The sequence below is a fragment of the Lactuca virosa genome, chromosome 4 (assembly GCF_052849685.1).
Source record: "Lactuca virosa cultivar CGN04683 chromosome 4, Lactuca_virosa_CGN04683_v6, whole genome shotgun sequence".
In the NCBI taxonomy this organism is placed as follows: domain Eukaryota; kingdom Viridiplantae; phylum Streptophyta; class Magnoliopsida; order Asterales; family Asteraceae; genus Lactuca; species Lactuca virosa.
In genome coordinates, this window is record NC_136429.1 from 46993180 (window position 1) to 47065268 (window position 72089).

The 72089-nt window shown below is 32.5% G+C and overlaps 3 protein-coding genes, 1 long non-coding RNA gene and 1 pseudogene across 4 annotated transcripts; 4 read left to right on the forward strand and 1 right to left on the reverse strand.

The window, feature by feature from the left end:
- The first annotated feature begins 12657 nt into the window (after nt 1–12657).
- LOC145104392 (uncharacterized) lies at nt 12658–26637 on the forward strand. The gene is made up of 10 exons (XM_079041650.1): nt 12658–12821; nt 12922–13033; nt 13102–13683; nt 13738–13803; nt 13870–14212; nt 24817–25140; nt 25232–25307; nt 25770–25828; nt 25940–26265; nt 26317–26637. The coding sequence occupies exons 1-10, from the start codon at nt 12658–12660 to the stop codon at nt 26635–26637; spliced, it is 2373 nt and encodes a 790-aa protein (XP_078897776.1).
- Nucleotides 26638–31333: 4696 nt separating this feature from the next.
- Nucleotides 31334–31645, reverse strand: LOC145168806 (large ribosomal subunit protein uL6m pseudogene; annotated as a pseudogene).
- Nucleotides 31646–33485: 1840 nt separating this feature from the next.
- LOC145109728 (uncharacterized) lies at nt 33486–35284 on the forward strand. The gene is made up of 3 exons (XR_013709176.1): nt 33486–33996; nt 34106–34926; nt 35022–35284. It is a non-coding gene; the product is annotated as an uncharacterized LOC145109728 (long non-coding RNA).
- Nucleotides 35285–39360: 4076 nt separating this feature from the next.
- Nucleotides 39361–41307, forward strand: LOC145104394 (uncharacterized). The gene is made up of 3 exons (XM_079041651.1): nt 39361–39855; nt 39937–40576; nt 40661–41307. Exons 1-3 carry the CDS (start codon nt 39361–39363, stop codon nt 41305–41307), a joined length of 1782 nt encoding a protein of 593 aa, XP_078897777.1.
- Nucleotides 41308–56440: 15133 nt separating this feature from the next.
- On the forward strand, nt 56441–65830 carry LOC145103979 (coniferyl alcohol acyltransferase-like). Its single transcript, XM_079041261.1, has 3 exons — nt 56441–56927; nt 64489–65046; nt 65253–65830. The coding sequence occupies exons 1-3, from the start codon at nt 56508–56510 to the stop codon at nt 65658–65660; spliced, it is 1386 nt and encodes a 461-aa protein (XP_078897387.1). The 5' UTR covers nt 56441–56507; the 3' UTR covers nt 65661–65830.
- Nucleotides 65831–72089: the final 6259 nt, after the last annotated feature.

Sequence of the window (72089 nt, forward strand, 5' to 3'; positions counted from 1 at the left end):
TATGACCCGCGTTAAACGCGGGAACATAAATTAAATACATATTACATTAATAGATGGCATTGTTTTAGATGAATTTTTAATAAAAAAATGTTAGTTAGATTCATTTTTAGACTTTTTGAACCAAACTTATTAAATAAAAATATTTAATATTTATATTAGAGCAATTTGGTTTTTTAATATAATAATTTTTAACATAAATGATCCATGTGATCTTTGTTTTATCACAACATGATGCGACTTCTTGATTAAAACATGTTGTGTAGTAGCTTTATGAATTGATTTTGTCCGGTGTACCAACCTCCATGGAGGCTCACATGACTATTTTCATATTGGCCCTGTAAAACCAAAAGCAACAATAAGTTGTTATATGTACCAGCAACATTAAATTCTGCAAAGAAATTCGATAAACATTATAGTTAAAGTGCATTGTCATAACCATAAACATCAAATTCAGATATTTTAATTTGGTAAATTTATAAAATATTTTTTCCTTATAAGAATTAAAATATGATTTTTCAGGCTACACCCAATCACATATACATATCTTCTGATCAAAGAAATTATTACAAGAAAAAAAAAACATGTTATGAACAAAAATATAATATTGGTTTCATAATTTGCCAAAGGTTAACATTAATAAATATTGTGAAATTGCTTATAATTTGCATGTTTGCTTATTGTCCTGGAGATACCCAACCACTTGGACATGTATTATTATTTGATTAATTAGTGCATTAATTACATTATAGAATATGAAATTTAACAATTGTTCAAATTCATTTACACTTGATTTATTAATAGAAAATTGACAAATTTATAGTCATAAAAGTATGCTTAATTCAAATTTTTTTTATCAAAATTAGTAGAAAACCGAGTTTCTTGAAGAAACAAATCAGATACACAAAAACGATATAAATAAAAAACAAAGAATTGAGCAAAGAACATTTGAAGATCATGTCAGAAAGGTATGACCAATATGATCTTTTTGACACTTTTCAATATAGTCATGGTTAATGTTTTCTCATCTTCAAGATGATAAGTACAAGTGAGGAGAGAAAACAAATACAGTAATATAAAATTAGAAAATTTAATTAAAGAGTATAATAAAATGTATAAAAGAATTATTGAAAAACTTAGAACAAGATTTATGTATTTGTTCATGCAAGTTGAAGTGTAACAATAAAAACTTCTTCATCTTGCTTTTGGTCTGTTCCACGAGTTTTGCCATCATATGTTAAAACGACTTTATGGCTTTCTCTTGACAAACATAGGTCAGCATATTAAAAAAAATTAATATAAAGGATATAATTTTGTTTCTATAACTAAATGAATGAAACTAATATACTTAAAGTAGATTGATTAATTTTTTTCATGACCTCTCAACAGGAATAGAGTAATAACAAGTAATAAGAACAAAGTAAATACAAGAAATTATAGAAGAAGAAGGAGAACAGGGTAAAGAAAGAACCTAGAAAAAAGAATTATAGAATAAGATCGTTGAAGAAGAACAAATCATAGGACTCAATCCAAAATCGTAAGAAGAACAACTTCAATGTAATCGTATATATAGGTTGTTTTTCAATAAGGAAATCATTATCTTCCAAAAAAATGGGATCCAAAAATATTATCTTGGAGATTTTCGGTTATTCATCTGGAAAAAAATGATATCATTTATATTGAATCAATATTTCAAATTAATTGACTTGCTTAATTAATGAGTTTTAAATTCAAAACCATTATCTCAAATTGATTTATTTTACGCGGGATATACCCGGAGATAAATTATAAATAATATTGACTTTATTTTTTACTCTTAAATATTTTGCTAATTTAATAGGATTAGATTAGATTTTATAGGTTAATGACCAAATTATTGATATGCTTATTTAATGAGTTTTTTCAAAAAAAAAATTAAATAAAAACTAAACGGGTTTGAATTTTGAAGCCAGAAGCTATAAATAAGAGAGTTAAATTAGGAACAATATCAATTAGAGAAACTGATATCTCGTATATAAATAGAATGATATGCTGTAATTGATAATGTAATTATTGAATTTAAAGATTCTATAATTATTAAAGATTATATAATTAAAGATAATTGTTTTTGAATTTTATTTGAAGAAGATGATGTCAACAATCTAATCTAATTGTGGAAAACATAGGATTGAAATGTAATAAATGATCCTGATTGTTTCATTAGTGAATTAAAGGTTCTCTTTTAATAAATTTAGAGATATGTGGTTTTTGGGAGAACCCTTTCCATTTTAAATTTATAAAGTTTTTACAAAACAAACTATCTTATTTAAAAACTTAGTTGTATTATTTTATTTCATTTCATAAACAATATTATAAATCACATACACCACCAACACACGCAATTTATTTATATAATAATAAATAAAACAATATACATTGCCTAGCCAAAACATAAATATCAATTTTGAACAATAAAAAATTGATTTGGTCAAATTTTAGGGAGGTGCCTTAAACGTAAATATACATAGCCTGCCAGGCTGCCAATGCTGGGCTGGTGTATGGTTTGTACTTTGTAGGACTGGGCAAATGATGTATCGATACCACTGGACCGGCCAGACCGAGTCTGCTAATGGGAGTAGGACGAAAGTTCCCAGCTTGGGCCTTTTAATGTTATAGTGTCATTCAGTCCACTAGTGTTTGTAGTTTGGTGTCTCATTTTTTTCTGTTGTGTTTCACAATTACAAAAAATACACACAACAAGAAATATAATTTTCTATTATTATTCTCTAAACGACCAATAAGCAGATACCATTTAATTAAAAATAAAGCAGATAAATTTAATTAAAAATAAACAACCATCACAACAATCAAACAAGCCAAGCCAAAACATGGTTTGGCAATGCATATACAATTCATACAATAAGAAAACATTTTTATTGTTGTTTCAAGGACAAAGTTAGGATTTTAGAATAATCTCATCGATATAAATTGTATTATTTAATAAGATTGTCCTTAATTTTTAACTATTTCTTTAATATGCCAGTGAAATATAAAATGTTTCAAATGTCTAACAACAATTTCCATTACAAGTCCCAAAGCAATAGGTAATAACAATTTGTGATTCTCTAGTTTGTTAGCCGCTAAAACAATAGTTAATAGTAAATTATAAAATTTCTTCAAAGGGATTTTCTAATATGTGTCCTAATGGCACATATAAGAAAAATTAATTGAAGTATTAATTATAGGAAATATTGCTATAATTAAATGTAATAAATATTAACTATGTTTAATATTAGTTATAATTAATATTTATCAAATTTAATTATGATAATATTTCTTATAACTAATACTTCTATTAATGTTTCTTATATGTGCCCTTAGGACACATATTAGAAATCCATTCTTCAAAACCTTTTAATATACTAATACAAAAACATAAAACTAATAAATTATATAATATGTTTACAATTATAATTACTTATATTAAAAAAAATAACCATATAATAAATATCCTGACTCACCTAATAAGGTGCAGCGACATGAATTTAACTTTGGAAACAATGAAATACATAACAAGAATTAAAAACTCAACAAATACACAAAAACAATCAAACAACTGATTTGAAGACCATAACAATTATCCAAATTAAAAACCTTTAACAATAAGAAACATAATTAAGATATCAAATTCTGAAACACTCAAACAGTAAGCAGATTCGAGATACTTACTTTCGGGTGCAATTGCCACCGACAATTCAACTGAGGTTGTGAGAGTGTGAAACAAAAAATCAGAGATTGTGAGGCTGATAAGTGATAAGAAAACCATATAGCTTGCGAGAGTGTGAACATAGATGAAAACAATAAATACTAGAGAGAAATAAATTTACTACGATATCAAAATCAACTACACCCTTAGTTTTGGTTCCAATTATTGCTCTTCTTTTTCCCTTTTTTTCAAGTTTGGCATCTTGAATTTTTAATACCTTATGATTATACCTAAAACAATAACTACAAAGCCCTAAATAATTACAACATAAGGTTACATGGTACGTAGCTGGAAAGACGAGCGGGAAGCATTCCCGCACCTCAGAACACAATACCGAGGGTGCAGGATAGACGGAGCGGGAATCGAGTGAGGGAAATTCTCCCCGCCTTCTCTCTCCTTCTTTCATTCGTCCATTTTTTTTCTACTAGCCGTTCCAACGGTTGTTTTTTTTAAAGAATTTACTTATTTTTTTCTTTAATAACGGTTACAATTCGAATATATATATATATATATATATATATATATATATATATATATATATATATATATATATATATATATATATATATCTGTGTGTGTGTGTGTGTGTTTTAATCGTTTTACACATCTATAAATATCTCACTATTTTCATCTTCAAATTCATACCTTCTTCTATCAATTTCTCTTTATTTTCTTAAAAAATGAATCTCAACAATCTAACCCCAAACTCCGATAGTAGAAAAAAACCAATGTTTCGAGTTTAAGCACCCAAACTCGAAGCATTTCACCATCAATCCATCTCAATGGGTTTATCGTTCCGAACTTGATGCCCCCACTCAATATCCTCCACAATTCCAATACCAAAATGTTAGACAATTCTACCCCATGCAAATGCCAAATGTTACTCCAAATATGTTCACAAACTTTGTCGTTTTTTCCCGATCAACTTTCACCAAATCAACCCCAAAGCCAAACCCCATTCCATCAATTTCAAATCCAAAGCGAAACACAACCCTTTTACTCTCAATCACAATACCAAAGCCTCGATGAGTAGGAGGAAGAAATTGTATGGGAAACTCAACCCACACCACCCCCACCACGCTGTAAAGTAAAACAACCGGTGCAAGAGACTACAAGGTAGAAGCCGACATCATGGACTCCTCAAAAAGAGCTGGTGTTGACAAAATCTCAGGTTGACATTTCAGAGGATTCAGTGAATGGAAATGCACAACCGACAGAACATTTTTCGATTCGCATTCTTGAGAGATTTCGCAAGGAGTCGGGTAAAGAATATGAAGAGTACTGTACCAAACAGCGAAATCCATCTAAAAATGAACGGGTTGTACAACAACCTAAAAACTCAAAGGAAGAACGGTCAAGGAGATGAAGAAATTTTTCAAGAGGCTTTGCATTTTTTTCACGAGGAAACGGGGAAGGCATTCAAGTCGCACGAGTGTTGGAAATTGTTAGTTCTTAGCCCAAGGTGGAAAAAATACGAACAAGATTTTATACTACGAGAAGAAGGCCAATCAAAAAGAGCAAAAACGGGCTTCAGTGGATACATAAATTCTTCTGATGCTCGTGTCGGGCTAGCTTTAAATGACGAGGAAGGACTCAAGCTAGAAGAAATTGTCTGACCGATGTGTTAGGACAAAGCAAAACCATATTGGCAAGGGGACTTCTTACGGTGCATCAGATTTCAGCATGGACGTAGACGAAATGTGAAAAATGACGGCGATATTTGATCAATACAATCTGAACTTCACTGAACGTTTGGCATCCGACAAAGAAAAAGAAGTCGAAAAAATAAAAGGAACGAGCGGAAAGGCAAGAAATGGAGGATATGAAGTTCTTGACGGAAAACACCGATCATCTTTCGGGACCGGCCATCGAGCTAGTTTTAAAGAAGAAAGAGAAGATCATGAAAAAATATTTCCCGTAGATTGTTTCGTTATTTTCAAATCTAGGTTATGTTTTCTTAAATCTTGGTTGTTTTCTAGGTTTTTTTATTCTTAGTTTGTTTTTATGTAATTCTTATTTTAAGTAATGAATTATTTTTATTTTAATTAATTTTTGTGTTTTTTAATCATTTTTAAAAAATTATATTTATTTTTTGAATTATAAATCTTAAGAATCAATTATTTTTATTTAAAAATAAAATAAATCTGAAAGGTAGTGAAATGTGACAATTTCCTGTCTTTTTGGTAAAAGGAAAACTTACATGACATTCAAGAAATGAAATATGCTTCCCATACATATCATGTAGTCTAAGAAAGCCCAAAGATTAATTAGTGCAAGACGTAATCTTTGACTTTATTTTTAATGTCATTAATCTTTTACCCTATCAGACCTTGGTTTTGATCCCTTGTTAGACTAGACAAAGCATCGACACCCCTTACTCTCTCTGCCACCGATTTATAAAGCATCGGCAAAAGCACCCCCCCCCCCATTTTAAAGACATGACGAAATTAATAAAAAGATTAGGATATGATTATACCTGAATGATGCGTCGGGATGGATTGATGATGGATTGTATGAATGATTATATGAATATGTTTGTATAGGGCTTTGCTATTCAGAAATAGAACAACTATTTCAACAGAGGAAGAACTTTGAGATCTACTCAAGTCTTAAACACTCAAACTTAACTTGTTTATTTCATATGGGCAAAGGCCCTATTTATAGGCTCAAGAGAGCCGGTTACATAATTGAGTTGCAATCGTTTGATTGCAATACGACATACATATTTACAATATAGCCCCCTAGACTATTGAGGGTTATACACTTTATGTTACATCACAAATAATACAACCGACACTTAATAATTATCCTACCGACACTTTTAAACAATTACATTAATATTAATATAATTCCTTCCACATTGAAAGGATGCGTGTCTTCAATAATAATGACTTTTTACGTCATTGCTTTCGTCATTCCTCCCGCCACCGAAAGGACAGATATTTCTGAATGATGTGTGCTTTGGTCATTGCTAACGTTATTTTTCATGAACGGTGTTTCTTCCATATTCGAGTAGGAATGTTTTTAGTTTTTTCTCTATGATGGCTTCCATTCTCTTGTCAATGTGTCTGCTATATGATTGTTGGCGCTTTTTCGATTACTATATCTATGTCTCTTCCTACGAACCAAATTTTGTGAATTGATTTATCAACAATTGTAATTTTTAATGGTTTTTCTAATTTTTCCCAATTTTTTAATATCTTTCTTCTTCCGAAACATAAAGTAGCTTTTGTATCTATATACGAAACTAGTTCTTTATCTTATATTTTAGTTGTAATAAATGTACTGTTTGGGTTAATATTTGTTTTTCTTTTACTCATTAGAGTTAGTTTATAAATTTCTATATCTGTGTTTTTATTTTTTCTTGCAAAGTTTTTATATTAACAAGTTGTGTTTGTTAGAGTGGTTGAAACATTGCGTATTGTTTTTAGATTACGATTTTGTATTTTTTGTATTTCTTAATTCCTTCTTCTAATCTAAATATCTTTTTTAATTGATTATTATATTCTTCGTTTACTGATTGTAATTTTAATAGATAGTTTTCTTCATATGATAAAACATTTTCTAAATGTTGAATGGTATTAGAGATATTATAATTTATTTTCCAATGGTTTTTTAATATATTAGTTCAAAGCATGTTATCTTTTGAAGAATTAATTTGTACTTTTGAATTCAGTTTAACAAATTATTAAAGCGTCTGAAAGAAAATTAATTGAATTGTTAATATTTTTTATTACTATTTTAAAATAATTAATTTCAATTTTTAATCTTCCAATTTTAACTAATTGATATGCAGTATAATTCTTGTTTTTAGAGATTAATTTATGTATTTCAAATTCTTTTTCTTTTAAATGTTTTGTAGAGTTTTCTAAATCTTTCCATAATTTTTTAAGTAGATTAACTTTATATTTATTATCGTAAATACAATATACTTGAGTTTTATTACTCATAATTTTTATTTTACCATGTGAAGGGTCGTTTAATAGTAAGTGGTTTTTCTTTAAGTAGTGGTTTTTCATTAAGTGGTTCTTCTTTAATAGTTTTTATTTTTAAATATTTTTCAAGTAGTATTTTCTGTTGAGTTAAATTTTGTAATAATTCAGGAATTTGTTTTAATACAAGTAAACTTTCTACTTCTATAATATTATTTAATTTTTGACTAATTATATTTAATTTATCTCCTATTGATTTATCTTCTTCAGAATTAAGACCAATATTATATATTGTTCCTTGTGGTAAATTTTGCGGTATTTCTATAATCATTTCTTTATCTGGTATGCATGGTTTTGTATTTTGATATGAACCTTCAAGTGTTTTAAAATATTTTAAAGAATTACTAGATGATTCTGTCATATTCTTAAACTTAATGATCTAATCATTTCTTTAATATCTTCTAATTTTTCATTTTGATTTTCAGTGGATGTTGTAGGTTGACATTCCGAGATGGAGGATCTACCTGTTATAGTTGAAATTGGAGGTTTTATAATTGGACTTCTTTTTATTAATGGAGTAGTTATTATTGGTTGAAAATTAGTTTCATTAAATATTCTGTTATTAGTTATATTTGGTGATTCAAGCGATAATAAAGGGGTGAATAATTTATCTATATAAATTCTAACTTCTGTTTTAAATGTAATACTATGATGAGAATTTGTTAATGCATAATTTATTTGATATGTAATAGTAAACGGATGATTACCTTTCAACATAAAATTTTGTCTTAATAATTTATATCGTACAGTAATACTATTACTTAGATTTTTATCTTTAAGACTTAATCCTAGTTGAATATTAATATCAAATTTTATTTTTCCTTCAATTAAATTACCTTTTCCTTTTGCAATAATACTTTCTTGATTATTAATTATACGATCATCTCTGATTTCTAATTCTATTGGTGTATCTAAATCGCTAAAAGTACTTTTTAAAATTACTTGAATAGTTGATATACGAATATAAGCAATTTTTATTCTATCTACTTCTTTAATATTAGATAATCTATTTCTAATTTGTTGTTTATTTATTATGGGTATAATAATATTTCCTTGAGTTGATTCTATAGGTATTGCTTCTTTTCCTATAATTTTTCCATAATATATAATATTTTTTCTAGAAAAGAAATTTTTTAATGAGTTATTTTTAAAATTATGTTTTTCTGATAGTGTAAAATTTGATTTTTTATAGCATCTTTATTAATGTTATTTTTGTTAATTAAAGCATCAAAAATGTATCCAGATTCATTTTCTTCGTTATTAATAATGATTGGTGAATTTTCTATTTTTGAGACATATTTATAATGATATTAAAACCTTCTTACGACAATTGTTTCAATTGTTGGTGAATTGATTTTTAATGCCGATGACTTTTAATATGAGTATTTATGAACAGATATGTAAAACGATTAATATTCATTATCATGTTTATGATGCTGCATATGCATATATTCTTATGAACGAAAGATTGAATATTCAAAATAATAATAAGAACGTTACTTAGCTCTGATACCAATTTTAAAGACATGACGGAATTAATAAAAAGATTAGGATAGGATTATACCTGAATGATGCGTCGGGATGGATTGATGATGGATTGTATGAATGATTATATGAATATGTTTGGATAGGGCTCTACTATTCAGAAATAGAATAACTATTTCAACAGAGGAAGAACTTTGAGATCTACTCAAGTCTTAAACACTCAAACTTTATTTGTTTATTTCATATGGGCAAAGACCCTATTTATAGGCTCAAGAGAGCCGGTTACATAATTGAGTTGCAATCGTTTGATTGCTATACGACATACATATTTACAATATAGCCCCCTAGACTATTGAGGGTTATACACTTTATGTTACATCACAAATAATACAACCGACACTTAATAATTATTTTATGCTTTTGGTGCATGTGAGAAACATAGACATTATTACAATAAGAAAACATTTTTCTGGTATGTTTTATATTTTAAAAGTTGATTTATTTATTTATTATTATTACTACTCCATCGGTCCCAAAATTATTGTCCACAGACAAAAAAAACATACATATTAAGGAAAGATTAATTACTTTTAACTTTATTAAATGAAATGACAATAGTATCCTTTTGTTGAATTTAATTCCATCATTTTGTTGCATTTAATTCCATTGTAGGTTAACAAATAATGAGGGTAATTTGGTAAAAAAAAGATATTTATTTTTAGAAATAAGCTATTATTTTAAGACAAACAAAAAAGGAAACATAAACTATTAATATGAGAGAGATGGAGTATTATTTTGTATCCAATGACCCTATTCTATCGATGACCACTAAAAAAAGAAAGATCATGTGTAATCAAAGATCCAAAATATGCTCTAATACCGGTGTTTGGAATTTTAGGTTCTTTAGAAAAAAAAAATCAGTTTTAAGTAAACCAATCAATAACATAACAAAAATTACAATTTTAATACAACGATAGCCACCTTTCTTTTTATTTTTGACTTTCAAATTCCAATATTTTCGACTTTCAAATTCCAATATTGTCGACTTCCAAGTTCCAATGCAACGATTTCACATATCGACATTCCAATCTTGATTTAGGCCAATGTAAGTCTTCCAAGAAGTCGTATCTGTTTATTTTAGGCCAGTGAAGTTCTTTTATTTTATCTACATAGAATAATTTTTTTTGGCCCCTTGGAATAGTTGGAATGATTGCTGACCGCGTATAACTTTTAGATACATTAAATTGATTGGTTGAAATCATCAACACGATTTGAGATAGCATGCATGAGACAACAATGAATGCAATGTGGTCCTTGAGTGTGCTTGAAGAAGAGTAGAGGCTAAGAAAAAGGGAAGAAGGTGATAATTAACCATCGATGGCGATTGTGGATTTATAAGGGGCTCGATTAAAACAAGTTAGTTATGAAAAAAAAAAAGACAATGCGTTTAAAAATTCATGGTTCAACCGGGGTTTAGTCGAGTTGTGCCGTTTTCGAGATAAAAAATTTAATAAGATAATAAATGAATCATTGTCTTGTTTCATGTCCAATAAGATTTAGAAAAACTGAGAAAAAATAAAAATTTAGAATTACACCTGTTTATATAACACGTTATCATATTTTGAATTTTTGTTTTTACATAAAAGGTCAAAATTATACTTCGTTAAAAAACTTTACTTTATATTACTATCATTACAATATTAACATAAAAGATATAAAATATACACATAGATACTTATTATAGAGATACGAACCTTATTAACCCTATAATTAAAACTCCTCTCACATAATAACAATCATCTAAAAAAAAACTCCTCTCACATAATAACAATCATTTTAGTTTATAAATTATCATAAATAATGTTTTTGTATGTTTAAGAACACTAAAAAAACTAAAAAACACGAGAGCATATTGTTAAAAAATATGTTTTAGTATACAAACTTAACATTCTTTGTTCTTGCAGGGTTGAAAATGTAAGTTTATTTATTGTTGGTTTTGTTATTTATTGTGATGTGGGTAGTTTGGGTATTGTGGTTGATTCTTGTGGGTTGCGATGTACTTTCTTCTTATTTGTGTTCGGGTTGACATGCGGGTAGATGAGATCCATTTATCTGGGTACTTAAAGGTGTGGCTGGTTTGTTGCAGCTTGAATCGATTCATTTTTCCTCTCTACACTCTATCAGACAACTATTCTTTCATTCTCTCTTCCTGTATAGAATTAGGGTTTCGTGTTTCATTGTTGTTCTTGATTCTTCTTGTGGATTAGGTTGAGTGATAAACATAGAGTATATTAGGTTTAATGTAGTGAGGTTTTATATGTAAGTACGTTGAAAACCATCTGTCTGTTTGTCTTCAAATGATATAATGGATGATGATATTGTAAAAGTCTGTTTGTGTGTTTTTTAAGATGGTATCAGAGCAGTGAGGCTCCAATCTTGCTTTCCGACGATCATCGACGTTTTCGTTCGAGGTACTTTCTTCTATGTTCGTATTCCTGATTCAGATCATTTGTTGATCTTTTTTGTTCTTTTTTTTGTGATTTGTTTCCTTTAGATCTTCACAATAGGTTATCCTAGAGATCTCTGTTGGATTCTCTAGTTGGTTAAACCTACCTGTGAACGTCTAGGGTTTGGTTGTTTTTTTGATCTAGGTTTTCCTCTAGGTTATCATCTAGATCGTGAAAAAAACTCTATTGTTTTTTATCCTTTAAGATCTTGGTACTGCGAGTTCCTATGTATTTTTGCAGATCTGTCATCAAGTGGAGATCCTTGTTTGACTGGTTGTCTACGAGTGGAGATCCTTGATTAAATAACTTCGTCTTCTAAGTTCGACCAATCTTGTTCTCTGAAATAACTTTCTTGAGAACGGATTTCATCACCGTTAACTCTTGTAGGGAACAGAGTAATAAGAGTCGATATGTTTTCTTCTATACTCGATTGCTTTGTGAGCTCTTTCTTGTTCCCCTTTACCTCTGTTTTAGTTGTAGATTATGGGAGATCCTGGTTGTCTTGCGTACACTAGTTACTTTATTGTTGATTGTTTTTTTGTGACTCTGTGATTCTTGTCTTGGGCCCCAACATACCGTGGTGACCATCTGGACATATAGGAGTCACAATTGTATGTGTTTTATGTTGATTTTCTTACTTGTTGTTAGTTTCTTTGTTTGTGCATCATGATTGGACCTACACCTCGTTCTGAATCTAGTAGTGGTTCTAAGACTGAGTCTGTGAACTACGATGATCCTTTGTTCATACATCCTTCAGATAATATTGTTACTACGATAGTGAACTTTAAACTAACTGGGACCAAAAATTTCTGTGTTTGGCGTAGTTCTATGACTAGAAGTCTTAAGGCTAGGAACAAATTAGGGTTTGTTGAAGGTAAAGTTACTAAGGATTCCAATGATGAACTTCAATCTTTGAAGTGGGAGCGTGCCAATGCAGTTGTTTGCTCCTGGATTCTTGGTTCTTTGTTTGAGTCTATCTACTTTGGTCATGCATATTCTTACAATAAAGCATATGGGTCTGTTATTTTTAATGTTCACCAAATCTGCTAAAGAAATTTGGGATGAATATTTTGAAACTTACAATAAAGCAGATGGGTCTGTTATTTTTAATGTTCATCAAAGTATTAATTCTCTTAGTTAAAATGTATCTTGAATATTTTAATAAACTTGATACTCTCTGAAAGAAATTTGACAGTCTTACCAATCTTGTTGAGTGCACTTGTGAGGCTCCTGCTAAATATAACGATCACTCTAAACTAATGAAGTTAATGCAGTTTCTAAGTGGTGTTGATCACTCTTTTAATCAAGTGAAGAGTCACATAATTTTGATGGATCCTTTTCCTAATGTTAAATCTACTTTTTCTATTGTTTCTAGAGAGGAATCTCATCAAAAGAATGGGGCTCTCTCCTTTCTTCTAATGTCACCAAAACTCAATCATCTTCATTTAATAGCAGAGTTAGTGATAAAAGGAGTCAAAATACTAACTCAAATAAGGGAAGAAATAAGAATTTACAGTGTAGAAACTGTAGTCTTAAGGGACACCTTATTGAAAGGTGTTATAAACTAATTGGTTATCCAAAAGATTTTAAGTTCAGGAATGAGACTAATAATGATAACATGAGGAGTCAAAATAAGTCCTTTTCTAGTAACTCCTCATCTATTCCTTCCAGTAGTTCTTTTTCTTCTAGTGTTACTTCAGATGTCACTAGGAGTGGTAATGCTCACTATCTTATAAGTGAACAATACAACAAGTTGTTGAGTCTCATTAATGAAAAGTCTTCTGTCTCTAAGGATACTTCTGTGAATGCGAATATGATAGGTATCCTTCTTTTTAGGTCTTATAATTCTACCATTAGCCACCAAAAATGGGTTGTCGACTCAGGTGCAAATCAACATATGACATCAGCTGAGTCACTTCTTCATGATACTGTTGATGTTTCCAAATTAAATCTTTTTGTAAATCATCCTAATGGATCTTTTGCTAAAACTAACAAAATTGAAAATTTATAGTTTTCTAAAAACTTAACACTATTTGATGTCTTTGTTGATCCTGATTTTAATGTGAACTTGCTTTTTGTACATAAATTGTGTAAATACACAAATTGTGAAGTTATTTTTAATGAACATGAATGTAAAATTCAGGATTTACAATCAATGAAGGTGGTGGAGAATGGTAGAGAAACTGGGGGATTATATTATCTTAATTCTTTTCCCTCAAGTATTAGTTCTTATAAAGCTAATTTTGTTAAGTGTTTTGTGTCTAAACTAACATGGAATAGTAGATTGGGTCATCCAGCTGAACAAGCTTTGAATTGTTTAAAAGATAAGCTTAAGTTTGTTAATACTAATCTTCCTCCTTGTGATGTCTGTCACAAGCCTAAGCAAACTCGTGAACCCTTTCCTCTTAGTGTTCATAGTTCTTCCAAACTTGGAGAGTTAGTTCATCTGCGTGTATGGGGTCCCTATAGAGTGACTATTAGGGAAGGTTATAGGTTCTTTTTGACTGTTGTGGATGATTTCACAAGGGCTACTTAGGCCTATCTTTTAAAAAGTAAAGATGAAGTTTATAACTGTTTTACTTCTTTCTTTATTATTTTATTTAATCAGTTTGATTCAAAAATTAAAATTGTTCGCTCAAATAATGGAATTGAGTTTTCAAATTTTAAGATGAAGTCTTTTTTTTTTAACTTAATGGAATTTTGTATCAAACCTCTTGTGTCTACACACCACAACAAAATGGAGTTGTTGAAAGGAAACATAGACATATCTGAATGTTGCTAGGTCTTTGTTTGTGACATCCCCATTTTCACGGCCAGAAAAGACCGATTTTGTTTATGCTTGTTTGAAAATCAGAGTAACATTTTAAATAAAAGTGTTGCGGAATTTGTCCCAAAACAAAATATGATAAAGATTTATCAAAAGCATTTCCAAGGAAATGTATTTCATTAAAAGACTCGGGATGTCATGTTCGATACAGATCAAAAGCATAAACAGTACAATATAAGCCTTACTACATTATTTCATATCTACAGGCCTATATCTGTAATCCCTCATCCAAAACATCACATCTATGCTCGAGCGCCACTGCCTGTAATACATGAAACTGAGTGGGTCAGGCTTAGGAGCCTGGTGAGCACATAGGGTTTTCAACCCACAATAAATAAGTTTATTAATTTCATCAACCAACAATAACCCGATTACTTGTTCCCGTTATCCTTACTTTACGTCCCTAAACACCTATCATAAGGGACCTAGCCTAAGGATCATCATCGGGATGGACACTACTGCTAAGGGGGTTCCTCAACAATAAATGTCCTAAAGGCAACCATGAGGGGGATGGAGTACACCGGTGAACACATCGTTCACAAACACCTACAGGTTGCGAGCCTACTAGCGTTCCACTGGACTGTCTAGAAGAGTCTGTGGTCGTCATCTATACTCCGTTAGATGACTGGATCACCAACAACATCGAGGCCTCTCATCATTTTATCACACATCGTCTTATTACATCTACCCATGTTTTACCCCAACAGTTTTGTAGACATAAAATACATATACAGTTTAAATAACGAAAAACGTGTATAAAATCATTCATCCAACATAGACAGCAAGTATTCAGATAATATGCACACATAGCATGTAATTTATATAAAATACTTCATATCTATGTGTAAGATGAAAGTAACTATGCACTCACCTGATTAGGTGGTGACTCGGTACTTGAACAGCACTTCGTTATCTCAAAACAATTTTTCCTTGACCAAAACCTAGTATCAATACCACTAGAGTTTAGTTTTAACGTTAACCGCGACTAACTAATAGTCTAGCTATTATTATTATTATATAAGCGTTAAATAACACCAAATATAACTCATAATAATAGCCCAAATAATTATTTTAAGGACCTAATAACATTACTATAATTATTTAAAAGTTATATTAAAAATTGCGTAGGCGTAGCTCACTTACAGCGGATTTTAAAGAAAACCGGGCTTTGCTCGGAGCAGCGTTTCCGAACCGAAAGACCCTTTTTCTCGGGTCTCCGAGAGCCTCGGGGATTCCTTTGGGTGCTAGGGATTTTTCCTAGGGTTTAGGGGTGGTTTGGGGAGCTAGAGAGAGAAAGAGAATTGGTGTGAAAAATCCGGAACCCTCGCCCCCCTTTTATAGCCTGCGAGGCCTCGGACTACGCTGGGCGTAGATCGGATAAGGGCTCCAGCTCGCGTACATCTGGCTCGCACTCGGACTCGGAAGGGATAAGGCCAAGTACGCCGGGCGTACCCAGCTTCAGACGCGGGGTGTAATGCGAGGCGACGGGTCATCCATCCGAAGCGAAGCCTTGGGCAACAAGCAACGGCTCAGATGCGGCCACGTCACCACCTTTCTCGCAGATTCGCAATTTTGCTTCCCGACTTCTAAAAATCATAACTTTCGCATACGAGCTTCGTTTTCGACGTTCTTTATATCCACGCGTAGGCAGGAACGTACTCTACAACTTTTGTTTAGACTCCGTCGGCTAATTTTGACTTTGTTTTAAATCTATATTTTTAACAGGTCGGGACAGAATTGGTCCGTTAAAAATTCATAACTTCTTCATCCGACGTCCGTTTTCGTCTGTCTTTTTATCGTTATGCTACTATTAACGAGATATTCGATTCTCGTTTAGGTTGTGTCGGCTAAAAATCACTCGATCTAATATTCGAACTTCGGGTTGTACACTACTAAGCCGAAACTTCGAAAAATCATAACTTCCTCATACGAAGTCAGATTTGGGCGTTCTTTTTATGGACGCTCTCGGTTTAACGTTTTCTACGACTTTCGTTTAGATCGCTAAGGCTAAAACTCGCTCTATCGTAAATTCACTATTTACGCTTCCCGGTATCGTGCCGGTTTCATCACGAAACTTCGACGGGTCATAACTTCTTTGTTATAACTCGGATTTCGGCGTTCTTTATATCTCTGGAATCCTTGTTTCGACTCCTACAACTTTATGTAAAGATATCGGGCTTATCTCACACTTTAATTTTGACGCTTATTTTTATTCTTTATTTATTATACATTTATAAATAAATAATAAGCATATAAATTCACATAATTCACATAATACTCAAATATTTCATCTTTATTACATCAAAAGAGTTACAATAGTTGACCTAGACTATTACATCGTCTAAAATGCTTAGCCCCGAAACCCGGGCGTTACAATTCTCTCCCCCTTAGGATGATTCCGTCCCGGAATCATGCGTCAGCAAACAGATGCGGATAGCGACTCATCATGTCACTCTCTGTTTCCCAAGTGAGGTTCGGCCCATTCGAATGTTTCCACTGGACTAGCACTAAGTCGACCATCTTGCATCGTAACTTCTTAGTCTTACGGTCAACAATTGCCTCGGGCTCTTCGATCAGCCTCTTATTCTCATCCATCCTTAACTCTGAGATTGGAATTATGTCGGGAACTTCTCCCGTGAATTTCCTCATATAACACACATGGAAGGTGTTATGAATACCATCGAATTCTTCGGGCAATTCCAGCTTGTAAGCTTGGTTCCCAATCTTCTGAAGAACTTTGAACGGTCCAATAAACATTGGACTTAGCTTTCCTCGTTTTCCGAATCTTATAAGTCCCTTCCACGGTGAGACTTTAAGCAAAACCGAATCCCCAACTTCGAAGGTCATCGGTCGTCTTTTCTTGTCAGCATAGATCTTCTGACGAACCTGAGCTGCTAACATTCTTTCCCTAATCACCTTCAGTTTCTCAGCAGTCTCATGGATTATCTCGGGGCCCATAAACTGCTTTTCTCCAGCCTCAAGCCAACAAGACGGCGTACGACACTTTTGTCCGTACAAGGCTTGATAAGGTGCCATCTTGATGCTCGAGTGGAAACTGTTGTTGTAGGAAAATTCTACCAAAGGTAAGTGCTCATCCCAGTTACCTTGGAACTCGAGGGTACATGCTCTCAACATATCTTCAAGCGTTTGAATCGTTCTTTCGCTCTGACCATCAGTCTGCGGATGGTAAGCCGTACTCAAACACAACTTTGTACCCAATTCCTCTTGTAGACTTCTCCAAAACCTTGACGTGAAACGACTATCACGATCCGATATAATTGTTAGAGGAACACCGTGAAGTCTCACAATTTCCTTCACGTAAGCATTTGCAAGCTTATCCATAGACCACCTTTCGTTGGCAGCTATGAAGTGTGCACTCTTTGTGAAACGATCCTCGACCACCCAAATCATGTCGTGAGCGTTCTTCGTCCTGGGTAGTTTAGTCACAAAATCCATGGTGATGTCTTCCCATTTACCCATGGGTACAGGTAAAGGTTCTAAACTCCCATACGGTTTCTGATGTTGTTCCTTAACTCTCGCACATGTTACACACTCTGCCACATACTTCGCAACATCGAGCTTCATTGTCGGCCACCAGTAGTAGGGTTTTAGGTCCCTATACATTTTTGTGCTACCGGGATGAATCGAGTACATGGTCTTGTGAGCTTCTTCCATCAGAAGATCTCTTATTCCTCCCGTCTTAGGTACCCAAATCCGATCTTGGAATACCTTCAGTCCTTGACGGTTTGCACCGAATACCAACGTTCTTCCTTTCGGTCATTCTTTTCTGAAGCTTCTTCTTGAGCTTTCTTGATACTTTCCACAATCGTCGAGACAACTTCTATTCTCAACGCTCTTGGCCTTTTCCTTTCAAGATTGACTTTCCGACTGAGGGCATCAACAACAACATTTGCCTTACCGGGGTGGTAAAGTATCTCACAGTCATAGTCCTTGAGTAATTCTAGCCAGCGTCGTTGTCTCATGTTTAATTCCTTCTGATTAAAGAGATACTGGAGACTCTTATGATCAGCGAAAAGTTTGCACTTCGTTCCATAGAGGTAATGCCTCCATATCTTTAGAGCAAAAACTACCGCTGCCAACTCCAAATCGTGAGTGGGGTAGTTCTTTCCGTGCTCCTTCAATTGTCGAGATGCGTATGCTATCACCTTTTCTCTTTGGGTCAGAACACAACCCAACCCGATTCCAGATGCGTCACTATAGACCGCAAAGTCTTCAACTCCATCGGGTAGAGAAAGAATCGGTGCTTCGCATAACTTCTTCTTTAGCTTCTCGAATGCCTCTTTGTGCTTCTCGCTCCATGTATAAGTAGCTCCTTTATGGATCAAAGCTGTCAATGGAGCAGCTATCAAAGAAAAGCCTTGGATAAATCGTCGATAATATCCAGCTAATCCAAGAAAGCTTCGAATCTCTGTGGGACTCTTTGGACGTTCCCACTTCATCACAACTTCGATTTTTGCTGGGTCAACCATTATTCCCTCCTGGTTAACCACATGACCCAAGAATTGGACTTCTCGGATCCAAAAATCACACTTGGAGAACTTTGCATACAGTTTCTCCTTCTTCAAGACTTCCAACACTTCTCGTAGATGCTGGCCATGCTCCTCCTGGCTTTTCGAGTAGATGAGAACGTCATCCATAAACACTATCACGGACTTATCGAGGAATGGTTTACAAACCCTGTTCATAAAATCCATGAATGCTGCTGGAGCATTGGTTAGTCCAAATGACATAACCAAGAACTCGTAGTGCAGTCTTCTCAACATCCTGCTCTCTTACCTTTAGCTGATGATATCCTGACCTGAGATCGATCTTTGAGAAATAGCTCGAACCTTGCAGCTGATCGAATAGGTCATCAATCCTTGGCAATTGATACTTGTTCTTCACCGTTGCCTTGTTCAGCTCTCGGTAGTCTATACACATTCTCATGCTTCCGTCTTTCTTCTTCACGAATAGCACCGGAGCTCCCTAGGGTGATGAACTAGGTCTGATAAAACTGTTGTGCAACAACTCCTGAAGTTGCGTCATGAGCTCCTTCATCTCCGTCGGTGCTAATCGGTATGGTGCTTTCGCTATCGGTGTTGTACCTGGTAACAAGTCTATCCGAAATTCCACTTGTCTATCAGGTGGTAATCCGGGAAGATCTTCGGGAAAGACTTCCGGATAATCACACACAACCGGTATATTCTGCACCTCTTTCTTTTCCTTCTTAGCATCGATTACGAATGCCAAGTATGATGCACATCCCTTGGACAAACATTTTCTGGCTTTCATCAGGGAGATGATTCCAGAATTTATTCGGCGTTTGTCCCCGTACACCATAAATGACTCTTTTCCGGGTGGGTTTACCCTTACTATCTTCTTTCAGCATTGAATCTCAGCATCGTTGGCGCTAAGCCAATCCATTCCCAGAACGATGTCGAAACCGTTCAATTCTATGGGTAACAGCTCCTCGTGGAATTCATTTCCGTTTATGTCGATGACTATGTTCTTAATACGATCACTAACAGGTACGAACCTGCCACTGGCAACTTCCACAATTAGGGCATTATCAAGTTTTTCTACCGGCAATGCTAATTTTCCTCCAAATCTATGCGATACAAAGGAATAGTTTGCTCCCGAATCAAATAGTATATTGGCAGGCAATCCATTTACAAGAAAGGTACCTGAAGCGACGTCTGCTGCCTCCTTTGCAGCCTCGAGCGTCATCTGGAAGGCTCTTGCCTTTGGCTTCGGTGGAATGTTGGGTCTTCCTGCCTCCTTCTTCTTCGGACAGTCCTTTGAAATGTTCCCTTCCTCGTTGCACTCATAACAGACCTTCTTAGTGAACGTGCACTCGTTGGCATAGTGCCCAGGTTTTCCACATTTGAAACAAGTGACTCCTCCGTCACATTTCCCCTGTGCTTCTTCTTGCACTTGTCGCACCATTTGGCTTCACCTCCTCCAGACTTCTGCGTACCAGACCTTGAGAACTTGCTTTTCTTGCTGAATTTCGACGACCCATCAAATTTCCTTTTCTCTCCCACATACGCTCTCTCTAGACCCTTCTCTCGTATCTGGGTCTCCACATTCTTAGCAGCCCAGATGACGGCTTTCAGAGTGGTTGTTTGCTTGACCATTGGACCGAAGTCCGCTGGTAATCCGAGGGCAAACTTGTTAACCTTGGAGAGTTCAGTTGGGATGAGGTGAGGAACAAGCTTCATTTTCTCTGTAAAGCTTGCAGCATATTCAGCAACGCTCATTCTTCCCTTCTTCAGATTCTGGAATTCGTTGTTGATCTCCAGAAGATCCTGCTCAGAGCAGTATTGCATCTTTAACTGCACCAGAAAATCCTCCCACGACATCTTGCTCGCTTCTCCTTTGGGCATTGAATCAGCTAGTAGCTTCCACCAGCTTAGTACTCCAGATTTCAACAGGGGAACCGCGAGAGCGGTCTTCTGCCTGTTGCTACACTCGCAACTCTCAAACATCGTTTCCATCTCGGAGATCCAGTTCATGACTTCCACCGGCGTCGGGCTTCCAGATAGACACAGTGGTTTGGATGCCATGAAATCCTTGTATTTGCATCCACGTCCGTCATTTCCTCTATCCTGGTGGTTTTGCCTAACTATCGGTGGCTTGGCTTGACCAACAGTCCCACTGTAGTTTCCTCCTTCTGACTGCCCATCATTCAGCTCGGGCTCTACGATTGGTATGGTAGCTTCCTCGCGATTTTGTTGGAGCAAACGCCTGGTTTCCTCCATTTGATGATCCAACATCATCTGGATCATCGCTTGCACTCCGGCCATCGTGATTGGCTCAGGAACATCTGCTACATCAGGTATTTGCTGAATCACTGGGGTTGATTCCTATTCCCATTTGCATTCCCAGCTCCACTGCGGGTTCTTGCCATTTTGATCTATACACCGAATAAGGTGAATTTAGATCTTTATTCAGGATAGACGTTTAAATCATCCTTATCTCTCCGAAACGTTTACATGCTAGTTCTAATATTGTAGTCGTACGTTTAGAATCCTAAACACATAAGGTTTCCAGATCCGGTCGGCAACAGACCATAGATCCGAATAAATATCATCATGTCAGGCACAAAGCATTTAGCACATAAAAGCATTTTAGGCACAATTCCTAAAATAAGCTAGTGCTCAAACCTCACAATCATCGCTCAGCATTCTAAGTTTAAGTCTAGAAATCCTACAAATTCATAGTTCGCTTAAACTAATGCTTTGATACCAACTGTGACATTACTATAATTATTTAAAAGTTATATTAAAAATTGCGTAGGCGTAGCTCACTTACAGCGGATTTTAAAGAAAACCGGGCTTTGCTCGGAGCAGCGTTTCCGAACCGAAAGACCATTTTTCTCGGGTGTCCGGGAGCCTCGGGGCTTCTTTTGGGTGCTAGGGATTTTTCCTAAGGTTTAGGGGTGGTTTGGGGAGCTAGAGAGAGAAAGAAAATTGGTGTGAAAAATCTGGAACCCTCGCCCCCCTTTTATAGCTTGCGAGGCCTCGGACTACGCTGGGCGTAATCCTTGGCTACGTTGGGCGTAGATCGGATAAGGGCTCCAGCTCGCGTACAGCTGGCTCGCACTCGGACTCGGAAGGGATAAGGCCAAGTACGCCGGGCGTACCCAGCTTCGGACGTGGGGCGTAATGCGAGGCGACGTGTCATCCACCCGAAGCGAAGCCTTGGGCAACAAGCAATGGCTCAGATGCGGCCACGTCACCACCTTTCTCGCAGATTCGCAATTTTGCTTCCCAACTTCTAAAAATCATAACTTTCGCATACGAGCTCCGTTTTCGACGTTCTTTATATCCACGTGTAGGCGGGAACATACTCTACAACTTTCGTTTAGACTCCGTCGGCTAATTTTGACTTTATTTTAAATCTATATTTTTAACAGGCCGGGACAGCATTGGTCCGTTAAAAATTCATAACTTCTTCATCTGACGTCCGTTTTCGTCTGTCTTTTTATCGTTATGCTACTATTAACAAGATATTCGATTCTCGTTTAGGTTGTGTCGGCTAAAAACCGATCGATCTAATATTCGAACTTCGGGCTGTACACTGCTAAGCCGAAACTTCGAAAAATCATAACTTCCTCATACGAAGTCAGATTTGGGCGTTCTTTTTATGGACGCTTTCGGTTTAATGTTTTCTACGAGTTTTGTTTAGATCGCTAAGGCTAAAACTCGCTCTTTCGTAAATTCACTATTTACGCGTCCCGGTATCGTGCCGGTTTCATCACGAAACTTCGACGGGTCATAACTTCTTTGTTATAACTCGGATTTCGGCGTTCTTTATATCTCCGGAATCCTTGTTTCTACTACTACAGCTTTATGTAAAGATATCAGGCTTATCTCACACTTTAATTTTGACGCTTATTTTTATTCTTTATTTATTATACATTTATAAATAAATAATAAGCATATAAATTCACATAATTCACATAATACTCAAATATTTCATCTTTATTACATCAAAAGAGTTACAATAGTTGACCTAGACTATTACATCGTCTAAAATGCTTAGCCCCGAAACCCGGACGTTACATTGTTATTTCAATCTTCTCTTCCTGTTAAGTACCGGGGAAAAGCTGTTCTTACTTCTATTTTTTAATAAATAGAATGCCTACTTCTATTTTGAAAGGCTTGTCTCCATATGAATTTGTTTTTAAAAACCCACCTGGTTTTGAACATTTAAGAGTATTTGGTAGCCTGTGCTTTGCTACCAAACTTAATAATCAAAATAAATTTTCTGAAAGAGCTGAAAAGTGTGTTTTATTGGGTTATTCTTTTGAGAAAAAGGTTACAAGTTGCTGAGTCTTGATAAAAGTTCTGTTTTTGTTTACAGAGATGTGAAGTTTTACAAATTTGTATTTCCTTTTAGACTAAACTGCACAAATGGTCCCTGTGGTTTGCTCAAAATTGTCACTTTGGTCCATAAAGGTTTGGACTAGCACCACAGGTCCAAAGTTTTCATTTTGTTGCAAGTTTGGCCCGATTTGTTTTGAATTTTTTTAAATGACGAGTTTGCCCTTCATTTTTTCATTTTTTATTTTTTTAAATTACTTTAATGTTTTTCTGATTAAAAGAAAAATAAAAAATAAAATTAAACCCTTAAACCCTCCCCCCTTCTATTCTGTTCCCTGCTTCTAGACCCCTTCTTCCCCATTCTTCGTCGTCCTCCGGTAAAACCACCACCACCGGTCAGTAATGTCGCCTCTGGTCAACCCATGGAAGCACCACCAGTTATGACCGTCGATTTTCCGGTCAACAACACCACTCTCTTCTCCAGATGAATACACAGACAAAATTCTGAAATTTAGCATATAACAACACATACAAAACCTAAATATTTTCTAATGCCAAAAACATACATCTTTTGAAGATTTTATACACAAAATAAGAAATCTGATATATACAAGAACACACACGAACCGACTAGGGTTTCGAAAAACTTAAAGGGTGGTGCCATCGCCGGTACCTCAACCCCTTCTGAAGCTCCAGATCTGCAACATCTTTACAGCGCCGCCAGCGATTCTGTAGATGACGATGCCAGCGCCACCATCGTCTGGTGTCACCTTCTTGTCGTATTTGGAAAGACGATGGAGATTTGTTCAAAATCGTCGCTCTAATCGGTCATTTAGGGCCTCCCTACCTCGCCATATCGTTCGTCATGGTTTAGATTTAGCGGCGGCTAGGGTTAGGGTTCCCAATTGGTGGTGGAAACTTGGGGTTTTCTGAGGAAGATGGAGTCGGACCTTCGTTCTTCGAGTTGCATATCAGAGTGGCGGTGGTTTTGAGTTGTTAGGCGGTGGCTAAATGGATGACACCGATGGTGGTGCTCCGGCTAAATGGGTTGCTCCGGCGAAATGGGTGGCACCGACAGTGGTGCTCCGGTAGCAAATGAAAAGAGAGGGAGAGTGTTAGTAAGTTAAAAGTGAGAGGGTGGGTTGAGGGTTTAATTTTATTTTTATTTTCCTTTTAGGCAGAAAACATTAAAGTAATTAAAAAAATAAAGAAAAGGAAAAATGAAGGGCAAACTCGTCATTTAAAAAAATTCATATCAAATCGGACCAAAATCGCAACAAAATAAAAACTTTGGAGTTGTGGTGCTAGTCCAAACCTTTTTGGACCAAAGTGGCAATTTTGAGCAAACCACGGGGACCATTTGTGCAGTTTAGTCTTCCTTTTACGCTGAAGTCAATAACTGTTGATAAACAATCTGTTTTTGATAATTTTGTAGACCTATTTTCCTATGATGATTTAAACATTTCTGAATATGTGAATGATGTTATTAATTTGGATGAATTGAGTGTTAACCACCAGATGGATGGTTCTAGTGTAGCCGAGACTCTGAGTGAAACCTTTTCTGATACTACACCTGGTGATAATCAGACTAGCGAGGCATCTGTACCTCCATCTGGTGAGACTATGCTAGGACCTTCAAATTTGTCTGAGGAAAGTAGTCATTTAGATTCCTTGCCTTCCTTGGGACAATCTGTAGGGGCTTCTAGGTCTAGAAGAGAATCTCTCATGCCTATCAAATTTAATGATTATATAGTTGAGGGTAGGCATAGATATGGTATAGAACGTACTCTTAACTATATTGTTCTTAGTAATGAAAATAAATGTTTTCTTTTCTAATCTTAACAAAACAGTTGAACCAAAGGATTTTAATGAAGCCTCTTCCGATCCTAATTGGATAGAGGTAATGAATAAAGAAATCGAAGCTTTGTATTGAAATCACACTTGGGACATTGTTGATTTACCTAAAAACAACAGAAAGCCAATTGGCTGTAAGTGGGTATATAGAATTAAATACAAACCTGATGGTGTGATTGACAGATATAAGGCTCGTCTTGTAGCCAAGGTCTATAATCAGAGAGAAAGTATAGACTTTAAAGAATGCTTTCCTTTAATGTTCATGTTGTTATATCTTTGTATGTAAATAGATCTTGGCCTTTATATCAACTTGACATAAATAATGCTTTCCTTTATGGAGATTTGTCTGAGGAAGTTTTTATGAGTCTTCCTTAAGGCTATCATTCCAAAGGAGATACAAGAGTTTGCAAGTTAGTTAATTCTTTGTATGTATGGACTAAAACAGGCCCCTAGAAAGTGCAATGAAAAACATTGCACTTAATTGTTTAGTTAAGGTTTTTTACAAAGTGTAAATGACTATTCCTTATTTATTAGGAATAGAAACAACTTTATTGTTGTTCTATTGGTTTATGTTGATGGTATAATCTTGACAGGTAATAATGAAGATGAACTCTAAAGTGTAAAATCTTTTTTAAACTCAAAGTTTTTTATAAAAGATTTAGGAAAGTTGAGTTATTTTCTTGGTATTGAAGTTTTAAGTGTAGATAAAGGAACTTGTTTAAATCAAAGGAAATACTGTCTTGAACTTTTGCATGAGTTTGGTATGTTAAGTTGCAAACCTGTTTCAACTCCTTTAGAAGCAAAGTTTATTCTTAAAAGGAGTTCTGGTTCAGGTGATCCCTTGTTAAAAAATATCACTGAGTTTCAAAAATTAGTTGGAAAGTTTATATACCTTACTATTACCAGACCTGACATATCATATTGTGTGCAAATTCTTAGTCAATTCATGCGTAAACCTCATAAATCTCATCTGGATATAGCATTCAGGCTACTTAGATATTTGAAGGGTAGTCTTGGAAAAGGTGTTTCAGTAGTTAAGTCATATAAATTTGACTTAATGGGTTTTGTAGATGCTGACTAGGCAAAATGTATTTCTTCTAGAAATTCAGTTACGGGTTATTTTGTTTATGTTGGTAACACTTTATTGTCTTGGAAAAGTAAGAAACAGGCAACTGTTTCAAGATCATCTACTGAGTCTGAGTACAGAGCCTTAGGTTCTGTAACTTGTGAAATAATATGGATTTTGAAACTTTTATTTGATTTGGGTATTAAAGATTTAACTCCTGTTAAAGTTTTCTGTGATAATGAGTCAGCTATAAAGCTTGCTTTGAATCCAGTTTTCTATGAGAAAACAAAGCACATTGAGGTTGACCTGCATTTTGTTAGAGAAAAAAATTGCTAATGGAGTTTTGAAAGTTGAGAAAATAAATTCTTCAAAAGAAAGAGCTGATATTTTAACTAAGTTTTTAAATTCTGTGCAACATAATTTTTGAGTAAATGAAATTGGTGTGGTTACTCCTTTTAGTAGTGGTTAACATTTTGTTTTTGAATGTTAAGTTTCAGGAGGGGTGTTAAAAATATGTTTTAGTATATAAGGTTAACATTCTTTGTTCTTGCAGGGTTGAAAATGTAAGTTTATTTATTGTTGGTTTTGTTATTTATTGTGATGTGGGTAGTTTGTGTATTGTGGTTGATTCTTGTGGGTTGCGATGTACTTTCTTCTTATTTGTGTTCGGGTTGACATGCAGGTTGAGGAGATCTGTTTACTCGGGTACTTAAAGGTGTAGTTGGTTCGTTGCAGCTTGAATCGATTCATTTTTCCTCTCTACACTCTATCAGACGACTATTCTCTCATTCTCTCTTCCTGTATAGAATTAGGGTTTCGTGTTTCATTGTTGTTCTTGATTATTCTTGTAGATTAGGTTGAGTGATAAACAGAGAGTAGATTAGGTTTATTGTAGTGAGGTTATATATGTAAGTACGTTGAAAACCATATGTCTATTTGTCTTCAAATGATATAATGGATGATAATGTTCTGAACGTCTGTTTCTGTGTTTTTTAAGACATATCGTAATCATCGGACCAAATCAATCAACGATCATGATTAAAAAGACGACACGCGATTACCTTGGACAAATTTTATCCAAGGTTGTTAATATTTTTTTTCCATTCCCAACATTTTCTTTATTTGCATATATATATATATATATATATATATATATATATATATATATATATATATATATATTAATTTTGGTCTCTATAGTTTACTCATATTTACTTATTGTTTAAGTTTTGAATTTTCTACAGAACTCATCCCGATTGTTTTCAAAAGTTGCAACCAAGGTTCCTTAGGCTATTATCGTTAATACTCCAACGTTAATTGCTTGTAAATCGAAAAAAAATGTCATTGTTTTTTCTTTAACGAAATCTGACATTTATTTTATTTTCAGGGACTGTAAATTTTAAAAATAAACCTATAATTCTTGGCCGACCTTGTGGCTCAAAGCGGTTTTGGTATATTCCTCTTTTGTTTCACGCCGTCTCCAACCATGGTCGCCTTCTTTTGATCTCATCTTGTCATACATTCGAAGAAACAATTAGGTGGTGATAGCGAGAATATTATGCAACTCGTTATACCCGCATCCAAATCAACGCACCTAACTGAAGCAGCATAAGTAGTATTCTCGAGTCTTTTAGTGGACCTAGATTATATTTGGATTTACCCTAGAGATGCCACCCTCGCTCTCCTTTACAAATGATTGTTGCATCGATTGTGATTCCTCATCATATGTCGTTATTTATGGAATCGGGGAAGGATGCATTTTTGGGGAAATTGCTTCTCTTTCACTTAAAAAATCCTTTTTCGTTCAATTTAAATAGATGGCCGCCATTCGACAAATTTGATATGGCCTTTACAACCGATAATAATCTTCAATACACTACACTTCGAATTTGACGTTAAAAATGATTTGGTAAGGTGGTGGTTGGTGGTGATTGGTCATGGTGGTGGTGCTGATGATTGTGATTGGTTATTTGTATTGATGATGGTGGTAGGTTTGATGTAGTGGTGTTGATTTTCTAGTGACATGGTACTTGTGGTTAGTGGTTGGTCGATGGTTTTTCGAAAGGAGGTGGGTAATTGCCGTAGTGTGTATGGTTGGTTTTTTGGAGGCATATAGATGATGGTTGTGATGTGGGGGTTGGTTTTTCGATGACAGTCTGATGGTGGGGTAATGTGTTGGTGGTGATTTGTGGTTCTTTTATTTAAAAATTAAGATGAAAATAAAAAAATAAGAAATATATATATATATATATATATATATATATATATATATATATATATATATATATATATATATATATATATATATATATATATATATATATATATATATATATATATAGGAGTAGGATCAAATGAGAACACCAAAAAGGTTGAGAACGCGAGAACAAAGTATATTCATTTGCGATTCCATGTATTCATTTGTGGAGAAATAATAAATTTTTACGCCTTTAATTTCAATTGAAGAGAAAATGCATATTCATGTTGATTGTGCGTAAAAAATTTATCATTTCTCCACAAATGAATACATGGAATCACAAATGAATATAGTTGTTCTCGCGTTCTCAATCTTTTAGGTGTTCTCATTTGATCCTTTATATATATATATATATATATATATATATATATATATATATATATATATATATATATATATATATATATATATATATATATTTTAACATGCATTTAAGCATTTCACACGGAGTTAGTCTTAGGGATCATTGGTGCAAGTTATAGAAACTATAAGAATGAAATGTGTCAAAAGTTCAATATTTTTTAGTATGCGTGCAGAAGCATGTAAACCATAAGGACCAAAACTATAACTTATTTTGAAGATAATTAAGATAACACTGGTTATCGCACATGACATTAGTGTCTATATCCCCTATCCTAATCTCCATGCTTAATAAAAGCCTCTCCTAGATGCCACGTGTCAATCTCTTAGACCACCCTTCTGCCACGTGGCATTCTCTCCAACCTTATACTCTCTACTTTTCCCGCCCACTAAATCACTGCATCAATCGACATTCAATTCCTACATATCAGCATTTCAGTTTTCCTTATTTGAAGGATATTATCTTATATCCTAAAATACCTGCAATCAAAACCATAAAATCAGCAATGGTTTTAGGTTAATTAATATTAATATTTCCGAAATTCCTACAAAAAAGGAGCTCATAAGCTACCAAATTTATACTTACATAATTATCTCATAGAAAACGTATATACATTTAAATTTAAAATTACATCTATTGCTAGAATTTCAAATAATAAGATTACTTGGCTCAATCCAATTTAAATTTATACGGAATTTATGTTGATTATATGCAGAACCTTTCAATCATTAATGATACGATTACAATTTCTAATTTATAGGCTAAAATCATGTATATTCAAATTAGTATACGATCAATTTTTTATTTCTTATTCCTTATTATTGCGTACTCACATCATTTTAGCCCAGTTATAAAAGTCTTCCCCTGTAACAATTTATAGAGCACCTCCGGATTCCTGATTCTTGAATTCTACAAAGAGGACCTCCGTATTCTACCAACCTAATCTCAGGATAAAATAATACTCATTATTTTTCAACTCATCGAGCCTCTACACATAAAAGAAATATCTTTTTGCTTCACATAACTTCGATTCATCGGGTTAGTGTACTAAAATTTCCCTTTTTTGCTTTTATTGACGTTGTTTTACTACATAATGTGTGTGTGTGTGGGTTTTTTTATGTGATATCGAAGGATCTTATTATCTGGCTGTGTTTTAAAAAAAAAAAACTTTTTATCCAGTTTTGTAATGTTTTTTCTGTTACATGGATCATTTTTAACCAAATAATACAACTATAATAACATCCTACTTTTGAAAATGCACTTTTAATAGCAATGAACTTTAGAATACTAAAATGTTTCTTTTTTAAAATAATTTTGAAGCCAAAATATGGCAGTGTACTCTTAAAATGGTCACATTAAGGCATCCTATTTTGAATAATCTATAAAAAGTATGTTGCTATTTCCCAAAATGTTTAAAAGTACTCTAAATTCATATCTATTTATTTCTCGTTGATGTTATTTTTTTTTACATTATACATATTTTATATTTGTTGCGTTTTTTGAATTCATACATATTTTTTTTACTTTATAAATATTTTATGTTTATTGCATTTTCTGAGTTTATATCTATTTGTTTCTGGTTGATGCTATTTGTTTTTATTTTTTTATCAAAAAACCAAAGTACATTGCTATTTATTTATCCATGTTTTGGTGTTAAATGCATCAAATAGCAATATGCTTTAGAAGTTAACCTTCAATAATTATAAATAGCTCAAACCTCTCAATTATTTGTTTATACTGTCATTTTATTTTACAATATCTTACTTTCATATTTTACCTACAATATCATTCTACTTTCATATTATTTTATAGGATTTGAGGATTTGCTTAATCTGCTCAAACGGGGTGCAATCTCCTTAGTGAATATTTGTTGAATGCTATAAAAGTTGTTCTATTTCAGGGTACTAACCTTTTAGATAAAGTTTCCCTGTACGAGGATCCAATTTGCCATAATATGTAGTTGGCAAAAAAAGCCATCACCATAAATGTTTTATACCACAAACTCAACAAGTTGCCAGAAAGTAGCATCAGCAGTCAAAAATAGTTAAATTTGGTGACATTTCTCCTTTTTTTTACTAGATTCTCACATCTGATCAGAATTCATTAACTTTATGCTTATATTTAGCTTCAAAACTATTTGATAAGGAGTAATCACATTCTTGAAAAGTATGGTGGTGAAACAAGACTTTTTAATAAAAAAGTAACTGAATAACTCATTACAATATTATGTAGTTAGTAACCTACTTCACTGTTGGTTCCATGTGTTAAGAGGTAAATAGAATCTTGGATTGGGGGTAGAATTTTTAATCATATAGATTATCTTCAAAAAGACAATTGCTATAATTAGTAAAACTTTAAAAATATAGCTTACTTTCTTAAAACTTCATTTTATCTGTAACTATAGCATCCTATTTCTATTTTGATTTCTTGCCCTATTTTTTCTTTATAACTTCATCGACATACATAATACCTTTGCCTTTTGTAATCCTCCAGTGACTAATAGCTAGAACGGCGACAACAAACTGGTGCACCCTTTGCTTGTCGATTCCGGTGCAACAAACGGTATTTGGTTTGAAACAAAATACACGAACAACTGGAGATGCCGATAATTCAATTTCATGATTGTACCCCAGCTTCGGAAACAATAAAAGCCTTTCTGATTTCCGCTATAGCTATGAATCCAACTCCGATTATCTTCAAAAAAAATGAAAGAATTGAGCTTCCATTTTATCAATCATTGCTTGTATACACAACATCAGCAAATCCTAAACTCGACCGGTTGCATAAACAGTTCTATTTGATGGTTAGGTTAAACTATAAATCCAGAATTGATGATTTTCTCGATTAAATCCCTAAATAACCGTTGAAAGCGTAAATCAAGAAAAACAAATTATTAATGCATATGATCTTAAGTTTTATATCTATGTACATAGCGAGCGGGTACATACCTTAAGGTTGCCGGAGAAAGCTATTGTCACCGTCAGTAGTGTTAGAAGACAATCAATCGTCCGAGGAAAACAATTAACGAGATGATGTGTCGTGGCAACTGTGGCTTTGTGTTGAAAGAAACCTTCATTCATCTTTTACCAAAATTCAATTTTGCCCCTTGTAGTTTTAAAATATATACATGTTTATTGTTAAATTTTTAGTTTATTATTACTTTTTTTTATTAAAACGTAGATATAACATGTTTATGTTTAGTAAAGTGAATAACACATTCTTTTGAGAATCAACATAAGTATCATAGGTTAATAACAACCAAAATATATAATATTTTGAATTGTAAAAATGTTAGGTTTGTAAGGATAACATAATTACACCGTAATGAATATTTTTATTTGAAAATTTTATATTATCATGTTTTATTCTAATTTTTATTGTTTTGAAATAATATTTTTCTATGTAATTTTCTATTAACTTCAACTAATACTTTGTACATCCATTTAAATTGTTAAGCATTTATATTTTTAATTCAATATTTAAAACATTACTTATTTATTTTTTATTCATTATTTTTGTTTGTAATTTATTTTTATTTTGTTCATATATATGTTTCTTACATTACTTTATTTTATACTTTGTCATATAACAATAACATTTTTATGAATGATTGTTTTTGTTTTTTCAATCTATTCAGTTTGTCATATTGTCGTATAACAATGACTTAATTTTAGTAAATCACATATATCATTTTAATTTATAATTGATTGTGTTGGATTTATATATTACGATTTCGAATTATTAATAATTTAAATGTTTTTATAAATGTTTTATTTATTTAACTATAACTGAATGGGTCATTTAAAATTTAATAATATCATTTTATGTATTATGGTAACGAATTTTATAAGTCACTTTAATTTATATATCATTATACAAGATGGATATTTTTAATTAATTTATACTTAAACAATCAAAGCATCTTGAATATTAATTATAATCACACGTTATAAAATTAAAGACAAATAATATATATATTGCTCACATGATTTACAACTATCATTTATTTGCTATTTGATTATTATTCAATTCGTCAATTAAAAGGAGCCACCATTCGTATGTAACCCTTAGTTTCAAATTATTAATTTTACTCTTTAACTTACTTTATTATTTTTGATTTTTTATTATATATCAAACAAGAACATGGATGCCACAACGCTAGAGAGAGAAGAAAAAATAAAAAGTTATACTTACATATTCAAACAACTATCGTTAATTTCAACAAATAATAATGTCATTATCATATTCCTTACAAAATATATACATTTATCAATTGGTAAAGATTTTATTATCAATTTTCAATAATTAATTTATAATTTAATCGAAATTATTTTAAAATTTTTTATCCGTGGTGCCCACGGGTTATAACCTAATAAATAATAAATAAGAAGATTTATAGACCTCCCCGATAGAATTTTCCCGCTCATATGATGAATATGAATTCCCCAAATTACCCTTGCATTCCAATTTCTCATCAATTTCTGTTGAATCCGAAAATTTTGCAAGTTTGTTACTTAATTACGTTATGCTATTATAAATCCCGTAAATTTTGGATATGTTCTTGTCCCATATCACGGCTATCTACCCAGTTTAGCTTTTTCATTTTGAAAATCAAATCACACAAACACTTATACCTTCATCAGTTTAAGAAGCTGATTTCTTCTTCCCACCTCCTGTTCTCGCTCTTTTTTCCGTCTCTTTCCATCATTGGTGTAGAGTTATGTATCAAAAACATGGTTTTTTTGTTGCTGCTCTTCGCAATAGCGTAAACCGACAAACTCATCAATGACCGCTCTCCTCTTTTCTATGTTTAGTAATCCCTCTGAGTTTCTCTTTTATTCATCGATGGGCGCAAAACTCTAAGGTTCAAATTTTGGGATGTTTGTGTAATATTGACCAGATGCATGTGTTTTAATTTTAGTGTATTTGTAGATTTTTTGGGTTCGATTTTAACTTCATATTTTCATTTTCAAACCTTGACCACTTGGGTTCTATGAACAACAGAACAAGAAAACAAGTTCATCTCCTGTTTATTTGTTGAAGTTTGGCTTCATCCTCAACTTTAATATAACAAAAGGTAATAAGTTGTATCCTCTCCGATTGACCATGCTATGTAATTTCTTTTACTTGTCTTCATCTTCCTCTATTGTTTCTTTTATCGATCTTTCTTTTAACCTTATTCACAGGTTGTATGCACAATGATTATGGGTTGTTTCTCTTCTACAAACCTGGTTGATTTCTAATTCCTTTTTGGAAATTTTTCTTTGGTTATCTTAACATGTTTATTATGTTCTGTTCTATCTGAAGGCTTCATTGACGAATATGATTGGTTTCAGGCATATTTTTTTTTCTATGTACAAATTTAAATGAAGAAACTCCAAAATTTGAAGAACGTTTCAAGCTTTACAGTCTAGGTCTACTTATCATAAGCTCTTTACCATCAAATGGTGTTAACTTAGTGAACATGAGCGTTAATCTGTGCGGAATTTTATGTGTTTGACAGCCCTATCTCTACAATTATAGTGAGGTTGAAAAGGAAACTCTCCGTATGTGTATTTGAAATCCTAACTTAATGTGTTCTAGGGAGCTGGCTTAAAAATTAGGGAAAACACTCAATGTAATTTAATGCAATTGAATTGATTTTCAGTTATAATTCATCTATTCGTCTGACCTTCAAGGTCAAGGTCCACTGTACACCAGTTCTTTGTATATCTTTGTATTCTCCTCAAAGTTTTTGAATAAGAACAATATAACATATAAAAGAACAGTCCCAATACAAATTTAAGATAAAACAGATGAAATTCTATGCTGACTCCCATACAAATTTAATATAAGTTTGAACTCCAATAGATAGTTTAAAGCTATAACACATAATTCAGATATTTTCTTCATAATTTCTTGGTTTTAAGCATGACCTTTGTAAGAAAAACCATTACAGGTACAATAAGAGAAAACTTTGGAAATCGTGATGATTTAGCAGCTTCTGTTGAATATTCTAATGAAACAGGTAAACCATAAACAATTGTTACTTCCAAAGTTCTAAAATATTGTCAAACATACAATAAACAACACAAAGTTGTGGATTTTGATTTTTTATTAAAGGTTTATAACAAATTTAGAGAAGAGGAGGAACTGGATGAGGCAAGGTTCAAGTTTGTCAAAAGTCAACATGTTCCACATACAGAACTCATTGGAGCAGACATGGCAATAATTTATGAACCGACATTTTTGGAAAGAATTTGACAACTGCAATGGAGGAGCCGACTTGCCTCTGTCATACCCTCATTTAGATTATGCATAATATTAACACCATTCAACCACTATCACATTGTAAACTAAATGTTTAAGGTCATCTTAATATTGGTCTTATGAATTGAATATTAAATCTCAACAGTATTAATAGATTGCACATTCATTCTAATTTCTTTCAAGAGTTTCCTAAGCATAGTTGATCTATAAAAGAATCATTCTTCTCCACATGCCTCTTCCACATTAGTTTTCAGCCAAAAGTGATTTTACTAATATACCCTCCATGCATTTAATGTGTATAAGTCATTCCTTAATCAAATACTTTTTAAACAACAATTTTAAAAATATTGGGAAGTATATATGGTCATATGTAATTAACACGAGCATTTTTTCCACATATACAATCCGTTAACCACTTACCCTTATCATACTTAAATTGCTATATCAATCAATGAGAATCCCTACAAAAAAAAGGAACCAAAAAATGATACAATTCGTATAAACATATCTAATATCATACCATTCATATTCATATTAAATTCAAACATCAAAAAATTTAGATGGTATGACATCTCCAATATCACAATTAATATCATATGGAAATACCTTTTCAGCCTATTCCAATCTATTCCTTCTTAAATCCATTCCTTAACATTAGGAGTTTAAATTTAAATTAGACACAATGATAATATCCAACAAATTAGCAAAAAATTATTATAATTATTTGAAGTTGAGCAATATTAGGCAATAAATCAGCATATACAATCTTATCATAAAGTTTGATACGACAACCCATTTCCTTCCTTTCTTATACTCACTTATTGTCTGATTTTAACATTCTTCTCCATTCACTTTCTGCCATCGGTTTGAAGATTCATTTTTCGGTAACATTTGAAGATTTCTACCATCAGGTAATTTCTAAACACCCCTCTAGGAATGAAATCAGTAAAAGGAAAGGCTTGGGCCATTCCATTCCATTGGGATAATCAAACAAGTTCTTTTTCATTCCGTTGTGCTAATGAACCTTCCCATTCCTTTCCAAATTCTAGCATACCAAACATTTTCTAGAAAATAAATGAAAAAAATATCACTTCATTTTAGGTGATGTTTTTGTGTACTGATTAAGTACAAAAATTTTTCAGAAATATGTACAATGCTATTTTGGTGTGTTCCATCTTGGGACAATTGAAGGAAAAAACCCCTCAAAGAATGAAATCGGTAAACGAAACAGATTGGTTCATTCCATTCCATTATCCTAAAGAAACAAGTCATTTTTCATTCCTATGGAATGAACCATTCCATTCCAAAGTATTCACAAAAAATAAATGAAAAAAATAGCATTGTAGTTTTTGTGATGTTTATATTTAATAACAATGTATATTATAACAATGTACTTTTTTCTACTTTTAAAATACACTTTTATAATCTTATGTATGTGTGTGTTTCCACAGAAACAGTCCCTGTATGACCATGAGATTATAAAAATTGGCCATGGGATGCAAGAAATAACAATGTACATTTACTGATTTGTGTATAATGGCATCCTACTTATATTTCTTTTTATAGCAACATTGTGCTTTCAGCTTTTTAATTGGACTGTTTATCTTTGTTTTTTTTTATAAACACGTACCATTTCAACATTGTACATTAAAACTCAATCTATTTCACCAATCTACTTTGAAAAAATTCCCCATTTTAGCATTATACTTCTAAATCTTTTCTTATTTAATTAACATGGATTTCTGAATATTTAGTTAAACATGGAGCATTTCCATAATTATAGTTAAACATGGACCAATGGACCATATTTGTGACTTTATTTTAATAGTTACTATTTCTATAAATGGAGTTAAGCAACTCTTTCAAAAAAAAAATTAAATCTATTTTAAATGGAGTTAAGCAAGCACTTTTTATCATACTTTTTAAAAACATCATGTATACATATTTTTAACAGGGACCGTTTGTATGTATTGTTTTGGTTGTGTTGGCATTTATGTGAGTTTTGCTTATATTATACCATTGTACTTTAATGTGGCTATATGCATTTCTTTGTGTGTAAACAAGTAAGAAAAAGAACCTGAATAACACTATGACCAACAAACATCCATCTACTATTATGCAAGCTGACATCTACTTTTTCTAATTATACAAAATAAAAAAGACTAAGTCATGAGTTCCTCTGCACATATACAACAAAAAAATCAAAATTTAGGTAAAATGAGAAAAGCTCATTCTTTAGAAATCAAAGTATCAATATGATATTAACTTAAAAATCACAAAGTTATTAAAAAAATACAATATTACAATTCATAAGTTTTCTAAATTAATGATATATTATTTTATTACATAATTAAATTTTTAGTTCTATTTAAAATTAACACCCGTGGGTTCCACGGGTTTTAACCTAGTATATATATATATATATATATATATATATATATATATATATATATATATAGGGGTAATTACTAATCTAACCAAATTAAGGAAGTGATTATCAAATTTTAGCCAAAAATTAGTAAATGTCCAATTATAGCCACGAAACCGTAGATTTCTAAAATCGTCTACTGTTTCGCCATATTGTCTACTGTTTCGTGTTTTGGGAAACCGTAGCTACAAAACCGTAGGTTTTGGGAAACCTACTGTTTCCTCTCGATTAAGCTACGATATCCCAAACCGTAGCCTATGGTTTTGGGAGAAAATACGGTTTTTTTTTTAGTCTACTGTTTTTGGGGTTTCGTCTACTGTTTTGAGAAAAAACCTACGGTTTTAATTTTTTTTTTAATTTTTTTTTATAAATGTAGAATTATTTTAACAATTATTTTGTTAAAAATTTTTAAGAATTCAAAACATTAGACTTTAAAAAAAATAAAAAAAAACAAAAAAAAACGGATTGTTTTCGTGATATAGAGTATTAAAAAGATTGTTTATAAGATGTAGAATTATTTTAACAATTATATTGTTTATAAAATGTAGAGTTGTTTTTTGACAATTATTTTGTTAAAAAAATATTTTTTGTAAAATATAAAAACTAGTTTTGCTAAACTTTACTACTTTTTTGTCAGAGTGGACTACTGTTTTGTAAAACTTGACTACTTTTTTGTCAGAGTGGACTACTGTTTTGTTAAACTTGACTACTTTTTTGTCAGAGTGGATTACTATTTTGAACCTACCCTATATATATTAACTATTTCATATTTTTGAAATTATTTCATATTTTGAAAACTGCACTTCTCTCTAGTTTTTTTATTCTCAAAATTAACATAATGAGTTGTAATGAGTATTTCGTATTGCTCATTACGGATGGAAGATGGGAGTTTGTTAATTCCCAATTATCATATGTTTGGCCACCCGAATACAATCCGAGAATGTTTTATTTCGGTGTTGAATTTTACGAAACCACCACGTACACCGAATTTGTTCATTTGGTCAAGTGCAAGATGGGTCTTCCCGAAGAATCAAAAGTCAGTCTGGCTTATCAACATCCAGAAAAACTATATTATTGTGGTATTGTTGATGATCGTGATATTAGAAAGCTGATCAAGGTAATAAATACCGTTGGAGATAAATCTGTGTCTGTCTATGTGGTGGTTGAAGAAGGCGTATCGCGTAATGAAGTGGATGATAGAGGAAAGGCATCTGCAGCTAATTTATCAAGTGGAAAAGGGAGCAACAACCCAATAGGTAATTTTAAAAGTCCAAGTAAAAGTCAATATCATAGTGTCACTGAAAATGTAAATGTAGTGCCTGTAGTGCCAGAACCGATTATGTATGTTACACCGGAGAATTATAAGTATATCGGTGATAATGATGTTGGTACATATGTTAATGATGTTGCATTACTTTGACCAAAAAAAGCACTAGATGTGGTGGATAAGGTTGGTAATGAATCTGCAAAACAAGAAGTTCCATTTTTGCATGATGGTGAACTAAAAGGATATGACGAGTTTGCGGATTGTGACAAGTTGGATATATCCGGCCTAGAGAGTGATTTTAACGGAGAAGAATTTGATGACGAACCTAAGCTTATTTATTCAGATACCATGTTTCATGGTATGCCCCCATTGCCTTCGTGTCCTGTAAACGATGATGTGAACATTCCATGTCAGAGGGTGGATATAAATGAAGAGATTAAGGTTCTAGACATTTTTGATGACAAATAGTTGCTCAAGCTTGCATTGGAAGACAATGCATGGAACAAGGTAAGCAGTATAAGACTACCAGATCGAGCAAAGGGAGGTTCGAGGTGGTTTGTTTGGTAGAAAATTGTTCTTGGATGGTTAGGGCAAGGGGAATCAAATCGACTACTGCTTTCCAAGTCACAAAAGTTGTTGACCAACACACTTGTTGTGCAACAAAGTTGGAGTCTAATCATCGACAATCAAAGAAAAAGGTACTCGGGCACTTTATCGCTGAAGTATTGGCCGGAGATTATAATAGAGTTTATCGGGGTAATGAAATTGTGAGGGACATCAATTCGAAATTTCCAATCAATATCTCATACCAACAGGCATGGCGGGCAAAACAGTATGCGTTGTTGATGTTAAGAGGTACCAAAGAGGATTCATTCACCAAACTACCAGTGTATCTACACAACTTGGTGAAGCACAATCCAGGAACTGTTACTCAGATAAGAACAGACGATGATGATCGGTTTGAGTTCGTGTTTATCGCGTTGGGTTGCTCGGTAAGCAGTGATAATTTTTATAACAAATATAACATATGAATCCTAATTGATATTTGTAAATGCAATCAAAAATAATTGTAGGTACGAGCGTTCATAAAATATTGTAGGCCGGCCCTAATAATTGATGGTGGTCACCTAAAGGGTGAATTCAAAGGTACGATGTTGCTCGCAGTGACAATGGACGGTCAAAACCAAATCATGCATGTTGCTTATGCCATATGCAAAAGTGAATGTGCGGAGACGTGGTCCTGGTTCCTTCGAAACCTACGTGAATGTATAGGCAACCTGGAAGACCTTACAATCATATCTGATAGGGCTCCATCCATAGCGACGTCAATTGCAAATATATTTCCTCACGCCCATCATGGAATATGTGGTATCCATTTGTATTTCAACATTTCAGCAAAATTTGGAAGCAGCGATACAATACAGGCATTATTTTGGGAGACATGCAAAGTGTATACTATTAAAAAATTCGATAATGGGATGAAAAAAATAAAAAATGTAAATAATCGTGTATGGGAATACCAACAAAACATCAATCCAGAAAGATGGGTCAGGGCACATTTTCCTGGGAATCGTTATTTTCTTATGACATCAAATAGTGCAGAGTCGATAAATTCAATGTCAAGATTTGCAAGAAAGATGCCAATATTGATGTTGATTGAGTATTTTCGTGCAACAATGCAACAATGGAGTTTTCAGAAACGTAATGTTGCAGGTACTAATATTTTATATATAATAGTACTTGAAATGTTATTTTTACTACTCTTATGATATTATGAAATTATATCTATTTTTTTAGCTGAAACAAAAACAACACTCACCCCATGGGCTGAAACGATTATACAAGCTAATAAGAATGCTTGTAATAATTGGATGGTGTACCCTATCTCAAATAGCAGATTTGAAGTGAAAATCTCTACTCACAAAAGTGTTATTGTTGATTTCCAACAAAGAACCTGTACATGTAGGCGGTGGCAAATAGATGGCTTACCTTGTGGCCATGTCATAAAAGTGCTAACAATGAGCCGTTATGAAGATTGTTCAGAATTTGCTTTAAAAGCTTACTTTACAGAGACACTGAGGAAAACTTACGAGGAGTCTGTGAACCCCTTACCAAGTCCATCTGAGTGGGAGATCCCGGATGATTTGATGACCGTGAAGCCACTCATAATGGAGAGACGTCAGCCGGGTAGGCCAAGAAACACTGGCTGTATTCTGTCGCAAGGTGAGCGTCCCATACGACAAGAATGTTCTACATGCGGTCAATTTGGACACACGAGGAACGATTGTACGGGTAGGGGATCGGGGAGCGGATCTGGGGGGAGGAAAAAATCTACACAAAAGGGCATAATGACTGATGAATTTGCATCCGGAAGCGGGTCACAGAACGAAAGCGTGTACCCTACTTTTGATTTCAACAACACATTTGATTTAAATTGTCCTTAGATTAATGTAGGAAAGTAATGAATTCCCGTATTTGTAATTTGTATTGCTTGTATTAAACTGCACTTCTGAGATTATTAATTAAATCTACTTTATTCCATGAAAAATAAAACACAAACATAAAACATTATTGGAAAAGAGATACACCCGTACGAAACATTACATAAGACATTTCACATAAAAGTTCCTTCTACATGAAATATTTGTTATTTTTAACTAGAATCCATGCATCCTCATACTCGAAGTCACTTCCCTCGTGCTCCAAAATGTAATGATCTTTAACCATTTCTAAAAGATCTTTGTCGTTGTTTGGATAACGATACCTGTTTTTAAGATGATGATACCATCGATTGAACCATGTGATTTTTTCCTTTAAATCCATCCACTTACCAACAATATCTTCTTGTGTTCGGTGTTTTCCTTCTCCCAACGAGAGGTTAAACATAGCTGTTATGCGGGTCCATTCATCACCTTCAAAGCAATCAGGGTTAACCATGGTTACATCATCGTAAATGTTCATCCAACATCGTGTTACCACCATTACCTCTCTTATCGTCCATGGATGTGGAGTATTCGACGGAGCAGCTGCGTTGGAAGAAGTTGCTTGATTGGAGACCATTTTTTAAATTTGTTTGTTAGTTTGTTTTAATTTTATAGTACTTAAATAAGAAAAAATATTGGCATACAATTAGGTGGATTCCCATAAGTAATGTTTGATACTGTTTGAAACGACAAACGTTCGAAAAGACAATACATTATGCAGGCTACGAACCAGTAATCAAAGTCTATGAAACCGTAGACAAATAATGTGAAATAGTAGTCCAATTGTCAGATACCTTACACGGAGATACTGTTTGAAACGACAAATATACTGTTCGAAAAGACAATACATTATGCAGGCTACGAACCAGTAGTCAAAGTCTATGAAACCATAGACAAATAATGTGAAATAGTAGTCCAATTGTCAGATACCTTACACGGAGATACTGTTTGAAACGACAAATATACTGTTCGAAAAGACAATACATTTTGCAGGCTACAAAGCAGTAGTCAAAGTCTATGAAACCGTAGACAAATAATGTGAAATAGTAGTCCAATTGTCAGTTACCTTACACGGAGATACTGTTTGAAACGACAAATATATTGTTCGAAAAGACAATACATTTTGTAGGCTACAAAGCAGTAGTCAAAGTCTATGAAACCATAGACAAATAATGTGAAATAGTAGTCCAATTGTCAGATACCTTACACGGAGATACTGTTTGAAACGACAAATATACTGTTCGAAAAGACAATACATTTTGTAGGCTACGAATCAGTAGTCAAAGTCTTTGAAACCGTAGTCAAATAATGTCAAAGAGTATCCAATTTTCAGATACCTTACACGGAGATACTGTTTGAAGCGACAAATATATTGTTCGAAAAGACAATACATTATGGACCTTGCATTTACAGCTCCTACATACATATGTGTCCGCATGTGGTAATGACCTTACCTCCACAACCTTAGGCAAACTAAGTAATTGGTAATTGTCTCTTACAAGTGATTCGAAACGAGTTTCTCTGACAGTGACCATGAAGAAAGTTTTAACAACTTGCCTGTTTACCTTTATAACCTAAGGCGAACCAACCCGCATACTCACACTCACATCAAAACGGATTTGATGGATCGTTTCCAATCTTGTTTTCTGGCTATTGGATGGGTGGTATATATCTTTTCCAAATTTCTTTTGTTGCTTTACATTTGTTAATATAGGTACATTTAAACTAATTACTTTGTTGTTAGCCAATTCAATCCAATCGGAATGTTGATATATTTCACATTGAAACGAACTTTAGGAAAAAAGGCTCGAGCCCATTTTGCAATTGCAATATTTTCAAGCCAGCGAAGATCATTCCCATTAACCTCATTTGTTAATTTGTTCAAACAAACATAAAATTCAGACACACTATAAGTTTTGCATGTCTTCCAGAACAACTGTTCCACAACGGTACTTCCTGTGGAAGCCCTAACTTTATCGGCTATATTTTTACAACAATAGCCATGTATGAATCTGGGTATACCTGCTGAATGGCGTAGTCTATGGAATCAGACATATGGCTTATGAAACCAACTTCAATAGTGTCACCTAAGCATTCTTTTAACCTTGTCATGAACCAAATCCAAGCCTCGTCAAAGTCTATGCTTCCCAAAGCGAATGCTATGACCAGGGGTTCATGATTACCATCCAAAGCAAGAGCACCATACATTGTCGTTATGTTCGCCCCAATAACGGGTACATGACCAACAAATATGGTTGGTATCATGGATGTGACAAAGGTAGTAATCTGTAAGAAACGATACCAACATTAGGCAAATATGAACTTGAAATATAAAAAATACTTACTGTATAGAAGGACATACCACGCATCCCAATGCGACAAAACAAAATTGAAACCGGTCTCTCATATCTTTCTTAATGATTGTGAAAGAGTTACGATTTGTTCTTTCAAGATTATGAAAGAATATTGGTAGGTTCGAAAAACTTTTTTTGTATACCTCATTGAATCCACTCATTTTGCCAATTGGTATGTTCAATGAATAAGGTGTCCACTATAAATGAATTTCATTTCAAATTGAATGCAGGGGTAATTATTCGTTTTTAGAGTAGTCATTTCGAAATAAGAATACATTATGCAAGGTAGAAAGTAGTCAAAGTATGTAAAACAGTAGTCAAATAATGTTAAATGCCAGTACACAGTAGTCAATACTTATAAAATAGTAGTCAAATTACAATCATGTGTTTGAAATTCATTGTACGATAAGACAACACATAAACTAGTAGTCAAATGCTAGTAGACAGTAGTCAATACGTATTACACAGTACTCAAATTACAATCATATTTTCCGAAATTCACTGTACGATAAGACAACACATAAACTAGTAGTCAAATGCTAGTAGACAGTAGTCAATACGTATTACACAGTACTCAAATTACAATCGTATTTTCCGAAATTCACTGTACGATAAGACAACACATAAACTAGTAGTCAAATGCTAGTAGACAGTAGTCAATACTTATAAAATAGTACTCTAATGGCAGTATATAATTGAAGATATATTTACCTGTCAACACCAACAAAAATTTACACTTCATAAACCAAAGAAATGACAATTTGCAATTGTGGGGCTGAAGATATTATAAGGACCTCAAGAACTACCAACAACCCTGGACGGTTATTTTACGCTTGTCCTAAAGAGGTATTTGGGTTGTCCTATAATTATTTATATTATAATTTTTTAGTGAATATTTACACAATATACATAATTTTTTTGGATATTTTTTTATCAGCCACCACAGTCTGGGTTTATTTGTTGGGTGGATGATGCAAAAGACAATAATTCGTTGATAATTTCTAACTTAGCTCGATCGAAGAAGAAGCTTCAAAGTAAAATACCGCACTTGAAGATAGCGTTACTTTGTAGTTGGATTTTCTTTTTTTGTGTCGTTGTCTACAAGTTGTAAAATGTTAAATGTAATGTATGTTATTGTTTGTAATAGTTTATGTTTCCATCTATGGTAACTTGTTGTGCTGTCCTTTTTATGTTGTTTTGTACAAGTTGTAACAGATAAAACAAACATGATTTCTAGAATATCATATGTTGTTTTTCTGGAATATCATATATTTATTTCTTCTGATAAAACAAACATGATCTCGATATGAATTCTATGAAAGTGCTTCACATGTTGTTTCACTTGTATCATTTTGAATTTTACATCTTTTTTGGTCCGATTAGTAGTAAATTAGGATCCATCTTTTATGATACATAATAATGTCATATGACAGAATTGTTATATAGACAATTAAAGAATCTTATAGGGCGCATATAATACAATTATTTGACATTAACATAATTAGATTAATTAATAATAGGTAAACCAAATACTCTTATAGATTTTTTTTCCTAACCAACCACTACTAAAAAGCAAAGATATAGATATATTACCTAAAAATTACAAATAAAAGACATACATAGACATATACTATACCTTAAAATAACTACAACAAACAAGCTAATTATTAAAATACTACTCATCTTCTTCCCACACCGGAAACTCGTAAGGAGACTCTTTTTTCATAGCAATGACTTCCTTTTTTTCTCCAAATAGTACTCACGAAGTTGTAATTCACTCTTTAGCTTTCAAAAAATTTCTTCACTAGAGCGGATCGAACTCTCGGCAGATTGGATTTCTTCCCTAGTACTTATAATCCAATTCCTTTTACGGTCAATATCATCCCAGTAGATGTCTAGAAGGTTTCGTTAGAAACAATAATCTTCAAAAGCCTTATCCACATCAGCTTCTCTTTGTAACAACACTTTTTTCACTTCCTCATCCATCTTCTCCCCTAATATAGGAAGATCGACGTGGGGAGGGGGATTGGTTGAAACGTTATTGAAATTTGACTCCAAAGGAGGCTTATTGTTGGACGTAGATGGCCAATTAAATTTTGCCAGGATCCTTTTCATCTCCTTCGATCTTTCTGTCATTTTCACACTACAAATTTTTTTAATGTTTCTTTGATTTCTGAATTGATAACAAATTTACATTAAATATGACATTAGATAATAGTCAACGGCTATAAGATAGTAGTCAAAACCTATAAAAATTAAGTCAATCGAATAAAATAGTAGTCAAACACTAATATACAGTAGTCAAAACCTATAAAAAAAGTAGTCAAATAACAATCATGTGTCGAATCTTCACTGTACGATAAGACTACACATGAGGTAGTAGTCAATGGCTAGTAGAGAGTAGTCAAATCCTATAAAAATGTAGTCAAATTAGAATAATGTCTTGGTACGATATGACAACACATAAAATAGTAGTCAAAAGCTATTTGGCAGTAGTTAAAGCCTATAAAAAAGTAGTTAAATTGTAATTTATATATAGAGACTTAAATGTATGCGTCTGAGACTTACAAATCATATATTACTGGTTAATCTATAACTGTCGTACACATACAATCATGTCCACCTCTCAAGAAAAATGGTGGTTGATGCCACAAGAGAAGCGATTGCAAATGTTAATAAAAGAAGAAGAGATCAAGAACGAGATTAAAGGCGTTGAAGAAGATAGGAAACGGTTGGATAACTTACAAGCCGATATTTTGTCTAAAATGAGATCGGTTCAAGATAATGAACGCGACATAAAAACTGCAAGAGTTTAGGTACGAGATGCAATTGACTACGCCAACAGAGAAGAGGTTAAAATGAAAAAAAATTCTCAAAAACATACAAAAAAATTACGACCGGGTGATTCAAGAAAAAGCAAAATTTCCAAATGATTTTCCAGATGTTTGAATTTAATAATTATTGATTAACTAAGTAGTAAGTTTATGCATTATTTATGAGTTTATCTATGTATTAAGTTTTATATTTGCTTGTTTATTATGATTAATCTATATAATATGTACTATTCCTTTGCTAGTTTGTTTATGTTTAATACTTAGGGGACATTTTCTTAACCAATCGTCATGAAACAGTACACTGTGAATGTCACTAAAAACATACAACTCGAACCAACTAAAAATCGCCTGTGTAGAAGATCCATAATATATCATGGCCATCCTATAGCGAAACTGAGTAGCAGCAACAACAGGTGTCATCGATATACCAATCGGTCGACCTGAAACAAGCTGCTCCATGAACATCAGCATAAATACACCGCACTCTCCAAACATCCCTTCTTGTTGGGGCACGTCCGTAACATCCGTAACAGTGATGGATGCTTTCTGAACAGGCAAACACATGTGGTTCCAATAGTCAATTTCCAGCAGAATGCGGTCCATAAGCTCTTCAAACCGCACAAAATTAATAATCTTCAAGCTGCCAAATAATCGGAAGCTGTCGTACACATTCAACGACAGCGTGTCCATCCATAACTCGCCAAGTACCCAATGATGTGGGTTGATGCATATTGGAAAATAAACCTGTTTTAATATACAACCGTTGCAATTAATTATATCGTTTAATTAGTTTAATATGACAATTAAAGTGACTGATAATATATATATTATTTCTTTACTTACACGGTCAACTTCTAGCCAAGATTTACATCTATCCAATGGGTCAAACGGATTTCCCATTGCACTTCCTGCCCACTCGAACATCTCAAATGCACCAAAAAATGACGATGACATGATTGTCCATCGAGCATCGTTCGGTCTCCGCTCATTCAAAAGTCTTCCCCATATATCAACATGCTGCATTTAAAATTAATTTAAACATAAGTAGGTTATTAAATCATTTAAAATTTAAATATAAAGGAATGTCTTCATACCGATTCATCTAAAAATCCCAAGTCACTTGCATAAAAAAGCAGATCCCAAAACTTTGCTTCCATTTTTTCATTGTATAACCGATGTTTCAAAAAAACTGCCGGTTTGTTTCCCATGTATAGAGCAGGGGCGTTACAACCCGGATTCACATACGGCTCCAATAAAAGTGTCGGGGGATCGCTGGCAAATACGGGGGGTTGTGGTTCGTTGTGTATTACCCCACCTGTACGATATCGGGGGGCATTTTGAACCTACATTATATACGTAGTCAATAACTATCCATATAGTAATAAAATTATAGTAAATATGATTTTTAACATACTTACCGAAACGTATGGGGAGCTAAGATATTGAGAAGGTTTCAATTGCCTAACCGGATGACTTTCTTTCACATCAGGAGGCCGGGGTATATGATTTTCCGCATCCACAATATCGCTAGCAACAACCTTCTTTTTTTTTCTTCTTCTTCTACAAAAAAAATATTAATTTTTTTAATATACTTTAATAAAATAAAAAGTTTAATATACAAAAAAACAATTATAACCTCCTTCATGATTTCTATTTCTTTTCTAGAATCAAACAATGGTGGATTATAAACATCTTCATCCTCGTTTACTCGATTTGATTTCTGTAGACTACCAACCACATTCTCATTCCCCTACATTTAAAGAAAAAATAATTAATAAAAAGCTTCGTTAAAAAATTAAATAATACATCATATATATTTAAATTGATAGTAATACCTCAAAAGCTTCGTTAAAAATTTCTTCCAAATCATCACCGTCGCGATTTCCACCTTTATTTTTCAATCTTCGGATTTCTTCCTCCAAAGATTGAAGTCTTGCCATTATTTCTCGCGCGGTTTTTTTGTTAATTCCCACCGTATGAGTTCCATCGGTAGACTTGGAAGATTGACTGTTTCCACAGGATGGATGAGACGAAGATGCCCCCTACATAAATTATTTCATATATCAATAATAGTTGAAATTTTTTATTATACTAGATTCTGCTTTTACAAATTTACTTACATCATTTCTAAAGTTGTAGCGTACAGAAGAAGGGACTTCAGACGATTCGCAATTCAGACTAGTAATATATGACAAATAATGTGGAGTAGAGGACTCGGCATCTGAGGCAATCATTTTTTTTTGGGTTGATGCGCCTCTTCCTGATCAACATCGAAAACATCGCAAACTTTCGCCCAAGTTAACCTCCTAATATGAAACCAGCGCAATATACGAGGATATAAATAATTGCGACGTATCGCAACATTTCCCCGAATTACTGGGAACATCTCCCATATCCATATCTTGTAATAAATATACGTTAATTTATAAGTGTTAGCACTAACTAAAATTTAAAAAGAAAATAAAAACCGATAAATTATTAAATATATTTTTTTAATTACTTAAATATACCTTCAAAGGAATTACAAAACCCGATAGTGTGTACACAATCGCTTTTGTTGGATTGTTGGACATATGATCCTCAAATTTCTTAAACATACCCGACAATCTAGGGTATGTTTTACTCCATAGATAACTCCCCCACGAGAACCTATATTATAAGAAAAAAGTATTAGTTAAACGTATAAAAATTAGTATTTTATTATAAATATTAAATTGACAAATACCTATTCCATTGATTCAGGTTCTCCACCACCCACAAAAATTCCTTGGTGACTTTATCATTAAGCTCCTTTCCCAAAAAAACTTGATTGAGGATATATAGCAAAATCGCACGGACCCCGTCGTGAGCCGATATCTCATTGAACCGTTGATTCAAGATAAGGAGCACTAAATCTTCTACAACTAAAGAAGTGTCCGTGAGATATGGGAAGACTCTGGACCGAAATGTATTTTCACCATATCCGTGTTTATACATGGTTGAAAATTTGATCCTGGATGTAGGACACCGACCCATGTAAAGTCCGGTCACAAGACAAAACTCCTCCGGCCCAAATGACAGTGTACGTCTAGAAAACCTAAAATATAGACGTTCAGCGGCGTTCGTTTCGGCAGTAGGACACAACATATGCAGTAAATTTTAAAAAAGTATAATACGAAACCTACTCCTAATCACAAACACAGTAAATTTTTTATGAAAAGTAGACAAACCTGGTTGTTCTTCGGGTGCTCTATTGAGAGAAAAAAGTAGCCAAACCTAAAAAAACAATAGGAAAAAACACCTAAACTGAAATTTTTTTCATTTTATACTTTGGGCTAATGGGCCACGAAAAAGTAAACCGGCCCGTGAAACAGTAGCCCATTACCACGAAATAGTACTTTTCGGGCTAAAACATTAGTCAACAGCGTTGACCGTAGTCAACCATAAGTTAACTACGGTTTTATGGGCTATTTTTGACTATGTGACATTTTTTGGCTATTTTTTGATAAATAATTAAAAAAAATGTTTAGATTAGTAATTTCCCCATATATATATATATATATATATATATATATATATATATATATATATATATATATATATATATATATATATATATATATATATATATATATAGGAAGGGTTATTTGGAAAACAAAAAAACCCTAAAAATCATAAAAATACATAAAAAAAAATACTTAGAGATCACAAAACTTTTTTTATGAAAAAATCGCAACTTTTTTAATAAAATCGCTGAAAAAAAAGTAAAAAATCAATTTTTTTTTATTTTTTTTTATAAAAAAAGAGGTGTTTTTTCAAAAAAAATTTCAGCGATTTTGTATTAAAAGACACGATTTTTTCATAAAAAAATTCAAAAAAAAGTTTTGTGATCTCTAAGTATTTTTTTATGCATTTTTATGATTTTTAGGGTTTTTTTAGGGTTTTTTGTTTTCCATAGAACCTAAACCCATATATATATATATATATATATATATATATATATATATATATATATATATATATATATATATATATATATATATATATATATATATAAAAGAGAGAGATCCAACAAATATTGTGTGAATGTAAGAACCAATCATAATTTAAGAAAAAAAATAACTTATTAATTAATATAGCTATAGTTAATTATAGGAAATAATTAAAACATTTAATTTCCCTTTAAATTAGGGATATCAGTTTCATAACCCTACAACAATTTCATCACCAACGGCATTTACAATCGAACTACAGTCGTACTTCATTATCTATATGAAATTCAATAGTCGATCATATGATTAAGGGAAAAAGCATATCGATGGTTTAAACTCATACGGCTAGAATGATAATTATCAAGTAAGTCTCATATATATTATTTTCTTTTATTAATTGTTTATATAAACAAAAGAATTTCATATTCCACTAACGCTCGAATGATATGAAAAGTTACAGGAGCCTAAGCTATTTTGCCTTTACATATGAACTAAGAAAAAAACAAAAGGAATTCAAGAATTAAAATAATAATTTTAGGTATTTTGTTTCTCAATGTGGTATTTTTTTTATCATTCTTTAAGGATCTAATCACATTCTTGTAGAATATGTTTAATGTGTTTTTCTTTTGCATATCTATAATAATGTTTTATATGTTTTTTTTGTTTTTTATGCAAAAAGAACGGAGCGTTGAGTGAAAACTAACTTTGAATGGAATGTAGAATTACAACCGATTCTTAAAGAATAAAACTCTTAAACTAAAACCGATTCTTGAAGAATGGAAAGCAGATTGAAGTGGTTTTTGAAGAACAGAGATTGAAATGTTAATTTGGATTTCAAATGTAAATTTTCAAAAATATTATATGTTTTTTTTACTATTTCAAAAATGTTGGTTATACACTTTGAATTAATGCCTTATTCTTCAAGAATGTTAAACTATTCTTCAAGAATGTTAATTATAACATCTAATTAATGTCTTAATCTACAAGAATTTCTTACAAAAATATCATTCATAATCATTCTTATCTTCAAGCATGGAGTTTTAATTAATAAATCGATTCTTAACGATTTTCATGATATATAGAAAGTTTTACTTTAAAAAAATGATTCTTTGTTGTATCAACCTTGAGATTTGTTAAAAGATTGTAATTAACAAGCATAAGATTGACATAAAATAAGCCACAACAGTTAATTCTTAATTGTTCCCATTATCAAGAAAAAAATCAAATATTATAGGTGGTGAAAAAAGAAAACCTAATTCTTAAAGAATGAAATATGTTTCATGTTTTTTCAGTACCGTGTAAAAAACGATTACAGTACATAAATAAAAATAAAAATAAAATCTTAAATTGATATCCCATTAAAATTCACATTCCATATATATTTTTTAACCATTATTACTATTAATTAAATGCAATCATATAGTAAATGCTACCACATGTTAATCACATGTACCTTCATATCACAACCTTTCATTTCTTTTAATCCAATACACAAGAATTATTCATACATTCATACAATCTTTGAAGTTCACATTTGATCCTAACCCTATATATATATATATATATATATATATATATATATATATATATATATATATATATATATATATATATATATATATATATATATATATATATATTGTAGTCTTTTTAAGTATCTCCCAATCTCTCACACACACACATTTTTACTGCTCCTCTCCCTGACATGAGTAGTAGGGGCATGGTTTGCCCAGTAGAGGTGATTGATAATGTAGTGGTGGGTGTAGAAGAACCATGGAATAATCATTGGTTACTGTTTACAAACCTAGACTTGATTGTCCCACCATTTGAAATTGGTTCTTTCTTGTGCTTCAAGAAACCCTCTAATGGAAGTTTCTCCACCATATTAAATACCCTTAAAGCGTCCTTATCTCGAGCTCTCGCCGTCTACTACTCCCTCGCCGACGATATCATATGGAATCAAGCTGTCGAAGAGAAACAAATTCACTGCAACTATCAAGGTGTTAACTTTGTCACAACTGTTGCAGACGTGCAACTCAAGGAACTAAATTTTTACAATCCAAATAATGAAGGCATTGAGGCTAAACTTATGCCCAAGAAACCACATGGAGTGTTTGTTGTTCAGGTGATGTTTTACAATTGAATCAAAATAAAAATATATAGATGGTTAATAGGAAGGTTCTTGCATATAAGTTGGCGACTCATGAACGATTTTAATTAATTACATGCATATAGAGGCAATGAATAAAGAAATGGAAGCTTTGTATCGAAATCACACTTCAGACATTTTTGATTAACCTAAAAACAAAAAGGCAATTGGTTGTAAGTGGGTATATAGAATCAAATCCAAACCTGAGTGTGTGGTTGACAAATATAAGGCTTGTCTTGTAGCCAAGGGCTATAATCAGAAAGAAGGTATAGACTTTCAAGAAACCTTCTCTCTTGTGGCCAAAATTGTTAATGTTCGTGTTGTTATATCTTTGTCTGTAAATAGATATTGGCCTTTATATCAACTTGATATAAATAAAGCTTTCCTTTATGGAGATTTATCTGAGGATGTTTTTATGAGTCTTCTTCAAGGCTATCATTCAGAATGAGATACAAGAGTTTGCAAGTTAGTTAAGTCTTTGAATGGACTAAAACATGCCCCTAGAAAGTGCAATGAAAAACTTTGCACTGAATTGTTTAGTTATGGTTTTTTACAAAGTGTAAATGACTATTCCTTATTTGTTAGGAATAGAAACAACTCTATTGTTGTTCTATTGGTTTATGTTGATGATATAATCTTGATAGGTAATAATGAAGTTGAACTTCAAAGTTTAAAATATTTTTTAAACTCAAAGTTTTTGATAAAAGATTTAGGAAAGTTGAGTTATTTTCTTGGTATTGAAGTTTTAAGTGTAGATAAAGGAACTTGTTTAAATCAAAGGAAATATTATCCTGAACTTTTGCATGAGTTTGGTTTGTTAAGTTGCAAACATGCTTTAACTCCTTTAGAAGCAAATTTTATTCGTAAAAGGAGTTATGGTTCAAGTGATCCCTTGTTAAAAAATGTCGTTGAGTTTCAAAATTTAGTTGGAAAGTTGATATACCTTACTATTACCAGACTTGCCATATCATATTGTGTGCAAATTCTCAGTCAATTCATGCATAAACCTCATAAATCTCATATAGATATAGCATTCAGGCTACTTAGATATTTGAAGGGTAGTCCTGGAAAAGGTGTTTCAATAGTTATGTCATATAAATTTGACTTAATGGGTTTTGTAGATGTTGACTAGGAAAAATGTATTTCTTCTAGAAATTCAGTTACGGGTTATTTTGTTTATGTTGGTAGCTCTTTATTTTCTTGGAAAAGTAAGAAACAGACAACTGTTTCAAGATCATCTACTGAGTCTGAGTACAAAGCCTTAGGTTCTGTATCTTGTGAAATGATATGCATTTTGAAACTTTTATTTGATTTGGGTATTAAAGATTTAACTCCTGTTAAAGTTTTATGTGATAATGAGTCAGCTATAAAGCTTGCTTTGAATCCAGATTTCTATGAGAAAACAAAGCACATTGAGGTTGACCTGTATTTTGTTAGAGAAAAAATTGCTAATGGAGTTATGAAAGTTGAGAAAATAAATTCTTCAAAAGAAAGAGCTGATATTTTAACTAAGTTTTTAAATTCTGTGCAACATAACTTTTTAGTAAATGATATTGATTTGGTTAATCCTTTTAGTAGTGGTTAATATTTGTTTTTTGAATGTTAAGTTTGAGGAGGGGTGTTAAAAAATATGTTTTAGTATACAAACTTAACATTCTTTGTTCTTACAGGGTTGAAAAGGTAAGTTTATTTATTGTTGGTTTTGTTATTTATTGTGATGTGGGTAGTTTTTGTATTATCGTTGATTCTTGTGGGTTGCGATATACTTTATTCTTATTTATGTTCGGGTTGACACGCGGGTTAAGGAGATGCGTTTACCCGGGTACTTAAAGGTGTAGTTGGTTCTTTGCAGCTTGAATCAATTCATTTTTCATCTCTACACTCTATCAAATGACTATTCTCTCATTATCTCTTCCTATATAGAATTAGGGTTTCGTGTTTCATTTTTGTTCTTGATTCTTCTTGTAGATTAGGTTAAGTTATAAACAGAGAGTAGATTAGGTTTATTATAGTGATGTTTTATATGTAAGTACGTCGAAAATCATCTGTCTGTTTTTCTTCAAATGATATAATAGATGATGATATTCTGAAAGTCTGTTTTTGTGTTTTTTAAGACATAGCGTAATCATCAGACCAAATTAATCAACGATCATGATTAAAAAGAGGTCATACGATTACCTTGGACAAAATTTATCCAATGTTGTTAATATGTTTTTACATTCCTAACATTTTCTTTGTTTGCAAATATATATATATATATATATATATATATATATATATATATATATATATATATATATATATATATATATATATATATATATATATATTAATTTTGGTCTCTATATTTTACTCATATTTATTTATTGTTTAAGTTTTGAATTTTCTATAGAACACATCCCGATTGTTTTCAAAAGTTGCAACCAAGGTTCCTTAGGCTATTACCGCCAATACTCTAATGTTAATTGCTTGTAAAACGAAAAAAAATGTCATTATTTTTTCTTTAATGAAATTAGACATTTATTTTATTTTCAGTGACTGTAAAATTTTAAAATAAACCTATAATTCTCGGCCGAGCTTGTGGTTCTAAGCGGTTTTGGTATATTCCTTTTGTGGTTCACGCCGTCTATTACCATGGTCACCTCCTTTTGATTTCATCTTGTCAGACATGCGAAGAAACAATGAGGTGGTGATGGCGAGAATACTATGCAACTCGTTATACCCGCATCCAAATCAACGCACCAAACTGTAGCAGCCTAAGTAGTACTCTCAAGTCTTTTAGTGGACCTAGATTATATTTGGATTTACCCTAGAGATGCCACCCTCGCTCTCCTTCACCAAATGATTTTCGCATCGATTGTGATTCCTCATCATATGTCGTTATTGTCGGAATCGGGGAAGGATGCGTTGTCGGGGAAATTGCTTCTCTTTCACTTAAAAAATCATTTTACGTTCAATATAAATAGATGGCCGCCGTTCGACAAATTTGATATGGCCTTTACAACCGATAATGATCTTCAATACACTACACTTCGAATTTGACGTTAAAACTGATTTGGTAAGGTGGTGGTTGGTGGTGATTGGTCATTGTGGTGGTGCTGATGATTGTGATTGGTTATTTGTGTTGATGATGGTGGTAGGGTTGATGTAGTGGTGTTGGTTTTCTACTGACATCAGTGGTGATGGTAGTTGTGATTAGTCGTTGGTCGATGGTTTTTCGGCAGGAGGTGGGTAATTTTTGTAGTGTGTATGGTTGGTTTTTTGGAGTCATATAGGTGATGGTTGTGGTGTGGGGGTTGGTTTTCCGATGACAGTGTGATGGTGGGACAATGTGCTGGTGGTGATTTGTGGTTCTTTTATTTAAAAATTAAGATGAAAATAAGAAAAAAGAAAAATAATATATATATATATATATATATATATATATATATATATATATATATATATATATATATATATATATATATATATATATACACACACATATACAGATGGACTTTTTTCTTTAACTTGCATTTAAGCATATCACACGGAGTTAGTCTTAGGGATCATTGGTGCTAGTTTTAGAAACTATAAGAATGAAATGTGTCAAAAGTTCAATATTTTTGAGTACGAGTGCAGAAGCATGTAAACCGTAAGGACTAAAACTGTAACATATTTTGAAGATAATTAAGACATATATAAGGGTGATTTGACAATACTGGTTATCGTAACTTATTTTGAAGATAATTAAGACAACACTGGTTATCGCACATGGCATTAGTGTTTATATATATTCCATATTGGAGTCTTTTTAAAGTATCTCCCAATCTCTCTCTCACACACAAACATTTTTACTGCTCCTCTCCCTGACATGAGTAGTAGGGGCATGGTTTTCCGAGTAGAGGCGATTGATAATGTAGTGGTGGGTGTAGAAGAACCATGGAATAATCATTGGTTACCGTTTACAAACCTAGACTTGATTGTCCCACCATTTGAAATTGGTTCTTTCTTGTGCTTCAATAAACCCTCTAATGGAAGTTTCTCCACGATAGTAAATACCCTTAAAGCGTCCTTATCTCGAGCTCTCGCCGTCTACTACCCCCTCGCCGGCGATATCATATGGAATCAAGCTGTCGAAGAAAAACAAATTCACTGCAACTATCAAGGTGTTAACTTTGTCACAGCTGTTGCAGACGGGCAACTCAAGGAACTAAATTTTTACAATCCCAATAATGAAGGCATTGAGGCTAAACTTATGCCCAAGAAACCACACGGAGTGTTTGCTGTTCAGGTAATGTTTTACAATTGAATCAAAATAAAATATATAGATGGTTAATAGGAAGGTTCATGCATATAAGTTAGCGACTCATGAACGAGTTTAATTAATTACATAATATGGTACTACAACTTCATGGCAGGGACACACCTATAGAGTGTCACAAGGGGTCCCATACAACTACTCGATTTTTCATGTTAGTGTAAATAGGACCCGAGTTTTACGAAATTATTTGTTATATACGTTAATATAATATATGTTACGCAAACATTAAAGTAAAACTTTAGGTGATCAGATTGCTAATAGGCCGCAGTGGCGGAACACTGTAGGGGCCAGGGGAGGCCATGGCCCCCCAACTTTTTACTGTAGTTATTATTAAAATAAACAAATGTTAGCAGAGTTTACAGTTGAAGAAGTTCAAAATCGTTTTTTTATAAATCAAGAAAATTATTTTTGAAGAAATAAGATAGACGTCTTTCAAACAATGAGGAACTGATAATTGCATAAAGAATTTAAAATATTTGAATCCAAACAGCCCGCAAAACTAATCGACCAAATCAAAATCTAAACTAAATAAAGTAACATTACAGCGGGTTTTTCTCAAAACCGGGCATCGCTGGAGCAGCGTTTCTGAGCCGAAAGGCTCTTTCCTCGGGACTCTATCTGCATATTAAAATTTGGGGAAAATACAAATCTAGCCAAAATCCTTAATTATTTATTAAAAAATAGCCAAAAAAAACCACTTAACCAAAAATAGCCCACAAAAGAGTAGTCAACTGTAGGTTGACTACTGTTTCGCCAAATCGTCTACTGTTTCGTGTTTTGTATAAAAAAAATCATTTTTAGGATACAAAACCGTAGGTTTTTTAAAACCTACGGTTTCCTCTCGAAACCTACAGTTTCCCTTTTTTTTGTAATTAAAACCCCCAAAACAGTAGATTTTAAAAAAAAAAAAAACCGTATTTTTTCACCCAAAACCGTAGCTACGGTTGGGAAACCGTAGGTTTCGAGAGGAAACCGTAGATTTTAAAAAACCTACGGTTTTGTATCATAAAAATGAATTTTTTTTATACAAAACACGAAACAGTAGACGATTTGGCAAAACAGTAGACGAATATCGAAACCTACGGTTTCGTGGGCTATATTTGGACATTTACTAATTTTTGGCTATAAATTGCTAATGACTTCCTTAATTTGGCTAGATTAGTAATTGCCCCTTAAAATTTTAAAGTCTATAGATCCAAAATTACACTCAAATCATTTCTACAAAACTCATAAAAAAGTTAAGAAGACATGTTTACAAATCATTTCTACACCACGCCTATACCATTGGTCCGTCGGAAAATCCTGGTTCCAAGTCGCCTCTTTGATCTTCTGACTGAGTCCATGTCTCCTGGTCGCCTTCTCGAGATCCTGAGTTTCACTATTTCAAAGGTGCAACTTATTATCTCTTTTTTGGCTCTCTTCTTGGCTATGGTGATTTGGTAAAGTGGTAATATAAAACTGAGATGTTAAAGACGTTGCTTTTTCATCTATATCTAGGTTAATGTGTAGTATTTACTTCTGATTTTTCTTTTTCTCTTTCCAATGCTAAAATGCTCAACAACTCTTGGCTCTATAAAAAATATTATCTTTGTTTTATTTTTATTTTTATCTTTTACTTCAACACTAATTAGTTTTAACTTATTACTTCATAAAATTCGTTAACTTATTAGGATTATTTATGGTAGTTATTTATTTTGATTGATATGCATCTACTAATTACGAATTGTTTATATATTTATAAATATATTTGAAATTAAAATAAGATTATTTATGATAGTTATTTATTTTGATTGATATGCATCTACTAATTACGAATTGTTTATATATTTATAAATAGATTTGAAATTAAAATGCAATAAATTTGTCTTTGATGTTTATAATAATATTCATAGTAATTATTTTAAATGTTAATTTTGTTAGTTTTTAGGCTATTATACTGAGTTAATAAACAAATCCAATGTTAACGTTATTTCCGATTCTTATGATTTATGAGTCAATCTTCTTATATAAATGATGATGTGATGAATTATTTTTAACCGATGAAGACTAAGTAAAATATTTAGAACCGTTGTAAAATATTATTTAATTTTCTTACCTAATAATATGATATTTTTGATCAATTTTATAACATTATTAATTATATAATGACATTTATATAGTGACATCAAGCATTGTTTTACAAATTGATAATAGACAACATTAAATTTGTTAAATTATCTTAATAATAAAAGAAAACGGCCGCTGCTTATTGTAGTCGTGTTCCGCCCCTGTTTGGAATGATTGTTGACCGCCGTATAACTTTTAGATACATTAAATTGATTGGTTGAAATCATCTACACGATTTGAGATAGCATGCATGAGACAACAATGAATGTAATGTGGTCCTTGAGTGTGCTTGAAGAAGAGTAGAGGCTAAGAAAAAGGGAAGAAGGTGATAATTAACCATCGATGGCGATTGCGGATTTATAAGGGGCTCGATTAAAACAAGTTAGTTATGAAAAAAAAAGACAATGCGTTTAAAAATTCATAGTTCAACCGAGGGTTTAGTCGAGTTGTGCCGTTTTCGAGATAAAAAATTTAATAAGATAATAAATGAATCATTGTCTTGTTTCATGTCCAATAAGATTTAGAAAAACTGAGAAAAAATAAAAATTTAGAATTACACCTGTTTATATACGCACGTTATCATATTTTGAATTTTTGTTTTTACATAAAAGGTCAAAATTATACTTCGTTAAAAAACTTTACTTTATATTACTATCATTACAATATTAACATAAAAGATATAAAATATACACATAGATACTTATTATAGAGATACGAACCTTATTAACCCTATAATTAAAACTCCTCTCACATAATAACAATCATCTAAAAAAAACTCCTCTCACATAATAACAATCATTTTAGTTTATAAATTATCATAAATAATGTTTTTGTATGTTTAAGAACACTAAAAAAACTAAAAAACACGAGAACATATTGTTAAAAAATATGTTTTAGTATACAAACTTAACATTCTTTGTTCTTGCAGGGTTGAAAATGTAAGTTTATTTATTGTTGGTTTTGTTATTTATTGTGATGCGGGTAGTTTGGGTATTGTGGTTGATTCTTGTGGGTTGCGATGTACTTTCTTCTTATTTGTGTTCGGGTTGACATGCGGGTAGAGGAGATTCGTTTATCTAGGTACTTAAAGGTGTGGCTGGTTTGTTGCAGCTTGAATCGATTCATTTTTCCTCTCTACACTCTATCAGACAACTATTCTTTCATTCTCTCTTCCTGTATAGAATTAGGGTTTCGTGTTTCATTGTAGTTCTTGATTCTTCTTGTAGATTAGGTTGAGTGATAAACATAGAGTATATTAGGTTTAATGTAGTGAGGTTTTATATGTAAGTACGTTGAAAACCATCTATATGTTTGTCTTCAAATGATATAATGGATGATGATGTTGTAAAAGTCTGTTTGTGTGTTTTTTAAGATGGTATCGGAGCAGTGAGGCTCCAATCTTGCTTTCCGACGATCATCGACGTTTTCGTTCGAGGTACTTTCTTCTATGTTCGTATTCCTGATTCAAATCATTTGTTGATCTTTTTTGTTGATTTGTTTCCTTTAGATCTTCACAATAGGTTATCCTAGAGATCTCTGTTGGATTCTCTAGTTGGTTAAACCTACTTGTGAACGTCTAGGGTTTGGTTGTTTTTCTGATCTAGGTTTTCCTCTAGATTATCATCTAGATCGTGAAAAAAACTCTATTGTTTTTTATCCTTTAAGATCTTGGTACTGCGAGTTCCTATGTATTTTTGCAGATCTGTCATCAAGTGGAGATCCTTGTTTGACTGGTTGTCTACGAGTGGAGATCCTTGATTAAAGAACTTCGTCTTTTAAGTTCGACCAATCTTGTTCTCTGAAATAACTTTCTTGAGAACGGATTTCATCACCGTTAACTCTTGTAGGGAACAGAGTAATAAGAGTCGATATGTTTTCTTCTATACTCGATTGCTTTGTGAGCTCTTTCTTGTTCCCCTTTACCTCTGTTTTAGTTGTAGATTCTGGGAGATCCTGGTTGTCTTGCGTACACCAGTTACTTTATTGTTGATTGTTTTTTTGTGACTCTGTAATTCTTGTCTTGGGCCCCAACATACCGTGGTGACCATCTGGACTTATAGGAGTCACAATTGTATGTGTTTTATGTTGATTTTCTTACTTGTTGTTAGTTTCTTTGTTTGTGCATCATGACTGGACCTACACCTAGTTCTGAATCTGGTAGTGGTTCTAAGACTGAGTCTATGAACTACGATGATCCTTTGTTCATACATCCTTCAGATAATATTATTACTACGATAGTGAACTTTAAACTAACTGGGACCAAAAAAATTTGTGTTTCGCGTAGTTCTATGACTAGAAGTCTTAAGGCTAGGAACAAATTAGGGTTTGTTGAAGGTAAAGTTACTAAGGATTCCAATGATGAACTTCAATCTTTGAAGTGGGAGCGTGCCAATGCAGTTGTTTGCTCTTGGATTCTTGGTTCTTTGTTTGAGTCTATCTACTTTGGTCATGCATATTCTTACAATAAAGCAGATGGGTCTGTTATTTTTAATGTTCACCAAATCTGCTAAAGAAATTTGGGATGAAATTTTTGAAACTTACAATAAAGCAGATGGGTCTGTTATTTTTAATGTTCATCAAAGTATTAATTCTCTTAGTCAAAATGTATCTTGAATATTTTAATAGACTTGATACTCTCTGAAAGAAATTTGACAGTCTTACCGATCTTGTTGAGTGCACTTGTGAGGCTGCTGCTAAATATAACGATCACTCTAAACTAATGAAGTTAATGCAGTTTCTGAGTGGTCTTGATCACTCTTTTAATCAAGTGAAGAGTCACATACTTTTGATGTATCCTCTTCCTAATGTTAAATCTACTTTTGTATTGTTTTTAGAAAGGAATCTCATCAAAAGAATGGGGCTCTCTCCTTTCTTCTAATGTCACCAAAACTCAATCATCTTCATTTAATAGTAGAGTTAGTGATAAAAGGAGTCAAAATACTAACTCAAACAAGGGAAGAAATAAGAATTTACAGTGTAGAAACTGTAGTCTTAAGGGACACCTTATTGAAAGGTGTTATAAACTAATTGGTTATCCAAAAGATTTTAAGTTCAGGAATGAGACTAATAATGATAAAATGAGGAGTCAAAATAAGTCCTTTTCTAGTAACTCCTCATCTGTTCCTTCCGCTAGTTCTTTTCTTCTAGTGTTACTTCAGATGTCACTAGGAGTGGTAATGCTCACTATCTTATAAGTGAACAATACAACAAGTTGTTGAGTCTCATTAATGAAAAGTCTTCTGTCTCTGAGGATACTTCTGTGAATGCGAATATGATAGGTATCCTTCTTTTTAGGTCTTATAATTCTACCATTAGCCACCAAAAATAGGTTGTTGACTCAGGTGCAAATCAACATATGACATCAGCTGAGTCACTTCTTCATGATACTGTTGATGTTTCCAAATTAAATCTTCTTGTAAATCATCCAGTGTAGGATAATCGAAATGGACATCAGCTGAGTCACTTCCGAGCTGATATTCTACCCTATGTCTAGGTTACAAGAAATCCAGTGTAGGATAATCGAAATGGACACTCACGAATCTAGGCAGAAAACGTGAACCAAATTGCTAGTGAATTCAGAGAGAGAGAGAGAGAGAGAGAGAGAGAGAGAGAGAGAGAGAGAGAGAGAGAGAGAGAGAGAGAAGGTTGTATCTACGGCTTAATAGAGGAGTCGTATATATACTTGATACTAGTTTATAACCCGTGGGAACCACGGGTTATAAAAATAATTAAACTTTCACAATAAAAATTTGTAATCATTAATCAATTATTTTAAATAAATTATTAATAAAAAGATATATCAAAATTTTAAACTTATTATAACTTCAAATTTAACATATAATTAGAAAATGTAAATTTGAATTTTAAAATGAGTTGACATATATATCTATATGACACATGACATAATATTAATGTGGAGTTGTATTAGAGTGACACTTGGCAAAAGGAAATTAAAACTATTCATTTATTAGAATAGGGATATTAGAGTTTTCCTCTTCTAAATTAGTTCAGAGAATCATGGATTTAATGACAAAATTAATGGTTTCCAAAATTGACAAGATTTTTCAATCTTACCATAATCATCTACGGGGGCACCGCCTTCGACCCCACCTGCTGATTGGTCGGTGGGGCCCACCGCCAGGGGCTCTGCCCCTTGGACCCCGCTAGGGGAACTGCCCCTAGGACCTGCAAGGGGGCGCGACCCACTTGAAACTCGTTGTTCTGTCGTACGGTATATAATTCGAATTTATACTTACATGCACTCCGCATTCATAAACATATAATATAAAGTACAAATACTACGCATCTTAGCTTATATATTAAATCCAGTTATACAAAATGTCTGATGACATAAAAATCACCAACACATTCTAACATATAACTTCGCATTGATAGTATGTTATGATCCCACATCGGCTGAAAATACTATAAGTTGGTGGCTTATAAGTTTAGGTGTCCCCTCCTCCTACAAGCTGGCTTTTGGGAGTGAGTTCTACACTTGGGCTTATGGCATGATACGGACCTAGTAAGGGATGTGTCTGTATCATACTACGACATCGATAAAACCTATACAATCAAATATATAATTCCGTTAACCAATACATTTACTAATAACTTGTAAATACTATCTATAACAACTTTTGTATTTATTTATGTTTTTATAAAACTTCATTTTACCAACGAAAAAACTGACACTAAACATGCTCGATATACCATCGGAAATAGTCACAACAGAAATCTGCTGTAAAATCTGTCACTAAATGATTCGGTCAGTATTCCATCAAACTTGAACCTAAAGTCTACATAAAAAGTGTATGTACGTATACTGAGAATAAATCAGTTGGTAATTCTCAAAGATTCTGTTGCTAATAAAAAATTACCCAAGCCCTTTTATCCTACTGGACTTTTTTTTTCTGTCAAAGTTTTTTCAATAAACGGATTATCCGACAGGAATTTGATTCTACATTTTTTATAATAGTGTTACTTTTGTTTATTAATTACTAGTTTATAATCATGGGAACCACGATTAATTAAACTTTTATAATAAAAATTTATAATTATTAATCCATTATTTTAAATAAATCATTTTAAATAAATTATTAATTAAGAGATATATCAAATTTGTAAAGTTATTATAACTTCAAATTTAACATATAATTAGAAAATGTAAATTTGAATTTTGAAATGAGATTTCTAATATATCTGCATGACATATGACATAATATTAATGAGAAGTTGTATTAGAGTAACATTTGGCAAAAAGAGATTAAAACTATTCATTTATTAGAATAAGGATTATCTTTTCAACTAAAAAAATACATTAAACATTTCAATCTTCAGTTATCTGATTGGCTTATAAAATATTGTTTTAATTAATATGTGCAAACTAGATTTTAACAGCATTGCCTAAATCAATTACGTACAGGTTACGGAGTTAAAATGTGGAGGCATAGTGATAGGGTGCCTTTTTGATCATAGGATAGCGGATGGGTACTCGGCTGACATGTTTATCTCATCATGGGCAGACATAACTCGTACAGGAACTCCGTCTATGTTTCCCACCTTTGAAAGATCCTACCTCAATCCGAGGTGTCCACCTATTTATTCCACATCAATTGACAATATGTTTGCTCCCTTTTTGCCACTATCCAAGACTGTAAATGATCAAAATGACGATAATGGAGACCATTCACTCGTTAATCGCACATTTTATGTTGAGGGTGAGCAAATTAAAAGGCTACAACTGTTGGCAAGTGAGAATGGGTGCATGAGGTCAAAGGTAGAGGCATTTACCTCCTTCTTGTGGAAGAAAATTGCACTGAGCATGGAAGACTCCGGGAAGCACAACAGAGTGTGCAACGTGGCTGTTGCAGTCAATGGAAGGAGAAGATTGAGTGAGGGAGATGGAGAAGAGAAAGAAAAACTGATGGCTTCATACTTTGGCAATGTTATATCAATGCCTTATGGGTCGAAAAGAGCACAGGTAATAAATTTATACAAGTGTTGCCACTAAATATAACATTTTGTTCTTCATTTCTCAAACGTAAAAACCTATATATACTTGTAACTTGCAAATCATGTTGTTCTTTTTGTATCTTCTCAACTACAATGATTATTTTACAACTAAGTTATGAATATTATTATATATTGTAATACTATAATTCTAACTCGGTATTTTTGACAAGTTAGGAGTTAAGGGGGATGTCATTGGCTAATGTTGCTACGGAGGTCCATGAGTTCTTGCAGACTGCAACTAATAAAGAGCATTTCCTGGAACTCATAGATTGGGTGGAAGAAAAACGGCCACAACCACTGACATCAAAGGCATTTGCCGGTGAAGAAATGTCGGTGATGGTGTCAGCAGGACAAAGGTTTCACACCATGGACGCAATAGATTTCGGGTGGGGTAAGGTGGCTTTTGGATCATGTTATGTACCATCTGAAAGCACGGACTTTTTGGTGATGATAATGCCTGGACCAGTCAACGATGAGGATTGGATTGTCTACATGCATTTGCCACTGAAACACATAAACTACATCGAGGTAGATGCTAGTGACGTGTTGAAGCCATTGAACGTTGATTATCTCAAGCTTTAACTCAAGTTACATAATTCACTGGGATTGTGTTAATTGGATTGATGTTTTAGTTTGGAAAAATAATTTTATTGATACCTCCTAAATTGACGTTGCAAACGTTAACTATGTTGTGTTTGCTTGTGTGGTTTGGATTTGTTCTCAATAATTTGAAAGTGTGTATTTGAATCTTATCCTTATTTTCAAAGTAGTGTTTTGTATAATATAACACTACAAAAAAATCAACCCTAGTACAACCACAACATTAATGTCGTCGTTGAAGGTACATAAGTCAGCGCTTAGATATCCAATGAGGGCAAGTGGTCGCTAAAAGTTTCGCACTATCATTTTAGAATGTGGTCTATAGATCGGCCTCTCCAGACATCTCGTTGCAGGATCCGACTCGCATTAAACATTAAAGCTTTAAAAAAATTAAAATTAAAAGTACAACATTAAACATTTCGTTGTTGAAGACTTAAAGCAAATTTTCTTTTAATTTCTAAATGCCTACGAGGAAATCACAATAGGCTTTAGCAAATTAAATAGAAATTAAATATACACCAAAAATATTCGTTACCAACTTATTAAATATACACCAAAAATATACGTTACTAACTTATTATTATACTTATTTTTGTTAACCGGCGGATATTAATAAAACCACGGCCTAAAGGAAAAAAGATTGGACACAAAAGAAAAACAAAACAAACTTACAAAATGTCAAAACGGGAACAAACCTAACATTCTTATCTACAATTTCCAAAATTACTCATATATTTCAACCAACTAAAAACCATAGAAATCATATTATCCGCCAACTTTGAAGAGTTCACTTGGGTTCTGTTAAACCAAACGTCGTTCCTTGCTTTCCACATACACCATAGACACTCATAGCAAATAGCAAGAAATATTTTTCTTTTTTTTGGACAGTTCCTCCATGAGGCAGCAAAATTAACAATAACTGAAATCGAAGAAACATTTGAATAGAAATGTCACACCAATTGAAATTCTAGCATAGGGAATCAAAAGCAATCGGACAATTCAAGAGAATATGATCCGCAGTGTTCACACCACTAAAGCACATTTGACAGGAAATAGAAGACGTGTTGATACCTCTCCTGGAAAGAGTCACTGCAGTAGGAATACGCCCCATACAAGCCCTCCAAACAAAACTAATGCACTTGATAAGTGTTGATAAGTTTTGAGTTTTGAGTTTCTATTTTTTTTATTTATCTGTTTTTTTTATTTATATCAAACATATTAAACTAAATTCAAATATCCATATATAATACACATATATTCAAATTTACTGGAAATTATTTAATGCTTTTAATTTGAAAACAATAATAATATCAAAGTCTCATTAAAGTCAAACAATAGAGTAATGGATCAACGAAGATAAAATCACAATCATAGTTATTACTACATCGTAAGACTTTACGATCCTATCATCAGAAAATGATCCTGGATATTGATTTCTTGGTACGAATCGGTACAAAAACATAGGATATGAAAATGATTTTTAAAGGGGTATTCTTACCCCTCATTTTCCAATTTCACCCTTCTTTGTCTTTTGTTGTTTTTTTTTTCCTATTTTGTTTTTTTTGTTGTTTTTAATTCTTTTTTAATTTATATTATTATTATTATTGTTATAAATTTCGCACAAACTTTTAACATTCAGACGACATTATAAATACGAACGGCTATATAAAATCGGTTTTAAATATTTTTTTATATTTTAGTATTAATATTATTATTGTTATTATTATTATAAATTTTGAACAACATTTTATAAATCGAACATTATAAATTTGAACGGCTATATAAAATCGGAACAAAAGCAAAGTTTGTCCCTATTAATTACGAATATTAATTGGTACGGTATTACAATTGTGTGGTGCGTTATGCGGATTGAAAACATTTAGTCGAGCACTATACAATGTTTTCCATGCAGCCGAATGTTCTGATCCGTAATTAATACGGACAAACTTTGATTTTGTTCCGATTTTATATAACCATTCGAATTTATAATGTCCGATTTATAAAATGTTGTTCAAAATTTATAACAATAATAATATAAATATTAAAATATAAAAAATATATAAAATTGATTTTATATAGCCGTTCGAATTTATAATGTCGTCTGAATGTTAAAATTTTGTGCGAAATTCATAACAATAATAATAATAATATTAAATAATAATAATAATAATAATAATAATAATAATAATATATAGTAATAATAATAATAATATATAATAATTTGTGTTAAAAAAGGAAAAAAAATGATGTCAAATCAAATGTCAAAAATTTGAAGGGGTAAATATGGATAAGTGGCGTACTTATAGCACAACCATTTTCAAAAGCATATCATTATATATATATAGGCTTATGTTATTCTATTCAAAGTAATTATTGTGTTATTGTATGCATATATGTTGGCCAATCATTTTACTTATTTTAAGAAAGTGATTAATACATATTATTGAATTAAATATAATTGGAAAATACCATCTAATTTAACTAAAAGGGTATTTTAGTAAATTAACATATATTTAATAAAGGAAGTTTGCATATTTTAAGGGATCATAGATTTTATTAATTTTAAAAATCCGATTTTACGAATTATAAGGTTTTTAATTCGGACATTCTGACAGAATATGTTTGAATATGTTCAAAAATAAAAAAAATTATTGAACCATAAAATAATAAAAATCTTCTTGAACATATTTCTTGATCATGACTTTAAAATTTTCTTTTAGAATAACAAAATTCTCGAACCATCAATTGAAGAATTAAAACAAAAATTACATTAATTCTTATAGAATACATGTAACAATTGCTAAGAATTACATTTATTGTAAAAGAATAAAACTAAAAAACTTTCAAATCAGAAAAAAAAAACATCAAAATCTAACAAATACACTAATTCATTCTAAAAGAATAATGTTGCTAAGAAACACTTTCAATTTTGTTGTCCGTTCTTCAAGCATCAACTTCTTCAAGCATCAATTTCTGTGAAAACAAATCCAATTGTAGTTTAGAATCCAATAACCTTCTTCAAGCGTCAACTTCTGTGAAAACAAATCCAATTGTAGTTTAGAATCTAATAAGGCATTAGCAAATGATAAATAAAAAACTATATTCCTTTGGAAAAATATGCGGACTTGTTAACTGCACCAAAACCAATAACGAAAAATTGTAGAACATGTATAATAAATGAGAAAATATCCATATTCCATTCCAACAGAATTAGAATTCGTGTTTCCATTCCGATAGAATTTGAATTCGTGATTCCATTCCGATAGAATTGGAATTGTATAAAATACACAAACCACTAAGGGATTGCTAGAAAGTAGTTTCATAAGTTGATGGACAAATATATGAATCATACACAGAAAGGAGAAGTAGTGGATGGCTTTCCAGTAACCAAGCTAGCTTAAATTTTAGATGATTTACATGGCTTGAGTGATCCAAGATTCAGCTGATGTGGAAACTTAGTGAAACCAGGTCTTTTTGGGAGGAATGTTGATTCCTTAATCCATACAGGCTGTTTGATAGCTCCAGAGCAGGTATGCATACTGCTTAACATATAATTAAAGAATCACAATAGAAAACAACATTAACTCTTTTCAAAGATTCATATGCATAGTTTAAGTGTAAGTAAAATAAATAAGCAAAATACTAATCACCTAAGCATTACAAGTTTACAACTTGTTTGATCTTATGAAAAAAAACGTAGAAGGGTAGGGGTGTTTGAAATTTTGATAGTTTGGACAAAAGTAATTATTTTGGGTCAAAATAATCAGATATGGAGCCTATATTAACCTTTATTAAGTGATTATTTAATTTGATTCTTCGACTCTGTAGCAATCAATATCAAAAGGCAACATCCTATGTATCAACATTTCTTACGAGCCCTAATCTAACTCCACTTTCACCACAACCATTATCCAATTTTCAACAACAAAAACACTGTCAAGTAAGCTACGAATCCGCAATTAAGATTGGGCATGAGAAAAGTCTCCAAGTACAAGCTTTAGAAATACGCAGAAGCTATAACAACAAACAGAAACTCAAAATCTAATACTAACAAATAATTTCCACACACTCCATAGAATCTCGATTGTAGATAAGAAAGTATACATACCTGCGTGAGTAAAAAATGAGCGAACGACAACAGATTGAGTAGAAACGTACATGCGCTTGTATATTTATATGTTATCAAACCGCTTATCGGCGATTGAAGGTGTTGCCGATTGCTGGTGCGAACGTGATTATCGACGATTGATAGAGAGACGAGTGTTGTGTGTTGTGTGTGAGAGACGAGAGCGAGACAAATTTCTGTGTGCGAGAGGAGTGCGAGAGCGAAACGAAGGATTGAAATTTAACAAATTGGGTTGAAGGTGGGTTAGGGTTTAAGCAGCGAAACGAAGATGAGGTTTTTGTGGGATTGAGATTATAATTTGAAATTGGAAGTGTTTGGGCATACATTATGAATACCCCGACAGCAACAACTTGTGAATTTGATGAGAGGGAAAAGGTTGTGGTTGGTCGTATTCCAGAATATGTCGTCTTGTGTGTGCTTGGTCGGCCAGAAGTGGATTGTGTACGAGAGGGAGATGAGAGGGAAAAGGTTGGGGCGACGATATATACTAGAAATTGGGTTTTGAAACTGATATTCTTAAATTAAAGGGATATTAATTGATTTATATATTTACCATAATTAATTAAATATAAGATTACATATTTACCCTTTTGAAATGATTGGCCTACATTTATTCATACAATAACACAATAATTAGTTTAAACACCTGAACCTAGCTATATGTATATATATATATATATATATATATATATATATATATATATAATATATATATATAGACAAATTGAATATACCCTTAAAGATATATAAGTTTAGGTATTGAAACTCACTATACCACGTCGTTTTGTATTATATATACATTATAATCATCCAAAGTTCTTAAAATTCAACTCTTAACTTGATTTATATCCATGATTTTTATAAATTTCACAATTATTTTCCCTCTTACATAATGTTCATTTTTAACTATAATATATATATATATATATATATATATATATATATATATATATATATATATATATATATATATATATAGCATGGTAGTTGTTCGGCAAAAAGATGTCATGTAGGAGGAAGAAAATAGTGAAAACTTGAAAATATTGAAAGTAAATCAAGTTAGGGGTTGAAGTTTAAGAACATTATAATACAAATATGATAAAAAAAAACGACGTATTATGGTGTGTTTGATTAGCTAAGTTTATATACATTTAATGGTATATTCACTTTTTCATATATATATATATATATATATATATATATATATATATATATATATATACACACACACACATACACAAATCGATGAATAAAATGATATTTTAGTTTTATCAAGTTTTATTAATGTTTCTTTGATTTAATGACACATTTTATTGATTTAATGACACATCCTAATGAACCAATTTTTAGGAATGAGTTTTAAGCTTTATATGTATTTTCCCAGGGCAACTCGACGAGTTGGGAGGCGTCAACTCGTCGTGTTGAGTTTTAATGGCTGCGTCCTTTTCAAGATCTACTCGACGAGTTGGAAGGCTCCAACTCGATGAGTTGAAGGTTGAATATGAAAACCCTAATTTTTAGGGTTTGCATCATATTTAAAGGCCTTAACTCTCATTTGCAGCCTCCCTTACCGTCCCCTCAGTCCTGAGAAACCCTAATAGTGCTTTCCCTCTCCACTTTGAGTGTGTGTGAGTTTTAAGAGTGTTCTTGGTGCTTTTCTTGAAGAAGTTGGAAGGTTAGTGGTGCATAGTGAGGGGAGGAGCTTTAGATCCAGGATTCTCAGTGTTCTTGCAGCCATTTGGAGGTATAAGGTCTATACCTTGACCTCATATTTCTTAGATCTCCTCCTATGGAAGTTTAGGGGCATTTTTGGCCCATTTTGGGACCATTCCTTGGATTGGTCATTGCATGAGGTTATTGTTGGATTAGGTGTCTAAGCCCATAACTATAATTGGTATGTACTTGAATTGATAGCAGCACAGTCCTTTTGGGTTGCCCTCAACCTAGCAACTGGACAAGGAAATTATGAAAGGAGAGATATTAATTTATAAGATTGATAAATTAATATATAAATGATTTATTAATATGTTAGTGGATTAATATATTAATTAGAAATCATTATGTTTAATTAATAGTTAGCCAGAAATTAATGAGAATTAATTTTGGGGTTAAAAGAATTAATTATAAAGTGCAGGGACTAGTTTGCAATTAACTAATAGTTGAGTGGAAGGATCCAGAACCCCCTTGGAAGGAGGTGGACGAAATCCATAGGGGAAACCCTAGAGATTTCGTCCAAGGGGTCCAGATAAGGCCCTTGGGTTTTGCTTAGGCCCTAAACAAAGGAT

Bases quoted from the DNA above. Each gene is read 5' to 3' on its own strand.
- LOC145104392 (XM_079041650.1), top strand. From the start codon at position 12,658: ATGCAGTTGTTTGCTCCTGGATTCTTGGTTCTTTGTTTGAGTCTATCT. The intron at 13,804-13,869 runs GTACATAAATTG...TGTAAAATTCAG, and splicing joins TTAATGTGAACTTGCTTTTT to GATTTACAATCAATGAAGGT. The intron at 14,213-24,816 runs GTTATAGGTTCT...ATAATTTTGTAG, and splicing joins TAGAGTGACTATTAGGGAAG to ACCTATTTTCCTATGATGAT.
- LOC145103979 (XM_079041261.1), top strand. From the start codon at position 56,508: ATGAGTAGTAGGGGCATGGTTTTCCGAGTAGAGGCGATTGATAATGTA. The intron at 56,928-64,488 runs GTAATGTTTTAC...AATTACGTACAG, and splicing joins ACGGAGTGTTTGCTGTTCAG to GTTACGGAGTTAAAATGTGG. The intron at 65,047-65,252 runs GTAATAAATTTA...TTGACAAGTTAG, and splicing joins ATGGGTCGAAAAGAGCACAG to GAGTTAAGGGGGATGTCATT.
- LOC145104394 (XM_079041651.1), top strand. From the start codon at position 39,361: ATGGAACAAGGTAAGCAGTATAAGACTACCAGATCGAGCAAAGGGAGG. The intron at 39,856-39,936 runs GTAAGCAGTGAT...AAATAATTGTAG, and splicing joins TTATCGCGTTGGGTTGCTCG to GTACGAGCGTTCATAAAATA. The intron at 40,577-40,660 runs GTACTAATATTT...CTATTTTTTTAG, and splicing joins TCAGAAACGTAATGTTGCAG to CTGAAACAAAAACAACACTC.